The 72,089-nt window shown below is 33.4% G+C and overlaps 2 protein-coding genes and 1 pseudogene across 2 annotated transcripts; 2 read left to right on the top strand and 1 right to left on the bottom strand.

Moving 5' to 3' along the window:
• Positions 1-7,959: 7,959 nt before the first annotated feature.
• Positions 7,960-11,090, bottom strand: LOC115711926 (uncharacterized). The gene is made up of 6 exons (XM_030640120.2): positions 10,595-11,090; positions 9,907-10,142; positions 9,565-9,823; positions 8,891-9,070; positions 8,649-8,804; positions 7,960-8,550 (listed from the first exon to the last, which is right to left on the bottom strand). The coding sequence occupies exons 1-6, from the start codon at positions 10,622-10,624 to the stop codon at positions 8,383-8,385; spliced, it is 1,029 nt and encodes a 342-aa protein (XP_030495980.2). The 5' UTR covers positions 10,625-11,090; the 3' UTR covers positions 7,960-8,382.
• Positions 11,091-47,623: 36,533 nt separating this feature from the next.
• LOC133037374 (uncharacterized) lies at positions 47,624-53,042 on the top strand. The gene is made up of 3 exons (XM_061114471.1): positions 47,624-48,228; positions 51,032-52,627; positions 52,717-53,042. The coding sequence occupies exons 1-2, from the start codon at positions 47,920-47,922 to the stop codon at positions 51,302-51,304; spliced, it is 582 nt and encodes a 193-aa protein (XP_060970454.1). The 5' UTR covers positions 47,624-47,919; the 3' UTR covers positions 51,305-52,627; positions 52,717-53,042.
• On the top strand, positions 48,266-51,331 carry LOC133037375 (uncharacterized protein At2g38710-like; annotated as a pseudogene).
• Positions 53,043-72,089: the final 19,047 nt, after the last annotated feature.

Here is a 72,089-nt window from a genome sequence, read left to right as displayed (position 1 = left end):
TGGAACCTCATCAAAACGTGCGTGACCATGTTCTCCTCATGTCGAGTTATTTCCAAGAAGCCCAGGATCATGGTGCTGAAATGGACAGTGCTACTCAAGTAAGTCTTATCTTGAATAGCCTGACTCCAGCATTTCTACCATACACTTCAAATTATGTCATGAATAAGAAGGAAATTGACTTTCATGAATTAGTCAATGACCTTCAAACTTATGAAAATTTGATTGGAGGACCCAAGAAGAAAGGGAATAAACCTCATAATCCTGGAAATGGTAATGGGACGAACAAACCTGAAGCAAATGTTGCCTCTGCTTCGAAGCCCAAATCGAAGAAGAAGTGGAAGAACACCAAGAAACGAACAAAAGCCATGAAGAATAAAAAGGCTGCTCCTTTTGGTGATGCTACACTTAAGGGAAAGTGTTTCTACTGCAATGAAAAAGGTCATTGGAAACTCCAATGTCCTAAACTTCTTGCAAAGAAACAAGGTATTTCTATTTATAAACTTTAAGAGTTTTAGTGAATTATTATCCAATTGGATTTATGATTCTGGACTAACTTTGTTTATTTGTTTTCTTCTTCTTATAGGCCAAGCTACGTGAACTCAGATGAGTTGGATCAGAAAGCTGGACCAAAGGGTGAAATCGTCCAGATGAAGATGAACCTCTTCAATTTATTTTTGAATTAATTGTTTTAGTTTAAAGACAATTTGGATTTCAAATTTTAGTCAGGGATATTTATCCCTGTTTTTCTCATATTGTTGCAACATTTTTTTTATTAATAAAGTTTCTTTTTCGAATTCAACAATTGCAATCTATGAGAATGAGCTTCATTTATTTTATCTTCATCAACTATTATCACATTATATTTATATGTTTGTATGTGTAAGTGTTTTTATTATTGATGCAAATTCTATAATATTTACAACTCTTCATAGAGTTATATTAAATAAACACTAGAAATTATTTCTATGTTTATTGATAATTGTTCATTCCAATACAATTATTAAGAATTTGTTTAATAAAAGGATCTTTTGATCTGATAGGGGTGGAGAAAAGTTAAGAAAACTATGCAGTTCAACGATCTTTTATATCTAATGAACTCTGGATAGTATTCAACTCCACATAAACTCTATAACACTTAGAGAATAATGATCTTTACAACCTTTAGGGGTGGATCATAATCTCTATATACTTAGGGGTGGAGGTTATCCACAAGTCCCTATATGTATATTCTTAGGGGTGGAGTCTATTCCACAATTCCCTATGTGACACATATTTTCTTTAAACATGGAAGTAATATAATGAGTTAGCTATTGTCAATATAAATTTTTGATCTTGTTTGTATGTTCCATTTCGATTTTACTGTTGTAAGTAAAAGTTTGATACCCATGAAAGTTCTTTGGAAAAGTTTCACACTACCTTAATTGAGTGGGAGAATTTTAAAGTTCTATACCCATCTTCATCAGGTTGATATTTGTGATAGATACTTAAGAACATTACTGAAAAGCAAATCTAACCATTCACATGGATAGGAATAGCTTATCAGAATTATGAGAATAAGATAAAGAACTCTAGTTCAGTCTATTCGAATGACTTGAACCGAGAATTCTTAATCCTCATAAAAATTTATGGTATCTTAATTTTGATTACTTAATCTCTGGCATGTATTTTTCACTTCAAATACTAGTCTGCTATGTTGATGACTTAGTCTTAACTTAAAGTTTCAGACTAACACAAAAGTCACAACTAGATAACTCTCCAAACAATAAGAGGTTAAAAGTATATTTAACCAGACATCTGCTGTTGAGTGGGAGCTATCTGAGATGTAATGAAATAGGGAACATTAGAAGATATTCAAGAAAGATTTATCAAAGTGATCTATATGTTAGATATTAAGGAACTGTGTATCAGTTGTCCTTGTATCTCACCAACTCATTTCGAGATCTTTGAGAAGGTGCTTACTTTGGGGGTGGAGGAATTATTCTATAATAATTCAAGCTCTACCAGAGAAGAACTATAACTTTGTGTATTCGAAATCCAAGAAAGTTATATCTCTGAAGAAGAGTCTACACTGTATTATCTCAATTACATATTTTAAAATATGAGAGATATGTCTTCTGTTAATTCAGATGTACCCTTAAATCAGTAAAGATTTCAGTATCCCTTGATGAATTAAGTATATAGTAAAGGATGTTTCATAAGTGTATTTATGAACTAGATTCCAGAAGTATGGGTGGATGCAAATATACTACACTTGATCTTAAGATCAAGACATCAGATTGACCTATTTGCACAGTTTGTTTTATGTTAGTGCAAGTGGGAGTTTGTTGGGTTTTATGCCCTAAATAAAACTCTTTACAATCTGATTAGTTATCAATATAAGAAATTTGAAGTGATTGATGTTTGCATGAATTTACATGCTAATGGTTTAAATATGTTTATTACATTTACACACAAAATCAGTTAAATCCAGATCATATGTTTATTCACAATTACAGTATCGTCAACACAGTGGAATGTGATTGTGATCATATGAATCAAAAGACTTGGTCCCTGTTTCATCAGTGTTATTGGATTTACGCTAATGTGATAATCAGCGATGATGTATACTTACACTTGGAGTAAGTGTTATGTTCTTTCCAGGACATTAGTAAAGTATACTAGTTTCGAATGTATGGAGTATACATTGGACTGGACCGATATTGCAACTAAGTTAAGATATTACAAACCTACCGTTATATATATCTTTCCAAGTCAATATCAGTAGTTGATCTTAAGATTAAAAGAATCTAAATCCTGATATGCTTAGGCTCAACTCAGGAGTACTATTCATGTTCTTTGATTTATTAGTTAAGCGTACTTTTAGGTCAGGGTGATACGTATATTTTGGGAACATGATAGTATGATTGAGTGGGAGTGCTGAACATAAATATGGAATCTATAGCTTCTACTGGTGTATAGAAGTCAAGTGATGATTCCCTTCGAGCTTAGCAAATAGAAGTAAATGGATGAGCTCTTGTTTAACTGACTAATTATTAGATCACTAAACACCATTTACAGGTAGCTAAGTGTTTTAAGGGGCAAAATACATTGAGGGGTGAGAATGGTAAAGAAATCCCATCTTGATGTAGATCATCTATATAGAGGATCTTTAAATCACAATAAGATTATAACAATGGTTAAATGAGATAGCGTATTGATATCGTGGAACATACAATATACTCTATATAAGTCTGAGAGTGCAATTCTAAGTTCTAAGAGTGGATTCAACGAAGAATTAATAAGTAGGAATTTACTTGGTAAATTTGGTTCACTTATTGGAAGCTCAGCATATAGATCCATGGTCCCCATTCTAGTTGAGAACATTCTGCTTGTAAGACTCATTAATTGATTCGTGATTGATCAATTATAATTCTAAAGTTAGACTATGTCTAATTTTATGAATTTTCACTAAACAGGGGTGAAATTGTAAAAAAAAAAAGAGTTTCTATGTTTATTTATTTATTAATGGACTTTATATGTCTAGTTAATAATTAAATTAAATGACAATATTATTTAATAATCTATTTTAGTTATTAAATAATTAGTTTTGGCATTTAAAAGGTTAGAATTAGAAAATTGGCGTTTTTGAGAAAATAGAAATAAAATTTGTTAAAACTGCAAAATCAAGTGGGGCCCACTAACACACTATGGCCGGCCACTAATTGAGGTTTTTCAAATTAATATTTTCATTATTTTAATGTCAAATAATTTCTAACCTAAACCTAGTAGTTGCCTATAAATAGAAAGTGATCGCTCAGTCAAATAATAAGTTTTCACATGCTTTCATAAGTTTTCTGACAGAATTTTCTCTCTTCAGAAAAACTGAGCCTTCCCTACTTTCTATACCTGGCCGAAATCCCTCTTCTCTTTTCTCTCTTCATAAATTTCGAACCCTAGTGAAAGAGTGAGTGCCCACACACATCAAGCAGTAACTCAATCATAGATTGGAAGACTGTGAACTTGAAGAAGAAGGACATTCGGGCTCAGATCTTGATTATACTCTGCTACAGAAAGGATACAAGGGTTAGAGATCTGAGTGGAAGGAGACATTAATTCCGCTGCATCAATGTAAGGTTTTCTTAACTTTATATGTGTTTAATTTATCGTTTTAGAAAGTTCATATTTAGGGTGTTTAAACAACATACTTGTGAGTAGATTTAAGATCCTGGTAAAATAAATTCCAACACTGGTCATCCCCAACGACACGACAATATTAGGAGACATGAAACACTAGATGGATAGCGACACTATATATCTGGCAACTTGAGCTTGTAGGAAACTTGACCAATGCACTGTATATCTGGAAATTATCCATAAAATTGAGCAGAGCAAAGCTTCTCATTGGTCACCAAGTCGCTTATTTCTAGTGGTATGGGCGAATTTTGAGATAGATTTTATCGCCCACCTTAAACTCCTCATGGTGACACTTGGTGGCATCAAAATGTTTTTAAATGGGATCATGGCAAGTGCATGTGAAGGTCATAAAGGATTGCATCTTGAGATTCTAGCAAATAAAGAGTCAATAGTCGAGACTCTCATCCATATAGAGCCTTGAATGGAGTGCATTGAATTGAGGAATGGTATGAGGTACTGTACTAAAATTCTGTCCAAGCAAGCCATTTGGACCATTTTTTTTTTTTTTTTGGGTTCTCATATGTAAAGATTGAAAGTAAGTCTCCAAACATCAATTAATCATCTCGGTTTGGCCATCTATTTGAGGGTCGTAATTCGTGTGTTGCTTAAGAGTGGTAAGGCGTGCTTTTTACTAGTGCCCTTGAGCTTGAATCACTGTTTTCAAAAATTACTTAAGGAAATGTGATCTTGATCAAAAATTATAGATTGTGGAAGGCCATGTAAACGAAAAATCTTAGTCACGAAACTCGCAATTGAAGATTCATATGCCTAAAAATAAATATGTGAGGGTTTAGGTCTAAAAGAGACAATATTATACTAATTTGAGAATTAAGGTGAGGTGACAACAAATAAAGTAGATCAACAGCACCCAATATATACATATCTTGTTTCAGTCATATAATTAATTAAGAGGTTGTCAATTGGGGCAATAATCAATTTATTTCTATTTCATGCTTACATATTTCTGAATATTAATGCAACAAGCACCTTAAAGAAAAGATTAATATTTTATAAAAGTAGAACACTTGTTAAAAGAGTAGTGTTGTAGAAGTTGAACATTACACTTGAGGACAATTTAGGAGTAAAGATGGCCTGTAATGAAACCTATATGTAATTATATCTAAGTTATCACTAATTAGTGAGATCACTTATATCTAATTAAACACTTCTTTATTTTTATTTTTGGTATGTTACTATGCTCTTGAGAAAATTGAAAGCTGATGTTGCTCGACTTATATCTTGTGACTAAATTTTTCTTCTTTATTGCATCTCAACTGTCACAAACAGTCAACTCCATATCAAGTCCCTTTTATACTTAAACACTAGTACTCACTTCTTTCAAATTAAAGTACAAAATTCTATTATTTACATTAAGAAATAGAATTTTTTTAAGTTTGCTTCTTTTATTTATATTTAGTTGATTAAAGATAATTGTAACAACTTAATGTGTAACCAAACCAACCATCAAATTTTTTAGTTATACCGGAGAAGCACAATGAAATACCATTGGATATAATTGTGATGATCTTTGTATGCAAGACAAACTCTCATAGAAAAGTAAAATATTATAAAACATTCCAATAAATATATATTGCCAGTTTTTCTTCCATGGTTTTTTATCCTTTTTTTCTTTAAGACAATAGGTTACTCATGTTACCTAGTTGTTTTAAAAAGAGAAAATTACATAGGGGCTTTTATACAATGTGTTCAAAAATGACTTTTTTCAAAAAAGAATATATGTATATATATATACATTGTATGGAAAAGTTCAAAAAAAAAAATAGGGGAGAACAATTAAGGTAGGTTACCAGTTACCTTCTTAGGGGAGGAAATTATATGGTATACCCATACTTGTTTTAATTTTTACCTCCATTTTTATAATCTTTAAGATATACCCACTTTTATAGATGATGTCCCCATTAAACCCCTTAGATTAATGTAAATTATATGTTACACTTAAGTAAAGAGTGAGGGTGTATTGGGCAATCCACTCAAAAAAGTGGGTATATATTAATAAAATATAATATAAGGGTGTTTTTGATTAATAGGTACAAAAAAAAGGTATTTTTCAACTTATCTCTGCTTAGGGTAACTAATTACTTGATACTGTTTCCCTATATTTTTAAATTTTTTTTTTAAAAATCCCATAGAATAATTTTTTTGAAAAAGCAAACATATTTATACAAATTATGTCTTAAAAACTATAAAAATAAAAATCCCCCTTTTAAATATTGATGAGGCACTACCCACTAATCAATTACCACTATTAATTTTTTTTATTAGTGATATGATGGTAACTTATTATTAATGTTCAAAGTAGCTAAGTCTATATTGGCATACCATTATTTTAAAATTGTTATAATTTTTCTAAAAATATATGTGGAAAAAAAATCATAAAAATGTACAATTTAGAATTATAGAAATAGCCATAAAAAATACACAAAATTGAAAGAAAAAATTACATTTATCAAACTTATTAAGAAAAAAAATAACATTTTATGTAATTTCCTCAAGAATTATAGGTATCAAACCACTAGAAACCCTAAACAAGACCTTTTCTCTTTTTTTTTTTTTTTGGATAGATATTAAATAGGGATTATTTCACAAATACACCAAAACAACAAAAAAAAAAAAATTACAAAAATACGATTTTACGAAATTTTAAATTTTCTTACAATTTTTTTACAATTTTTTTTTTATTTTATTTACAGAAAATACGGTCTTTTTATGTTGTACTCTTGTTAATTTGTTGTTGATTTTTTGTTATATGTATGTTATTTTTTGTTGTTGTTTTGATGTTATTTAGATTCTTTTTTTGTTACTTTTATGTTATTTTCGTGTTGTTTTTATGAAAACCGTAAAAATGTAAAAAAAAAATTCTCTAAACATAAAAATATAATTTTTTTTTTACAAAAAATAATACCTCATGTAATTAAATATTTGTTGTATATGTTTTCTTCTCTTCGTGGGTCGAAAATCACAATTCTCAGTTTTGAGATTTTCTTTCCTAATATTAAAAATTTATTATCTAGTTCTCCTAATATCTCTGCATGTCCTTAGAATATCCTTAAAATAGACAATAAACTTCTACAAATAGAAGAAAATCTTCAATTTCCCTTAAAAACAATGTTTGTACCTTTTATGCCTAATAATCTATAAAAGAAAATTCTATGTTTACACAGTTTAATATCAGCAGGTACTTAAAACTAAAATCATATTCAATATTAGTGATATTACTATAAATAAATGATTTAAGAGGAAAAGGAAGTGAGAAAAATGTGATGAGAGCGCTCCAAGACAAAGATTGTTACTGAATTTGTTTTGATATTAAATTTCAAAAGTGTGAAAAGACAGAAGAGCCCCCCGTTTAGAGTTTATGGAACAGAAGTTATTGTCGTTGTCGGTCACCGCGTTTTAACAAAACGACGAGTCGCTCGTCGTTTTGTGGTGGGCTCCTCACTCTGCACCCTCCATAGTGTGATTAGTGTGTTAAGTTGCGTGGGCTCTACAAAGATTCGGTTCTGAGACTCAATATCTATTCGGGTGCTGCTCTTTTTCATTTAAAACCTTCTCTTTTCTCTTTTTCTGCTTTCAATTATTAGATAAGAAAATTCATTTTAATTATCACAAGTCCTATTACAAAGTCACTTTATAATTACATTCTATTTTAAATTATATAATATATATATATGACATGTGTAAAGTAAAATGTAATAATTTACATTTGAATTCTAAGGCACCCTTTGAGAGTAGATAGGAGAACTTTAATAAAAAAAAAAAGGCATATGTATATGAATGACTATTTATACAACAACTTTGAAAGAGTTCTTTTGAGTATCATTGCCTTTGTGTAATAGTAATACAAGGTAAGCTTTTCATGAAAATGCATAAAACATGTAATAAGATTTGAAGCAAATGGGCTCCCTACAGTCCTCAAAACATTTTCATTATAATTAGTTTCTGATTAAAAACTCTAATAAACTTGAAAAATGAACAAAATGACATGTACAATTTTGTAGAGAGAGCATCAAAGGAACTAATTATCACATCAACGAATTGTTGACACTAATTGCCAAGAAAATGTTGCAGCCACAAAAAATTCTAACCTTGACCGGTGGTACCCTGTTAGCCAAGCTTCTGTGTAATAATAAGTTAGGCTGGTATTTACACCAATCCAGGAGTTAGCAGCAGATTCGGGACTCGGGACTATTAATAATCAGAGTAGAGAAAATGCTCGTATGTTGTTCCACTAAGTGTCCTGTTGACATCATCCCAGTTCTTGATGTGGTCTGATAGTGATCCTTTGTGTATTTTCACCTGATGGCTCTTTAGCTCCATCACTGGTAGTCCAAGAAACACTTGAACTTCGTTCAGTTTCTGTTGAAAAATATGAAATAGGAGGATAAATCTCAGTAGATGTAACTCGGTGTAGGGTAAAAAACGATCAACAACTAAGGTTCCTAGAGAAAACTTACAGCAGGGTTCTTCACAACATCCTCGTAGTACAAAACTATGTGTCTAGTGGTGTTAAAGGATGCCAAAGCCGCCTTAGTTGCTAACTCCATTTTCACCAGATCATTGATCAAAGATGTAGAATTGATTACTGGCTTGTATGTTGACAGTTTTTCAGCCTACAAGAAGTTTAAAGCAGGAATTGAAGAATATTCATCATGATAAATGAACTCAATAAAATAAAATAGATAAGACAGAAAAGAACCTCCTCGGCCGAATGTACATGAGCCTTGTGAGTTCCATTCAATAGCTTAGCATATCGATCATACGAATTGGCAAGATCTGAGACCATCCGACGTAATAAATTCTTACGGAAGAGAAATATTGCAGAAACACCCCTACGGTTAAAGTAATCGGCTATTTCTTTATGATGCTCCATCAAGCCCTGCAAAAATCACAGCAAGACATGAGAGGGGCTACAAATTTCGTTTACCCGGTTACTCTGCTTCCTTATATGGTAGAGACAATACACACATTAAAAGTTTGAGTCAATACTAGAAAGTAACTAACAGTTTCCATGATAAATTTAAATGGTAGCAGTCCATTTGCTAAGATGCTCTAGCTGCATTCATAAACCTAACACATAAACTGAGCTTGAATTTATCTCATGACCCATGAGAACTAAGGTTGGGTTCTAAGTTTTGACCTTGAACACTGAAAGAGTCTATCAAGTCGAACAATGAATTGTACAATTTAACACAACAAAGACTTGTAATCAAATTTCAAAGTCTCAGCATCTGCTTAATATAAGTTTTGAGTATCAATACAAATTGGCTTGAATGAATAGTGGTTCCCAATATTTCACATTATGCAGACAAATTCTCAATTTTCCATGAAGCATAAATTCATAATTATAAGATGACATTATCCAACAGTTACCTGATTAAGCATCCACTTGAAGCCAACTGCTGCAGAGCACTGATTTTTCGAAGCACTACTCTGCCAATCCAAATTATAAACCTGATCCATAGTCTCTACAATGGAAGAAATATTTCGCCTCCTATGCCAACGAGAAAATATCTCTCCATTAGAACTTACATTAATATGACTATTTAAGAGGCTCTCAAACCACCCACTTCCCGATCTCTGCATGGACAAGATAGCGAAGAACCTAACAGGATTATGCTCACACTCACCCCTACAAAAGCACCAAAACACAAACTCAGTAAAACCGAAAACAAAACTTAACAATCAGAACTAGAAACCCCTTTGATTAGCTACCTGCTAAAGGTTTTGGGGTTGGGATAATGCACATGAGGGTATTCCAGTAGCTTAATTCCATTATCAAGACAAGGACTTTCCACAACTTGGATGCTTTGATTTGAGGTAAGGGTTTGAAAATTGATCTGCTTCACACATATTGAGCAGATATAAACTCCACAAACCATGGCAAACACCAATACTAACATCCTCAACAAGAGGGTGTTTTTCTTAGGAGCCTTAATAATGATAGAATCCTGCCAACAATAAAGAAAATGAAAGAGCTAAATCAACAAAAGCCATAAATGGAAGATTACTAAAGAGTTCTAATCATCAATGTACAAAGTGTCAAAGATTAAAGATTTAAGGGTACCTAAGTACAATAATTTAGTATGTAAATAAGAGTACCACTACTAAAATCCTACAGAAAAGTTCAAAAGTTTAACTTTTCTAGACTAAGATAAATAGATTTAAAATGGGTTAACTCTGATTATAAAATAAATTATTCTGAAACTATCTAAGTCCAGATCGGTCATGCAAGGAAAAAGGAAGCACATTTCTAAAGCCCCCCATGAACATTTATCTTCCGTACCCACAAACTGAAAGAACCGACTAAAGAACAACAATTTCAGAGATTTAAACAAAACGCCCACAAATATATAAAATTAATATTTAAATATGGGTACTGCAAAAAGGAAAGTAAACGAACCTGGTTCAGTAAACATATATACTCAGCCATTGTTAAACAAATAAAGAGAGAGTGAGAGAGAGAAAGGGAGAGAAAACGGAGAAAAGGGTGAGCAAAACAAAGCTCAGACACAGTTAATACTCAACCAAAATCTCAGTGAGCATTAAACCACCATTAAACCTTAGAGAGCTCCAGAAGAGTAAAGGTTCTGGCTTTCAGAGCTTTTTCTCTTTGTTTCAGAAATTAAAAAAGAAAAGAAGATAGAAGATGAAAAGGGATATTGTCAGAAAGTGTTTGTTTGTAGTATGGAAACTTTTTGTGGGATTGAAGAATCGTTCTCCTAGTTTCTTCCACCAAAGGCTCTCTAATTGTATAGTGGAGGAGATAGTCTAGTCTTCTTGTTCCAACTTTATTTAAAATTAAATTATTTAATTAAAATAAAATAAAATAAATATTTTGTACGGGGAGATGCCGTCATGGGATACAGTCCAAGTTTTTAAAGAACCAAAATTTAACGCACAGCACAAGACCTGAGGCGTGTGAGGCGGAATTTTGAGTACCCAAACTATCTAATATGACTTTTTGACTTTTTGACTTTTATTTTATTACTTTCATTTCCATTATCATAAATAAATAAATAACATTTGAGTTAATAATTGTTATTTGTTTTGATAATTGCAATGTTTTTTTTTTAAAAAATCAATTTCATTTTTTAAAACTCTGTTTAAATAAAATTTGAAAACAGAAATGAAATGCTCCTCTGAGTTTGTACTAACTAATAACAACAATTCGAAAATAATGACAATAGAAAGTTAGAAACGATATTGATTACATAATAAATAAAAATGTATTTTTGCAAATTTATTTATATATTTATAATCAATGTTGGATGATTGTTTGTTTGTACAGAGAATTTGACACGTGGAATTAGTACGTGGAAATTTCACAAGTGTCATGACTAGACTTTCCTAACTAAATTTAATTAATGAAAAATTGAATCATTTTTTTTTTTTTGAAGAGAAGAAAATTAAATCATTTTAGAATAATATTGGGATTTATAAGTCAATTTGAGTTGAATAAGCTAAAAAAAAAGTTTAGGGCTAATTTTAGTCAAAGGAAACCTAATTAAGTTATAATGTTATCAGTAATTCGTGATAAGGTACGATGAGAAATATTATCATAGTATTAGAATTGTTAATTATATTAATTTTAATTTACATACTCATTTTGTGCACTCCTACGAACAATACTATTTATTTATTGAATTTAGTTTTTTATTTTAATTTTTTTTTTTTTGCTAAACTTATTTAATTTAGTTTTGATAATAATATTCATGTTAATATATAAATAATCTTTATTAAAAAAAAACATGTGGCCTTTTCATAATAGCGTTTTAATGATCATTATCATCTCTTATTGTAATTTAAGAAGTTAATGACATCCCAACCAATATCAAATTCATTGCTAAAAGTCAAAGGACCAAGATGACATATTTGGAAGAACGGCACCTATATATTTTTATAAATTGCTTTTTGCAATACAATAATGGTTAAAAAAACCAATAATTAAAATATTAAATATTATGAATTAGGCCAAAACTTTATTCAAAACACAATGTAATAAGACCCAACCCTAAGGCCAAACTAAGGATATAATTGATAAATTAGTGTAAGAAGCTAGTGAACTTTGATCTTAAGTTTAGATTTTTAGATATTCAAACTCCCCAAAATAAATAGATAAACTTAATATAATAATTACTACCAACCTACACAACCATACTACCACTTATAATAAAATAGAATTTATAAATTTATTATTCTCTTTCTTTCACTTATGGTCTTTTTATCATGTTGTAAGTAAGGATGACAATTTTTTGTGATAATTCAAAGTTGGCTTATTTAATAAGTGTGTTAATACTAGGTATTAATAGTGCCTAATACTACTATGACATAATATTTAATTAATATATATACGTAAGATTTAAAATTTAATTACACTAATAATAATATAATATTTTATAATAATACTAATAGTCTTGAAAATCTATCATATTCATATAGTAGTAATGGTATAAAAATTCAAAATTCAAAATGTGTAACTTATTATGTCGATTACATAATTTATAATTACTTTCTTGAGTTGGATTGCAAGCATGCCCTTTAGATTACTGAAAAATTCTTGTGGTATTGTTGACATCATTGAGGATTATAGACTTAAGTAGGAAATTCCGATCTTGAGGTTTTTGTTTTGTTGGTAGAGAAGATAATCGCATTTTCATTGTTTAGCTAAATTCGCTTTGGACACCAAAGCTTCAGTTTCTTAAGAATGTGAGTGTTTCCTTAGTTGCTCATCCTATCATTGTGTTGGATTTGCTAATTTTATTGTCATTTCATTTTCTAGTTTGCTTAATGAAACATCTTTCCTATAAAAATAAATAAATAAATAAATAAAGATAAGAAATAGTGATTAAGTAGTGTAAAAAGTGTATAGCTTAATTAATTAATGTATCTATAAAAAGTAGCTAAAACTAATTATATGACTCCTATGAATATTAATTTCAAGTCAAGTAACAATAAAAAGTGGCTATTTATGAAGTTATTCCTAACCTACAAGTTAATGATATGCATTTGGCACAATTGACTTATTTAATAAATTTATACTTAGCAAATAAAATATGATAATAATATTGCAAATAAAAGATGATAATAATATTAAGGGTATTGAGTTAAAATTTGATGAGTGTTTTGCGGTTAAACTCTTTCAATTGTTGTTACAGTTATATTTAATCATTGGTAGCAAAACTTTTCAAATTACTTAACTAATTAATGATATTTGTGTAATTTCCATTTAAGTAATATTTATCTAATCTATTGTGGATTTCTAAATTACAGCAGAAGAAAAAGAGAGAGAGAGAGAGAGAGAGAGAGAGAGAGAGAGAGAGAGAGAGAGAGAGAGAGAGAGAGAGAGAGAGAGAGAGACAGAAAAAAATTAAGAATTTGATTAGAAGTTGGGTTTATTGAAGGAGGTGATAGTTGGGTTCATTGATGGATATAGTGGTTGGATTTGTCGATGGTTTGTAAAACAGAGTGGGTGCATAAAATTTTAGAGAGAGAAAACCGAGAGAGAAACTAACAAAACAAAAAAAAATATATGTTAAAAAATAAAAAATAATTTAAAAATAAAGATGCTCAACAATCTAGTGTTTTTCATATAAACAAAATATAACTTCATTAAATGAGGTGCTAACTTTTTATAGTTTCCCATATACTCTCACCAATAGAGTCTTTTTAGAATGTCATATAAAAGAATCCCTATATATAAAAATATATATGAATTATTTTTTAATGGATAATTAATGGGAACTTTCAAAAAATAAATATAATTAAATGTCTATTTTAAAAATATTAATTTTTTAAAATTAACTTTTAATTTAATGACTTATAATAAAAGAAATATTAAAAGTGTGTAGTTAAGTTTACGGGTAAATATCATTTTAGACCTTATATTTTGTAAAAATTACTAATTGGACCCTGTATTTTGTTAAATTACAAAATGGACCCTGTATTTTCTAAAATAGTACAAATAGGATCCTGAAATGATTTTTAAAGTTTAATTATAATTCAATCTAAAAGTACTATGACAAAACTGTTTACATTTTTTGTATCTGTTCGTATTAGAAATTATCTTCAAGTTGGTTATATTAAAAAAAAAAAAAAGTTATCTAAAATTAAGCTCAGGGTCCTATTTTTACCATTTTAGAAAATATAGGGTCCATTTTGTCATTTAACAAAACACAGGGTCCAATCTGTAACTTTTGCAAAACACAGGGTCCAAAATGGTATTTACTCTAATTTTACTGCTTAATTAAAAAAAAAAAATTATACCTATATCAAAAATATGTTTATATTTAACATTATTTTTATCCATATTTTCCTAATTCAAATTCAACTTTTTTTTTTATTATTTTTTATTTTTTTTGGGCCGCCATTGAACAATCTCAATTATATAATACAAAAATAAAGAATTATTTTTAAAATAAATAGTAAAATTAATTATAGAAACTCAAATTTTATTAATAATACTCATTTATAGTAATACTCATTATAAAATTACATCCATATATATATATATAAAGGGAAATTTGAATTTCCATACTTACAAAATCCCATTATTTTTTTTCTAAATACATACTTACTAAAATTACTAATATATGCCAATTTTATTAATTTTCCAAAACTAACCCCAGCCCCCCAACCCCTCTCTCTTCGTCTCTCTAAAACTGGGGAAAAAAAAAACACAGTATTTACTCCATTTCCGAAGGAAAAAAAAACTATTGTATACAGTTGAAAAACCAAAGTCAAAGTCAATTATGTCTTCAAATTGAATGGGCCGGGCTTGAAGTTCTCACTCTACACTCCTCCTCCGCTTCTCTGAGTCACTACACACCATTACTGGAGTTTTTTTTTTTTTTTTTTTTCCAGTTTGAGAGAGACGAAGAGAGAGGGGTTGGAAAATTAGTAAAATTGGCATATATTAGCAATTTTAGTAAGTATGTATTTAGGAAAAAAATAATGGAATTTTGTAAGTATGGAAATTCAAATTTCCCTATATAAATAGATTAATAGGGACTAGGTGAGATGAGCTGATGTTTCACCGTATTATTAACATGAATATATTAATTGGCCAACATTTTATAATCAATAAAAAAATCTAATATATTTTTGAGAAGTTTTTTTTGGTATATATAGGGATAAGGCTTATGAAAGTATAAGCATTAAGCATGCAAATGGCAATAAGTATAGCCTATAGGAAGATATTATTAAATAGAAAGTAGAATATATAGTACCAACCAAACACTAAAATAAAATAAAGAAAAGGTTTATAAATAAATACATATATAGTGGGGTACTACTATACTAGTGTATGGAATATGGATCATCAAATGCAGTAGTACATTATTAAACTTCTCAGAACGCTTCTTATTATTTTCACATTTTTATATTTCTCTGTGCGTTTGCCCATAATTTTGCCCACCTCTTCTTCCACTTCCACCCACCATATATATGGTAATTTTTTTACCAATAAAATTAAAGTTAAATAGAGATTATATAATATGGTAGTATGTATATTTACATGTAATTTTTTATTTTTGGTTAAAAGAAAACTACTGCTTAAAAAGAATTGATAAAAAAAATGGAAAGAGTACTTTTTATATACATATCTATTCTATCTCTGTATAAAGTGTGCTTACGTAACAAAATTTTTAGTTTATGAAAAATTTATGGATGACTTTTTATTTATATTAAAAATAAAATAGTTTATTATTAAAAATAAAATGGTTTACGAGAAATTCATGTGTCACTTTTTATTTATATATAATAAAATTAAAATAAAATAAATCTCATTAAATTCAAAAAAAAAAAAAATAGGGTTCTAGATTTTCTTTAATTACCATATTTCTAACCCTATTTGATTATTTATGCCTTTTTTCTAAACCCTATTTGATTAAAGTTAAGATTATAAGATTAATTCAAACTATTGTTCATATATTGATTAATGGGATTAATCAATATATGAACAATAATTTGAATTAGTCTTATATAATCTCAACTTTTTAATTAAATTAATAATTATTTGTCACGTAATTATTAAGTTTTTTCCCTTTAATTTTCCTTTTGTTGATGATGCTAATTTATTCATATTTTGATTTCTACAATTTTTGTGTTCAGACCATTAAGGTAGTGTTCTACTAGGGGATCTAACGAGTTTCGTCCCTTCGCTAATGGCCTCTAAGAGTTAAAATTTCAATATTGTATAAATCTTCAATTTGTTCTATTTGTTATATTAACTGAAATTTTGCTACTTTTTTTTTTTTAATTTATAACTTTATTGTTTATATCTTATTAGGGACATTCATGGAAATTTGGGTTTCTTTGAAATATATAATTAATGAGCATTACTTTTTGATCATAGTGTGTTTTTCATGGCTAAAAACCTCAATAATCTCTATCATTTGATATCGAATAAAATAAAATTATCATGATGTATACATTGTGGTTATTTAACGAGTAATTAGTGTGTTGAAATTGTCAAGCTGATATTTAGAATTGTTTATAATTGAATTGTTTCTTTGTCAAAATTAATATTAAGTATATTTATATGTTTATAGGTTTATCTATTTTCTCTTAGATCAATCATGCTCATATAGCAAAAAAATCATACTCATATGGACATGTTATTTTCATTTTGTAATTTAGATCTTCTTAGTCATTATTTAGTTCACTTAAAGTTTTTACGATTATGGTAACTGAAGTTTTGTTTCTTTTAAGTACTCTATTACAAAGATCTGCATTACATGTATTATTTATTTTTGAATATAAGGCGGTAGATTTCTTTATTGGGAAACATATAGCGTGACAAATTATTGTTCATATATTGAATAATTATTTTTGATTAATGAGATTCATATATATAACTCTGTATATTGAATTCTTTATTTAAATAATTTTTTTTATTTTTACGTGATTATTTATTGTTCATATATTTAGAATCCTATTTGATTAAAGTTAAGATTATAAGATTAATTAATTTGTGATTTCTTCCTATACACATAATAATAATCTCATCTAATAACTAATTATATTTTTTCTTTAATTTTTAATTGTATCACTTTCAAATAACATAGAAAAAACTAGCATAAAATTTAGTGTATGTGCCTCGCATGTAGCTTTTTGCTACTATATATATACATATGGTGTATAGAGGACTTGTTTTTTTGTTTTGCTTTGGACTTTGTTGTTATTAAAAAAAATATTTAAAATATATCATAAAAATTATATTATGTTCATAAAAAAGAATGTGTTAGTAGGTATAATTTATAACATTTGGCTAAATTAAAATTTGTATCTAAATAAGAAAAAGTGTATAAATTCGAGTAAATTAAACTTAATCTTGTACATGAAAAGAAGTTGTCTAGCATAGATAAAATTGTTCTTAAAAATATAAAAGAGTTGTAAGTTTCTATTTTGAAAAGAGATCCCTTGTGGATGTAATTGACTCGGTTAGATTAATAAAAATTATCTTTCTTGATAAAAAAATTAACAATGTAAATTAATTTAATAAGTAATTATGGTAGAATTATGTATCTAAACAAAATGGTGGCGAAAATATTTTTTTTAACATCATGAAATATATCAACTTCATTGAAATTTAGCATTCCGAGTACAAAATAACTTGAAGATTAGCTGAGGCATTATGATCATGAATGCTACGTGTACAATTAGAGAAAAACTGAGAATCTTAGCTACATAATGAGCTACTTGATTCGTCTAATACAATGTAATCTAGTAGAATATAGAGAAGATAACAGATTCTTACAATCATTAATAATTAATCAACCCGAAAACAGAAGACATTTGTTAACTACTAAAAATTATTTGAACAGTGAGCATGCTATCAGTATCAACCTCTATTATTTTATTCCAAACTCTTACTCTTTATCTAGCTAAGAGCCTCTTTTATTCCCAACGCCTCAATAACTTCTGTTGCATATATAAGACTGCCATGGTAATTCGCTTTAAACTTGATCTAGAAGCCTACCTGAAGAATTTCGAGCCAACATCCCAAAACCTTAAGTATCTTCTCTCTCAAAAAGGGCACCATCAACATTGATCTTGCCTGTAGTAGAATTTGGTTTTGTCCAGTGCTCAATTTTATTGTCATTATTTCTGTTAATAAATTATTTTTATCTTGAGCTTTGCACTAATAGTGAGTAGTCCAAGCTGATGTGAAAGTACTTAAGTAATTAATTTTATTATAGTTAAATATTAATATGAAAAAAATTGACAGCGAAATTCGTAAGTAATTAATTTTATTTTTTTCAAAATTACTATTTTTATAAAAACAATATATATTAACTAAAAAAATAATTATAATTTACATTTAAAATTAATAAATTTTTTAATTATTAATATTATTTTATTTTTTCAAAATAAATATATAATTAAATATTATTATTAAATATTAAATATTATTATAACATGTATAAAGTTTTAATAATTATATTATCTAAAATTAATAGTGGAAAAAGTTTTTTTAACGGTACAAAATTTATGCTAAGTCATACCACAAATTTGCTATATATATATTAATATATTCCCTTTTTCTATTCTTATTACACAACATGTATTTATAGAATTATTACCATTAAAACTAGTGGTGGCCGTTGACCCAATTTATTATCGATGTGTTTTCAATTTTTTTTTGTATTTTTTTAAGCGAAAATTATTATTAACTAAGGTAAGTAAGCAGTTAGACCCACTAATTAAATAAATTAATAAAGCTTACACACATACACATGCAATTAATTAGGTTATCTCAATATTTGAATTCAAGAGACGAGATCACCAAACTGAGAAGATTATAATATATATAATGGTGGATAGAACTATGTTATCTTCCAAACTATACATATGGATATTTTATTTATATAAAAATAATAATATTTATTATACATTAATTACTCTAATATTGACTGGGATTAGTTCGAGAGAGGGACTACGATCTATACCCTAATAAAAAATATTTATATCATGATATCATTATAATTTATTTTTATATATATATAAAATCAATAGGGATAAATGTATAAATATATAGAGTGCTTTTCCAATGTACTCTCCACTGTTTTGACATTTAGAAAAAAAAAAAAAAAATTAGCCCATTTTTTTTCTCGTATTTGTGCACGTTATAGTTATTTGAGATATATTTTTCAAAATGCTGAGAATTTCAGAATAATTTACAATATAAAAAGCAGCATTCAAATAATTTATTTTACACGCGCATAAAATAAAATAATAATTGTAGAGTTTTTAGAGAAAAATAACTTAATAATAATTTGATTAATTAAGAAAGACAATTATAGAGGCTTTATATACAAGAATTGAAAACTTAAAGAGTCATCTAAGCCAGCTGCCTTAAAGTTAGTTAGACAGTTAGAAATTATAACTACTAACTAATTAACCTCTTAACTAGTTACTTATAACAGAATACTAAGCAAAGTAAACAAGCCTAGGCTAGGATTCTCTAATAGCTCCATTCAAACTCAATGTGGGAGCACAAACAACACTAAGTTTGTCTCTGAGAATAGAGAACATGTTGTTAGAAATAGGCTTAGTTAGACCATCTACAATTTAATGTTCAAAGGGAACATGATAATTGACTTGAATTAGCTTATGGAGAACCTTGTCCCAAACAAAGTAGAGGTCTATTTCAATATGCTTAGTGCAAGCATGAACAAGGGCGGACCCACATAGAAACAAGGCGGGATAGTCGCCCCCTGAAATAAAAATTAAGGAAAAAAATATATTTACATTTTAGTTAGTTACGACATACATTTGTAATAAAAAGATGATATTTATAAACATAATATTTAGCTCAAGGGTTCAAATCCCACCAAGAGTATTTTTTTTTTCTTTTTAAGTTTACTTTTGCCCTTTCCTTACAAAAAAAAATAAAAAATACGCCCCCTCACTTTAAATCCTAAGTACGCCACTGAGCATCATGAGTACTAGATTGGCAGTCATCATAACTGAGCTTAGATTGTCACACCAGACAGATGGAGGTGAAGATATCTAAATTTTGAGTTCAAAAAGAAGGGATTGCAACCAAGTGAGTTCAGTGACTACTGCAACAAGGGTTCTAAACTTTGTCTTCGAAGAAGATCTGGAAATGGTTGTTTGTTTCTTGGACTGCTAAGTAATAAGATTGGAGCCAAAAAAAATGCAGAAACCAGTTGTTGATCTTTTGTCATCTAGTTCGTCATACCAGTCAGCATCACAATAAGCTTGAAGATCAAAAGAGGAGGCCTTGGTGAGATGCAGTCCATAGTCCAATGTTCCAGCCAAGTATCTTAGTATTCGTTTGATAGAAATCTAGTGTGATTGGAGAGGATTGTGTATGAACTGACTACACCTTATTCATACTAAAGACAATGTTTGGTCAAATGATTGAGGCATACTGTAGAGTACCTACAATGGATTGTTACTGGATCACTTCCATATTAAGATAATCTCTACCCTGAATACATTGGAGAATTCTTTATTTTGACACCTTGCATTTGAGCATCACAAAGTAAGTCTTGAAGATACTTTTGCTAAGACAACATGAGACCAGTAGCTGTTGGAACAACTTGGATGCCGAGAAAGTAGTTTAAGTTGTGAAGGTCTTTAACGGAAAACTTTGTGCTCAAAGCAGTGAAAATATTGGAGACTTGAGAAGAATAATTACCATTTATTAATATGTCATCCATATAAATTAAAACATACAAACAACTAGTAGAAAAGATTTTTATAAACAATGAATGATCAGTTTAAGCAGAGGAAAATCCAAGATTGAAAAGGACTACATATAGCTTATCAAACCATGCTCTACGGGCCTCTTTTAATTCATATAAGGCCTTAGACAGCTTGCAAACATGGGTTGAATTTTAAATTGTTCATTTACAAAATTTGATGGTTGGACCATGTAAATTTTCTCCTGTAAGTCTCCATTTAAGAATGCATTATCAACATCTAGTTGCCTCGTGTCAAGTGATTTGTGATGACAATGTTAGACATTTATTATGTATAAACTGAAACATATATATGTATATAACATGCGGAATAAATGAACATATACACAATATGAATATAGGATCGAAATACCTCCAGCCATTGAATCTTTGAGCTTTAGTCCCACATAAGCTTGATCTGCAAAAGAAACCGATTGATGTGGGTAATCGGGCTTCCTCGCTCTCTCAACTCTCTTTAGATGGAATTTGTTGCTATGAACAGAATGAGTGAGGAGCTTGGAGACCGAGAAATATAGGTGAAATACTCCATCAGTATCTGCGTCACATTAATTGTCAAAATATTTTGACAATTAATTCAGGAAATCAAATCAGGTAATGAATATAAAATCTGACCATATATAGAATATTACATAATTGATTTTGTCCAGATTCAATGAATATAAAATATTCATTTATCAGAAAATCATTTATTTATTTATTTCTTTAAATAGAAATTTATTCACTACTACAAACCAAGCTTTTAGAGGCACTTTTTTTCAGCAAATATTAAAGAACCGACGTCATAGGGTTGGAATTTTTTGGAAGGGATTTTGACACCACCTACGGCGTCAGTTTTTTGGAAATAACCGACGCCATAGGGTGTCCCCCCTATGGCGTCGGTTATTTCTAAAAAAAACTGACGCCTAAAGGGTTTATAACCCTAGCCCAGCCCATCATCTTCCTCATTCGACCAGCCAACCCAGAAACCCCCAAACCAGAGAACCCCAAACCCTCTCCGCCAACCACCACGAAAAACCACCCCCATTTCACCATTTTTTCACCATTTTAGCTCATTTTTGATTCTAAATCTTCTATTTTTCATACCTAAAACTATATACCTGAAAAGATCACATTTTTCCTCATTTTTTAGGGTAAACCGAAGGTAGAGGTAGTGGTGGTGGTGGTTCTACCTCCGGCCACCGTTTTTAGTGGAGAAAACATTGTATTTCAACGTCTATTAAGGTATAAATCTAATTTCTACTAATTTTATTACTGTACATTGCTTTATTTTTTATTTTATAAATTTTTTTAGGGTTTTTCTATATTATTAAATATGTATTGTGTGTATATATTGTGAATGAGAAATGTATTGTGTGTATATATATTGTGAATGAAAAATTTGATATAGGAGAGTATATATGTATGTATTTTGTGTTGTATTGAATATGTATTGTGTGTGTATATATTGTGAATGAGAAATGAGATAAATAGGAGAGTATTTTATATATTGTATATGTATATATTGAGTATTTTAAACTAATAGTTTTGTTAAATATTGTGAATGAGAATGAGATAAGAGAGTATTAAAATAAAAGTTTAGAAATTATTTTCTAAAAAATTAGTTTAGAAACAAAAGTTTAAAAATTAACTCTATTTTGTATCAATTTTTTTTCTATTTTCAATTTTATTCATGTGTTTTTATTTTTTTTAGTAGCTAGTAGATAGTTAATTACAACTACTTAACAAGTTACTAATTTTCATTCTATTCATGTATTTTTAACTAGTTAGTAATAACACTACAAGAAAATAGGTTCTTTACCTACATACTGTAATTGTAGGTAAAAATTATCTAATTGTAGGTAAGCAACTTTACCTACAAATAAACAAATAATTTATAATTGTAGGTAAAAGATTGTGGAGAAAGATCTATACCTACAATTATTCTTATTTGTAGGTAACTTATATGGTGGACCCTACAATGATGATTAAGCAAATGATGTATACAATCACATGTCATCTTATGTGGCAGCCACATAGGACAAAACATGAAACATTTTTACTTGTCCACGTGTCAAATTTATTTGGCCAACCAATATGGTATTTAATAATTTTACCACGTGTCACCCATTGAATGGTTCACATAACAAGTTTGCTAGTATCTTATTATTTTAATAAATTTTTTAAAATTATATAATATTATTTTTTTAAAAAAAAAAAATAAAGCAGACCAAATTTAATTATAAAATATACATTAATTTATTTCAATGTAATTTCAATTACAAATCTGACACCAATATTGATTAATATCCTAACATAACTCTATTTTACAAAACTGAAACACATTTTGGGAAGAAAAAAATTTCTTTCCCTTCTTTTTCTTTTTTTCATATCTAAATTGTCTCCTCCTATCTTGAAATGCTTGATTGCTTGATGAAAGACATGATTGCAACATAAAGCTGAAGAACAATCTTGATGATGGTTTTGGCGAAGAGCCTTCTAATTAAATCATTTTCTTGATGTCTTCAAGAGTTGTTCCATATGGCAAGTGCTAAAAGTATAAGACAAGAAAAATTATTTAGACATATCTTAAAGTCAATAAAATTACAAAAAATATGACATTAATAGTAAAATATGGTAGCAACTGTTCTCGCTTTGTTCAAAGATTGGGTAGTATGAGTTGATCAAAATTATATTACCAATTTCATTAAATAATCGTCCCACAACTAAAACTAGAATATATTGGAGTAGTAATTTTTGTAGCAACTAATTAAAAACAATAAGGGTGATATCACAATTTCTTACAATTAAAGTCATGTATCCATGGCATATAAATTTGGATAATAATTCTAGTTTGTATACTTGCAATATGATGGCAAGCAATAATGTGCCAAAACTATGTTAAGAAAAGTGTACAAGTAGCATATTAGGAATTTTAAATATATATTGTAATGCTATGATTTACAATCATAGAATTCCAAAATTTCAAAATGGAAGCAAGTCAAACGGCCAATATTTTTATTTATATACAATTTAATTAATAACAACATTAGGGAAATTAGCTAACTTGAGACAGAAAAGTTGACAAATAGCATTTCAATCTTGGTTAATGATTGCCAAAATTTCTCAAGTTCTTCAGAATATTTATTCATTATTCAATTCAATGTTATAGGTACCTATACAAATCGTTGTTTGGACATTATACTTTATGCCTCATCAACCATAATTAGTTCATCTTCAATACAAATTAAATTATCTAAGTAACTAATCAAACCCTATCGCAAAAAGAATATTATATATATACCAATTTGTATTATAAAATTAACCTGTGTGTAGATAGGTTGTTCTTAATTTTTTCCAAAATCATTGGGGCCTAAAATGAATACAACAGGAAAATGCATTGAGCAATTATTCACAAGATCATCAAATATATAATAGTATATAACAAATATTAGAGACAAAAGAGGCTCAAGCATCTCTAGCATTACTAGTTACACATAAAAGATTACAAAAATTCAATAAAGTTTTTACAAGATTCAATGAATTATATACAAAACTCTGAGACAATATATAATACATTCGATAAAATTAATAAAATAGAAGAGACTTTAAAGTTCGTTGATCGAAACATAGAGCAAATAAAATAGAAATATTATATATATATTGAAATCGAAAGAAAAATTGAAAGATGGTTTAAAGGATGATCTGACTCAAGATAAAGGGAAAGATTCAGGAAAATAGAGAGAAACAAACAGAGAGAGAGAGAGAGAGAGAGAGAGAGAGAGAGAGAGAGAGAGAGAGAGAGCCTTACTGAAGAGAGGGAAATCGAATTGAGCTTAAACTAATGTGAAGAGAGAGGCTTGCTGCAGCGAAATATAGGCAGAGACTTAAGATCTTTTCAATGGAGGTCTCGTCGATGATGAACAAAGAGTCGTGGGTTCAAGGTTTAGAATATCTAAAAAATCAAACTGAAACAAATTAAGAAGTTTAAAATTAACAAAGCTTACCAACAATAGAGAGAACGAAGAGAAAGAAGGGAGCTGCTACTTGATAGACACGAAGAAGGGGAAAGTTGCAAATGTGAGAAACATAGAGATAGAGGCGGCTGAGTGTTAGTGATGATGTTAAAAAACCCTAGGTATTTTTTGTATCCTTTATTTTATCAATATAATATATTAAGTAAAATTTTCCATGTATGTAGGGTTTACATATTGACATTTGGATAAATTTTGACACATACGCATACACATCATCATTTAATTTTTAATAAAATTATAAAATGAAATAAAAGTGGGAAACGAGACTTTCTCCATAAAATATATGTTTGTAAAACTCTACACCTACACAATTTATTTGTAGCAATTATATTCGGAAAGTTTAATGAGATTTGACTTATATATGCCAACCAATAATTAGTACCAATAAATACTAGTAGCTAAATATACCTTTTATATACAAATATTTAATTGTAGGTAAAATATTTGTAGGTAAAGATCAGATTTCTTGTAGTGTAAATTAACTAGTTAGTAACTAAATACTCATAAATTATATAACTAGTAAGTAGCTAAATAAAAAAATTTGTAATTTTGTAGTATTTCTTTATGTTGTAGGTTGTGAGGTCAATTTGCAAGGATCTGACTTATTTGGTATTGATCGGTTTCTAGATAGCTCGAGGTATACACTCACTAAATTTTATTATAAATTAATTATGAATGCTTAGTAGAGTTTGAATATCTTAAATATTCATCTGTAGTGAAGTAGGTTCTGTAATATATTGTAATGCGCCGGATCGATGGGTGAAATAATATGCATGTTAGATGAGTTTGAATATCTTCAATATTCATCCTTAGTGAAGTAGGTTCTGTAAATACATGTACTGCAGTCGAATGGGTGGTAAATTTTTATATTGCTAAATGTTGTTGTGATTATTTCATATTGTTTTGAATTGTGTTTTGTTGTTATTAATAGGTTTGAATTTTTCGGAAACGTTCAATTATAGTCGTTATGCTGCCGAAATTTCAGTAAAATTAGGACAATATTTGATTTTAATTTCTCTTAAACTTGGTTGTTAGGATTTTATCGAAAGTGACTTTATCGGAAGACAAGTACATAATTTTTGGTATAAGGTATACTTTCTTTAACCTACTTTTATAAGAATATTTTTCATATATATTTAGATAATCTTTAAATGCTTAGAGTAATTTTAGAATAATATTGATGTAATACATAGAATATATATTGTTGAGTGCTAAGAATAGATATAGTAAGCTATAAAAAAAATACAAAAAAGGTCTATATTGGGATTTGAACTTGTGACCAAAATGATAGATTGATAAGTTTTTACCAATATACCAAAACACAATAGAATTAACAAATACATTATAAACATTGATTCTAATACTTAAAATAAGAATTCTATTAGTTTATGTTAAGTAAAATAGCAAAATAAAACACAAAAAATACCCAAGTTCAAAAAAAAAAAATCGCCTCAAGCGAACAACTCGATCAAAAGTTATTAATAATGTTCAACATTTTCAAAAAATTTCATGCAAATTTTAACCCTTTATCTATAAAAATACAATACTACAAAAATGATACTAATATATTAAAAAAAATTATAAAAATATACTAATATACTACAAAAATACAAACACATAATATAAAATATTATTAAAAAGATAGCTAATATACAAACACTTAGAGTAATGTAGATGTGTATTTATTCAACTTTTCAATTTAATTTGTATTTATGGTTATTATATATAATTTATACTTAATTTAATTATATTAATAATAAAATAATATATATATAAATTATGCTAAAATACAAAATTGGAAGCTGAAAAAAAAAAACCATAGGACCCCTATGGCGTCGGTTATTATGAAATAATCGACGCCATAGGGGTCATATGGCGTCGGTTGTTTTTAACCCTTTAGCGTCACCCGGAACAGCGTCGGTAGTGAATTTTGCCAATACCGACGCTGAAAGCCCTTAAAAACCGCCTCTAAAGCCCAATTTTATAGTAGTGATTTCTTTAAATAGAAATATATTTCCTTAAATAAAATATTCTTATAAACAATGGTAAGAATGACTTTAATATTGACATGCTTAACAATAAGATCGTCTCAAGCAAGTGAGGGGCATAGGGTAAAAATTAAAACGAGGCCCTTTTTTATAATTAAATTTGATAGAATATCAGTTTGATATTTAATTAATTAAGGATGTTTATAATTACTAATAATAAATGTTCAGTCAATAGTTTAAATTACTTATACTGCATAATTTTATATAATATATTAATTACTCTACAAAATTTGTATTATTATTAAAAACATTTCTAAATTTAATGATTTATTGTACATTGCATGTTTCTTTACTAATATTTATATATCGTGGTCCATGTTATCTAGCATTTTATATATAAAAATCTTTGGATTTTAAAATTATAAAAGCAAAATAAGATTTTGTCTCAGTTAAGTTTCGAACTCAACACAAGCGAATAATTACACTACTTACTAGATATCTACTTCCATCATGGTGAAATAATAGCATTACATTTGTATATATTATATTTTCTCTGCATATTATATCTACTAATTTTTATTTTTGGGTTCATTTTGGGCTCCCAAATTTAGGGGGCTTGGGGCCTAGGCCCCGGTTTCCCCATCCTTGGGTCGGGCCTGCTTAACAACTATACTAAAGGTTTTGTGGTAGTCAAACTCTGTTTGTGTTAGGTTATTTTTAGTATTTAATTTAATTTTATTTTAATATATTTTTAGTTTAGTTTTACTCGTGTTTGACACATTTTTATACTTGTTATCTTTTATTTTTGTAGATTTAAAATAGATGAAGATTTGAAAAATATCAGCAAAAAAAAGATAAAAGATTGCAAAAAATATCAATGGGAAAAATCGGAATCCTGCCTGGAGAAAAAAAAAAAAGATATTACGCGTGGAAAACGTGGATATTGGAGCACACGGGTCGTGGCCCAACAATGGGTGTGCCGCGGCCCGCTTAGTTGAAAATCAAAATTATCTCACAGTGAAGCCACAGGGGCTGCGACCCAGCATAGTAGGCGCCACGGCCCGCCCCTCTTTCTACAGCAAAAATCATATTTTTCCATCACGTGGGTTTTTGGTAGTTTCTCAATTCAAATTTGAATAAGAATTTAAACATGTGCGCTTTTTTATCTTTTTAGGCCCTCAATGCCTATATAAAGAATGAACTGGAGTTGATTTCAGTCAAGCAATTCAGAAGGAAAAAAATAGCAGACAAAGGAGTACGAATTTCAGAGACCGAAGTCAATACTGGAGGCATTCTTCAAAGGGTTTTCAGCATTCTTTTCTTCTCTATTTTCTTCTATTTTCTTAAGTTAATATGTGTGATTTTTCTTTCATAAACATGAGTAGCTAAACACTTAATTAGGGTCTAGATGGAGATTGTTTGACATTGTTTTATGGTTTTAATATGATTTATTTTCCCTCAAGTTCTATGTATTCTATTTCATTCGTACTTAATTACTTTTAATTGCCTGATCACTAATTAAATGTCTATGATTTTGATGCGAGATTTGAGAAGTGAGTGTCAATTATGCTATAGTGAAATAGAAATGAATTTCGATATAGGTTGAGAGTACCTGTATGGTTTAGATAGCTTATAGGGTTTCTGTGTTTAATGCATGTTGCATGTTTAATTTATCACGAGAGTAGAAAATTTGCATGTAATTGAGGTTTATATATCTGAGAAGACTATAAATTACCTTAGTAAACCTGCTATTGCATAGAAATTGGTAACAGGAAGATAATCATATTAGGCCATAATCAATAGATACAATTGAAATCGAAGCCCTAACTTTAATCATTGTTATTTTCCTTACTTGCTCTTTATTTTTCACTGTTTTTCTTGTTTTCTAGTTTAATTTTCGCTTAGATTTAATATAGCCAAATAGAAGTAAAGATTTAATTCTAAAGTACATAACTACAATTCTTGTGGGATCGACCTCACTCCTGGTGAATTTATTACTTGTTAACAATATGTACACTTATCTGTGCAAATTACCACAACAGTTTGTTGCTAAAAACCTTTGACTACTAACATGTCCTTATACTTAACATTACCTTTAGCATCTTCTTTGACTATGTAGACCAATTTACAACTTATAAGAGTTCTGTTAGAGGGCAAATGAATAAATTTTGAAGTTTTATTCTTAATAAGAGCATGAAACTCATTGTCCATTTCATTGAACCATTTGACATCTTGCATTACACTCTTGACAGAAAGAGGATTGAGAGATGCCATGAGAGCTTTAGGTTTCCTGATCTTCTTTGCTCTAGTCTGCATATGGTGAGCATTATCCACTAACTTACAATTATCATCACTAGAAATAGGATTAGATATATTAGTTGTGTTGTTGGGAAGAGTAAAGGTAATTGTTTGCTAAACCAATGGGAAGTAGACCCAGGAGGTGATGTAGATGAGGAAGGGATGGATGTATTTGGAGTTGTAGGAGATGGGGAAATATAAGTTGGTTCAGATGTGGATTGACTGAAATGAGATTTAGAATGGGAAGTAGGAGCAAAAGACATAGCAGGTGTGATAGGAGGTAAATTGATGATAGGCTGAGACACAACTGTAGGAAGAGATACAGGAGTGGAAGTATGAGTTGCAGATGATGATGACAGGGATTTGGATGCTGCAATAGAGAAGAGAAAAACATGTTCATCAAACAGAACATTTCATGAAGTGTACAACTTACCATCTTTATAGGCATTTGCAACCCTTGTGAGATACGCTATGCCCAAGGAACACACATGGAATATATTTGTATTGAAGTTTTATTATATTGTAGGGTCTTAGATTAAGATAACAGAGGCATCCAAAGACTCTAAGAGATGTGTAATCAGATTTGGTGTGGAATAAAACTTCAAAAGGAGACTTATAGGCAAGCTTGGGTGTAGGCATTTTGTTTATTAAGAAAACAATAACTCTATAAGCTTCATCCTAGTACTTAAGAGGGAGAGATGCTTAAGCAAGTAAGGTTAGGCCACTCTTAACTATGTGTTTATATTTTCGTTCAGCAACACCATTTTGTTCATGAGTGTAGGGACAAGATACTTCGCGTAAAATGCCACATTATTACAGCAAGCTAGTTAAGGCTTGATGTTCGCCCCCAACCAGATTGTATGGTTTTAATTCTATATCCCAACAGAAGTTCTACTTGAGTTTTAAAGGTGGTAAAAGTTGGTAAGGCTTCACATTTAGTTCTCAACATATATGTGTGCCTAGCATAAGCATCTACAAAATTGATATATATATAATATTTATAACCACTGAAAGAATTGACTGGGCAGGACCCCATAGATCAGAGTACAATAATTGTAATGGTTCAGTGTAAATTGTATTTGAGTTAGAGAAATGAATCATATGATTTTTGCCTAAGCAACAAGCATCATAGAGATTAGAAAAACTATAATTAATTTTATTGCTTATTTTGATATTATAAGAATTTAATGCACTTTAAACTATCTTGGTTATGGGATGTCCTAACCTGTTAAGCCACAATGAAAACTGTAAATTATGAACAAGTAGTGTATTGTGGAATACATGAAGAATTTAAAATATTATGTTTGGTAGTAGTGCTGGATTGAAATGGAAGAGGATCAAATTTGTATAGGCCATGGTCAAGCTTCCCAATCAGCAACATCTTCTTAGTATCAAGGTCTTTAACACAACAATGCAGAGAAAAAAATTCAAAAGAAACATTGTTGTCAGTGTAAATTTTTTATACACAAAGAAGATATTTTATAATTAAAGGCACATGAAGTAAGTTTTGGAGAGTAAGTTTCTGTGAATGAAATGGAGATAGAAAGGAACTTTGACCAATAGTTTTGATAGGAAAACTTGTTCCACCACACCCATGAGTATCATGTTGATCACCATAGTAGTCAGTGGTGTTGTTTGGATTTCGAGCATGTGGTGTGAGATGATGAGTTGCTCCTGAATCTGGATACCAACTATTGTCTTAAACCACTTCTAGACAAGCATAGAGGGAAGGCGCTTCTGCAACAATAGCACTACCAGTGAATTGTTGAAAAGATTCAGGCCTTTCAAAGGTTTTATCCAACCTATAAAAACATTGCTTCACAATGTGGCCAAGCTTGTTGCAAAGCAGACATTGAACTTTCTGACCCCATGCTGAATATTGTCCACGACCATGTGTGAATCCACTTCCGGTATTGGACATATTTCCATGAGAAGATGGGGTACTGCAGCGAGCATTGAGCCCTGGTTGAGGGTGTTAAGCAGAGAACTGACCATATTGGGATCCAAGACCTCTGGACAGGGGATTATGTTAGGCTAAAATTACTCTAAGTTTCGGGTCATATTTTCGGTTAGTTTGCACTCTTTGTTTCTAGTTTTAGGGCTATTTTACGCTTGATTCTTTTGTTCCAGGTCCTCGGGTGTTTAAAGAAAGTATGTACAAGAATTGAGGATAAGTGGTGAAAGAATTGAGAAGAAAAACTAAAAAAACGTGTCACTGCCTAATCCCGTCACGACGGGCATTATCCCAGTCGCGACGGGGATTGGCAGAAAGAATTTCGAAACAATGATGTTTAACCCCGTCGCGACGGGGGCATTGTCAGTCGCGACGGGGACCCAGTGACGGGATTTTTGGGCAGTTTCGTAATTTCACGAATTTTAAAGATGAGACTTGGTTTAAATAGAGAGAGTTCGTGAAAATTAGGGATTATTCAGATTTAGAGCCCTAGAAACAAAGGAGGAGGCTAGAAGAGCGGCTTGTGGCGACCCGGATCAATTGCTTCAACTAGTTCTTTCTCTTCTCTTTAATTTTTCTATGCTATTTTCTGTTTTAATTTTAATTATGGATTTGATTATGGATGTTATGAACTAAACTCCTATTTAGGGAGATGATGATTGTTGATTGAATTTATCTTTAGTTAATGATAATTGCTATTTCTCCTTTCTTGATTGTGAAATTTATCCATATTTGTGTTAATTCCATGTTTAAGCTTGATCACCTTTTACATGCTCTATGATCTCAATTCAAAATCTGAAAAGTGAGAATTGAGAATGCTAAAATTAGATAAACTAGGTTTTGATGTGAAACGAAAGTATTTACATAGCCTTAGTGACAATTAGATTATTGCATAATGCTGATTATATGTTAGTCTAATTCAGAGATGATTAGATAACATGTGATTTAGGACCTAAAAGATCTGAAAAGAGTTAGGTTAATTTTATAATCTGTCATTCACATTGAGAAAGAGAGTAGTAATTAGCATTAACAATTGGGTAATTAAATCAACATGATTCTTTTCCCTAATTTCTCATCCTTAATTAAACAACTTTACTGCTTTCTTTAATTTTCTTGTTTATCTTTATTTCAAACTTTATTAAAATTCTTTTTATCTGCCAAATAGAATCATAAATCTAGTTTAGTGGTATTCAGTTCAATTCCCTGTGGTTCGACCTCACCTGTGTGAGTTTACTACTTGATTACGTACACTTGCGTATTATTTTATATAATAGCACCAAGATTGTTAGATTGAGAATAATAGGGTGAAGAAATGTACCTCTTCCTCTAGTGAAGGGTTTGGTATGAGCAATATTAGCCTCTGCTTTGAGCAGCAGTATCACAATCCACCATTCTTGTCAGGATCTTCTCGGATATAGAGGACAACAACTATGAGACCAGAACACTATCTTGTTGCTCCCAATCCTCATCATTAGGACTTAGACGATTAGTCAGGAAATTAGCTTCAATGAGGTATTGAGGAGGAGTTAGAGTTGGATCGATAAATCTTTGTAATCACACACCTTTGATTGCAGCAAAAACTTAGTGCTTTCCATGGTGATAATTGTGTTCATCGAGTCTAATAGAGAAGGAATGAGAAAACGTAGTAGTTGGAGTTTTTGGAAGAGTGAGGTTGTTTTTGGCGGCGGCTTGAGAAGAACCTCCCTGGTCGTCGGAGAACGAGGTTGCCATTGCTGAAAGAATTCAACTCTGATGCCATGTTGAGTTTTTAGAGAGAAAGAACTGGAGAATGTATTAATTGGGAAAAACAATTACATAGGCTTTATATAGTACAAGAATCAAAAATTGGAAGAGTCATCTAAGTTAGCTACCTTAGAGTTAGTTAGACAATTAGAAGTTATAACAACTAACTAAGTAACTAACATTTTAACTAACTACTTATAACAGAAAACTAAGCAAAGTAAACAAGCCTAGGTTAGGATTTTCTAACAGTCATGCGTGTAACACACTGTTTGAATATTTTTGAGGTGTTAAATTTTTTCCGAATTTTTTAAAATTTTACAGAATGTCTTAAATAACTATAACGTCAGGACTATGAGAAAAAATTTGACTAAAAAATTATTTCAGATACTAAAATAGGTAAGGATACATTGATAAATATGCATTGTAGAATTTTTTTTTTCTTTGGGTAAAGATATATATTGACTATTTTTTTCTTGAATGGATATATATTGACTATTTGTTTAAAGAAAAACGTGAAAGTCACTCTTTAAAGAGGGACCGAGTATTTGTTGGAGATTTATAAATTGTTATTATTATGATTATAATGATTTAGAGTTATTGTTGGAGATTCTTATTGACCCACATGCATGGACCAATATTGCTTGCACTTGAAACCATCAACAAAACACTATAAATTTTCTTCGACCAAAATAGGTTTGTAGAACATCAAACACACACACACACACACATATATTTATATAGTTAATTAATTACATATGCTTTAAAGAAGAGACCCCACTTTTCAATTCGAGCAATAATATGTATTTATGCAGCCTTAAAATTATATACTGTTTTTATATTATACTATATAATATTTGTATCGTTTATTATCAACCATACATTAATTTTTTGAGAAATTATAAGTAATGAATAGTTCTGTGTAAATTAGGAGCTATCATTACGTACTCATTTATGCACATTGAAGAGTATTTAATATTTAATGTTAGTAATTATATTTTTTTAAAAAAATGATATTGCTGTCATGATTTATTAAATCAAAACAACATTAAATAATAATAATAATAATAATAATAATAATAATAATAATAATAATAATAATAATAATAATAATAAAATGGTTATAATTTTTTTGTTTGATGAATCAAAAGAACCTAATTGACCTTATAAAATGAGACCAAAATGACTCTATACAAAATAGACTAATTAATTACAATAATTCAAACCAATCAACATCTTTTGCTTTACATTCTTAGGAGGTTATCTATTTAAATAATAAATAAGGAAATATTATGTCATAATAACGAATTAGATTAATTAATATTAATTTAATATTATTAATTAAATGTATGATGAGGTGGTATTAGGAAAATGGTACTTTTGAATGTGAAAAGTACAATCTTAAGTTTTAAGGATATTAATACAATTTTGGTTTAATTTATGTTGAATAAAGATTATAGATACCATGTTTTACACTATAAATAAAATAATAAATAATTTGACTTATTAAGGATTTTGACATGTTTTAGTCTATAAATAAGTAATATTTTTAAGAGATAAAATGAAATAATTAGTATATAATATTTTGAATACTTAAGGAATAATGGGTATTAAAAGGAAAATTTATTTATGTTTGATTTTAAAAAGGTAAAAGTAAGGAATAGGGATCCTTTGAAGGTTATGAAGAATGCTATAACTTAATTGTTACTAGCCAAAGGGTAATCCCTTTGGCTAGTTCTAGTATTTTATAGGGAGATCTAGTAGTCTAGTCTTGGTGGTTGGTTTATTCTCTTCAGTTTGAATAGTTTTCTAATTAAAGATTTATGATGTTTTTGATGTTTTTTTCAGGTGGAACTTCAGTAGTTTATTGAGTTAGGAGTGTTGTTTGAAGATGTTATAGCTTTATTGTCTAAATTTCCGGGAGCAGTTTTTTCCCATGGGGCTCGCTCTAAGATTTTAGCGGCTCATGGTTGGCAAAGCATGCTCTGCGGTTAGACGATGAGTTATCCTGGTTCGAGGAGGTTCCAGCGCCGGTGGCGGACGTGAGCGTCGTAAATTCATGAGTGATTTTAATCACTTTGTCAAAAAAAAAAAAAAAAAAAAAAGAGATACCATTTTTAATTTGCTATTTTGTTTATTGTACTAATTGTTGCGAGCTTGTATTTGTAGAATTACAATGCTTGTTGTTTCTAGCTTGCCATATATATATATATACTAGATGAGAGTTACGTGGCGAGCCACGTAAATATTAGTTTTATATAAGTTTTAGTGGTTTTTGTTATTAAATTCAGTAACTAAGCAACGACAACAACAATGGTAGATAGATCTATTTAAGTTTTTCATATTTGTAAAGATTATAAATCTAAACTTTTAATTTTCTTGATTTGAGATTTTGAATTGTTCTGATTCATTTGTTTATGAATTTATTGAAATACTTGAATATTTATTTGTTCTGATTTTGAATTGTTCTGATTTATTCATACTTGAATATTTATATTGATGATTGTTAATGAAATTCGTCTGTAGCTTTATGTTTTTAGAAAGAAAAAAAAAGGTATTTTTTAATTTAGAGTTTAAATTTTATATTGATGATTTTTAATGAAATTAGTCTGTAGCTTTATGTTTCTAGAAGAAAAAAAATGTATTATTTTATATAGAGTTTAAATTTAAATTTATATAAACATATTTATTTTTAAAAAGAGTAATTCATCAAAAAAAAAAATCGCATAAATACACAAATAAACTAAAAAAATTATCAAGTCTATGGTGGCTCAAATTTTCGTATGTAGAAACTATATATTTGTCGACCTAATTCATCTTATGTGCTAATGTGGAACTCCATAGGATCGTTACAAAGCCACTTGAAAACTCAAACTACAAAATCGAAATTAATCAAATCCACCCAACAATAAGAAGAAAGTAGATTAACAAATACGTAAGCTTCAATAATTTAGCAACATACAAAGCTAAATTTGAAATTAAGAATAATATCAAGAAAATTAAAAGAGTACCTAAAGCTCTCCGAGCAAGTCCAATAATTTATGGTTATTGAGCAAAACAGTGGCAGTGTACCCTAGAGAGAAGAAATTAGCTTAACTTAGACCATATTAGAATCCTGATGAAATCATCATCAATACATGCCTTATTCGTGACCTTTTCACAAAGAATCTTAGCCTCTGCCTTCGGTATTATTGTGTTCACCTCATTTTTCTCATATCTTAATGAACTCACGAGAGACAGAAGAAGCTGTACAACCAAAATATAATATATCAAATACAAGTATTTAATGAAAACATTTTTAAATATGACTTTGTCAAAGTGGCAAAAACATTCCTGGCAAAAGTTATAGCCAATGTGTTTAATTGAATTGACAAAGTCTACAAATAAGGATATGAAAATAAACCCACTTGGGTATCTTCACATACCTCTGTATGCTTATTTTGATTTCATCATCTCTTAATACACATGGATATTTTGTTGTTACCGAAATATAAATATATATTTCAAAATTACTGAGACATATAAGCAATAAGGAGTACTTTGAAAATGTCTCCACGTGTATTGTTACAAGGACATCCTCTTCAATAGATCCCCTGTAACAATTATAATATGCATTGTCTTGTATCTGAATCCTGATCCAAATACGATAAAACCCTTTTATGAAGAAATAAAAGATAATAATCAAAAAACCATTTCAGTTAAAGAATACTCACTCTTAACTTAATCTATTATTGTGTATATGATTAAAATATGTATCTATATACTTACTGCTTGGCAAAGCAAGCGAAAGAGAGAGCACGACGGGTGTTAGCGACGATGTTGAGGACTTGATACTCGAAGTCGCAGACATCATCGAAGGCCAATTTGATGGAGTTAGAATCATCGAAGCTCGATCGGGTAACGATAATAGTGATGACCGAGAATGACTTAATTCCCTGATCTCATTCAAATGTCGATATACTTACGGCTGAAATCTGACTGTTTGTACTGAAAGATTGCAGAATGGAATCAATGAACTCTAACAAAGTACATGAGGGACTGAAGGAGTTTTATCTGAATCGTTGCAACGAGAATTGGATTCGCTGCCACTTTTGGTCGATTATCTTTTTCGGCGACAACGATTTGAATTCTGGGAGATCAATGTGGATATGGGCTACTTCGATTTCTTCTTTCCCTTGAGTTTCAAGATTGTTGTTGCAAGCAAAGAGACATTGTTCTTCGACCATTTTTGGTTTCGAATTATTGTTTTTGTTTGGAATATCAGAATTGAATTTCTTGATTTCCACACAAAACATTCTTTTGTTATTGGATTTGATAATTTGATTATTTAAAAAAGATTGTTTAATTTTTTGGGTTTAATTATTGGATTTATTTGTTAACGGGAGATAAATTTAACCGAATATTCTTTTATTTTTAAGGTATATTCTGTTAAACCAAGAAATGCCGTTAGATAGGCACTTTTAATATATAAAGATATATATATACTAGTAAAAATCTACGTGCGAGGCACGTATATTAAATTTTATGTTAAGTATTTTCTATTTTATTTAAATAATATAATTTATAATTTTGACAATTCTTTGGTTCTCTCTGAATGTCTATAGAACCAATGATTTCCTCTTCTCTCAACAGCAACAAACAACACTTAGCATATTGAAATTGCAAAAGGAAGGGATGAGAATTCACCAAAGCAAATTTCATAAATGAAATAACAACCAAATCAACGAAATGTGACTATACTATTATTATTACATTTTTTAACAAATACCATTTTTTAGTTGTTATTTCATTTATACATTGTGGTGATTGTAGAACTCTCTAACACCTACAAAAGCTTCTTTAGATAGGTAATTCTGAAAAATAAAAGAACACATAACATATAAATGATCAATTAGTTGTTTGTGAGACATTCATTCAAACAGCTAAATTGTATAAATGGTAAGATAATATGATATGTTCAAAATCATCATTTGATAATACTATGTGTCTACCAATTTGATTTATGATATTGCTAATAAACTCAATAATGTGTTGAAACTGATTAAGATTAGCTGTCAGTGAGAAACTTTTAATCAAGCCACAATTACAAAGCCAAACAAATATTACATTGAAACAATCGTAGAAAAGAAGAACAAAAATAAAAATAGATCAACCCTTACAAAATCTATGTATCTAATTAACTGAAGAGCTAACTTCACATTCACTATACAAACCCAAAACTCAGCCCCACATATTATGTATAACACATATATAATTATAAATATTCAGATGAAAACCAAAGACATGAACGCAACTCAAAAAGGTGAGATTCCAATATATATACAATCACCTATTCTATCATTAAATTGCAAAAATATAATTGCATAAAAACATTAAACCAATTTCAAGCCTCCCCTGCTGCGGTTGACCGCAATGCATCATCGAGCCTCCCCGCCAGCAATCCCTCCCGTTGTCAAGCCTCGCACGCTGCAATCTGTCGCCTAAAGAGTAGAAGGTGCAATCAGATGAGATCAGGAATGGTGGTCAATGAGATTGAGTGATTGATTGGGGAGAATGAGTCATGAATGTGCGGTTGGTAAAGTGAGAAAGATGAGTTCCGATCCGTCACGAAAAAAATTGAGAAAGATGAGAGTTAGGGCTTGTTAATTGAGGATTGGATATTTCTTAATTGATTTTTTTAAAAATGTATTTTATTTACTAATATTTAAAAATATTTTTTGTTTTATTTTTAAATTTGAAAATAATTTCCCTTTTAGTGACAATTTAAAATGTAATCAAATTGAATATTTAGTGTCATTTATAAAATGTTACTAATAGTATACTTTAGTGATATTTTTCAAATACTACATAATTAAATATTGACAAATTAATGACATTTCTTATCAAATGTTACTAAATCATATTAATAATAACATTTTTTTTTAAAATGTCACTGATGAAAATGTTAATTATTCTCATAAAAGTAACATTTTTGATTAAATGTTACTAAAAGCATGTTATTGTTACATTTTTTTAACAAATGTTACTATACTAAATGTCACCAATTCTACTTTTTGGTGTAGTGGGGTACAATATTGGTAATTTGTTAGATTAAATTTATGAAAAATATCAGTTTAAATATTTAGGATCAAATATCAGTTCAAATATTAATGAGATTTATTTTATTATTATTTAATTATATATAAATAATATTTTATTATTTTATTAAATAAAAATAAAAAGTCACCATGAATTTCTCATAAACCAAGAATTTCAGTTATATAGGCACACTTTATATAGAATAGATATTAGATTGAATTTACGACAAACGCATGTATACTTAGTGTTTTATATAAGGGGAATTACTTCATATATTATTTTTTTAACTTTTTTTTAAAATTTACGGTTTGGGTTTCTAAAGTGGTTGCAGCGCTAGTTGCAGTAGGGGTTTCTACACGATTTTTTGTTGCAATTTAGGTTGCAGCACTAGTTACAATATGGGTTTCTATGTAGAATTCTATAAAAATGCCAAAAAAAAAACTGTTTTGAAGTGTAAAATAAATAAGATTATAATTAATTTAGTACTACATTAAGATATTTACCTTCTTTTCACTTTCGGGAGAAGTCCGTGACTAGTTTTGTTGTAATGCATTTTTGGAAGCTAGCTACACTCGTTCATATCTACTTCCAGTGTTTGGTTATTAATCGAGAACTATACCAGATGCATGCAGTAAAGAAGGCAACAACTCTTCCCATGTCCTCAAGATGGTGTCCAAGTCCTTTTTAGTAAAAATTGTGGAATCACAGTCATACACTATTATTTTCCACAACTCGATGTTGACCTCAACCGCCATCCAATGTTTGGCTTCTTGTAGATTCAAACAAAGCACAGGAAATCATTTTCTACCCATTTTAGATAGAACTCCTCCTGTGAAAACAAAACATGAATAGAAACATTTGATAAACTATCGACAAAATAACAAGTAATCAAAAGACAATTGTTCAATGCTCTTAAGAATCTTTAATTTTATATAAAAAAAAATTGTACTTGTACACCTCTACAGTATTGAAAGATATCATCACCCCATCTAAATTTGGCCCTCAGACCCTTGTGTGCATTCTAAACACTGTGCATAATACCAGCCACATGTGTAGACAAAATGATACCTCTCTAGGGAAATGTGTCCAGAAAAAGTGGCATCGCCTCTTAAGCATATAGGCGCACACATCTACATGCTACATATAATAATACAAATGAGCTGTTAGAATAGTAAATTAAATTAACAAAAAATATGTAACAGTTTAAAATAATATAAGTTAACTTACACAATCTTGAATCTAATTCTGTCGTTTTAATAATATAATTATAAGCCAAGTAGGACTGTAATCACTAGTCTTGACATACCGAAGAAGATGGTTGGGGATGGCCCCACACAACCAACTACGAAAACTATTTAACAACCTCTCATATGATGAACTGAGGAGATTAAACGGCGCAGAAGAAGGCTTAAGTTTTTTTCTTCATCTTAGTATAGTCCTTAAACCAAGTAGGCTTGTTTCTCTTCCTCCTGTCAAACTGAATCCCCACTGGTAGTCCTTCTAAGGCCAATACTTCACCCTGTGACTGGCCACCTTCACCCGGTAACTGGCTATCACCTTGTGATTGATTGTCACTTATGGCAACAATAGTGGCATCTATGGGGGTACATGGTTCATCATCGACATAAAGATCATAATCGTCTGGGTACATGTCAACATCTTCTTCCATGGGAGGTGATGCATCTCGTGCCTCTGCTGCTGGATATGGTGTTGGATCCGTTGCCAGCTTCTTCTACAATATACTCAAAATAGATCTAAGCTGCTCCATCATAATGTTTTGGCCAGCCTTCAATTCTAGGTGGCTAATCTCATATGCCTCCTTCAACTGTGCCTGAGAAGTGTAACGACCCTTCTATTTAGATTCGATCCTATCCAACCTCTCCACCAAATCTTGGTAGTCAGCACGGTCGACACCTGAAGATGATGTAATAATCTTATTAAATACATTGAAGTCTCTATATGTCACACGACCTGTAAAATAGTTAAAGAATATAACTTTAAGCTTTGGAGGCATCTACAAATGATAAAAGAAAATTGGTTAAAACAAAAAAAAAATTATTGATAAACTATCGATAATTAAACAGATCATCAACTACGATTAAAAAAACTATTGATAATCTATCAATCAAACATCGATACCCAATTAACAACTAAACAAACAATCAAATGGAAAAGGCAAGACAAAAAATTCGATGAAATATTGATACTCTATCGATAAATACTGAATTGACAAAAAAATTGAAACAAATCAGACTCCATCAATAACATATCGAAAAATTATTGATACCATACCGATAAATACAATATATCTCAAAATAAGTGAGACAAACCAATAACCATCGATAAACAATAGATATAATATTGATAACCTATTGGTAAATACCAAATTGACAAAATAATCAAGACAAAACAGATATTATCGATAAAATATCAACAAAATATCGATACATTATCGATAAATACTAAATTGACAAATGATTCAAATTAGAAACTATCGATAAACAATTGATATTGTGTTGATAACCTATCAATAAAAAACCAAATGTATAAAATAATTTAGCAAAAGCATAAACAATCGATAGAGTATCGATAAAAAGCCAAATTAACAAATGAATTTATGGCAAACTAGAAACCACTGATAAATCATAAATATTGTATCGATAACCTATCGATAAACATAAATTTTTTAAGAAATTAAATTAAGGTAATATTATCAACAATCCTATGAAATCTATCGATATTCTATCGTTAACCTATCAATAACAATGTAAAAATTTACATCACACCAGAAACAAGCCACATAATCAACATAATCCAAAAAAAAATTGACTAATCTCACAAGAACAATGACAAATCCACAACTAAATCACAAGTAATCAAAAGAATAAAAATTAATACTCTAAAAAATCTAAATCTTTTTTAAAAAAAAGGTACCTTTTGGGTTCTCAGTGGTAGCTATAGCGAAGGCGATTGGACCTATGGACAGAGTCTCTCTAACATTGGAGAGGACGAGTGTACAAGATGGTCGTTGTTCGGGTCGCAGGGAGCTCTACCGAAAGTTGGGTTCGAGTCCGTTTGGGTTGCCAGAAGTTCTACTTGGGCGGATCTATTTGGGTCGGGCGTTGGAGAGAGAGAGAGAGGAATGAGGAGGGAGAGGATCGAGTGTTTGGGTCCTTTTTGCCAAATGCACGTTAGGTTCTCGGCGTTTGTGTTGGGTTTTGTGCCCTAAATAAAACCTTTTACAATCTGATTAGTTATCAATATAAGAAATTTGAAGTGATTTATGTTTGCATGAATTTTACATGCTAATGGTTTAATATGTTTATTATATTTACACACAAAATCAGTTAAGTCCAAATCATATGTTTATTCACAATTACAGTATCGTCAACACAGTGGAATGTGATTGTGATCATATGAATCAAAAGACTAAGTCCATGTTTCATCAGTGTTTTGGATTTACACTAATGTGATAATCAGGGATGATGTGTACTTACACTTGGAGTAAGTGTTATGTTCTTTCCAGGACATTGGTAAAGTATACTAGTTTCGAATGTATGGAGTATGGAGTATACATTGGACTGGACCGATATTGCAACTTAGTTAAGATATTATAAACTTACCGTCATATCTTTCCAAGTCAATATCAGAAGTTGATCTTAAGATTAAAAGAATCTAAATCATGATATGCTTAGGCTCAACTCAGGAGTACTATTCATGTTCTTTGATTTATTAGTTAAGCCTACTTTTGGGTCAGGGTGATACGTATATTTTGGGAACATGATAGTATGATTGAGTGGGAGTGCTGAACATAAATATGGAATCTATAGCTTCTACTGGTGTATAGAAGTCAAGTGATGATTCCCTTCGAGCTTAGCTAAATAGAAGTAAATGGATGAACTCTTGTTTAAGTGACTAATTCTTAGATCACTAAACATCATTTACAGTTAGCTAAGTGTTTTAAGGGGCAAAATACATTGAGGGGTGAGAGCGGTAAAATTATCCCATCTCGATGTAAATCATCTATATAGAGGATCTTTGATCACAATAAGATTATAACAATGGTTAAATGAGATAGCATATCTATATCGTGGAACTTATAATATGCTCTATATAAGGCTGAGAGTGCAATTCTAAGTTCTAAGAGTGGATTCAATGAAGAATTAATAAGTAGGAATTTACTTAGTAAATTCGGTTCACTTATTGGAAGCTCAGCATATAGATTCATGGTCCTCATTCTAGTTGAGACTATACTGCTTGTAAGACTCAATAATTGATTTGTGATTAATCAATTATAATTCTAAAGTTAGACTATGTCTGATTTGTGAATTTTTCACTACGCAGGGGCGAAATTGTAAAGAAAAGATATTCTAGGTTTATTTATTTATTAATAGACTTTATATGTCTAATTAATAATTAAATTAAATGACAATATTATTTAATAATCTATTTTAGTTATTAAATAATTAGTTTTGGCATTTAAAAGGTTAGAATTGAAAAATTAGCGTTTTTGAGAAAATAGAAATAAAATTTGTGAAAACTGCAAAAACCAAGTGGGGCCCATTACACACCATGGTCGGCCACTTAAAGTGGTTTTTCAAATTGATATTTTTATTATTTTAATGCCAAATAATTCCTAACCTAAACCTAGTAGTTGCCTATAAATAGAAAGTGATGGCTCAGTCAAATCATAAGTTTTTCAATAAGCTTTTCTGTCAGAAAATTCTCTCTTCAGAAAAACTGAGCCTTCATTTTCTCTCTATAGCCGAAATCATCCCTTTCTCTTTTTTTTCTTCTAAATTTCGAACCTTAGTGATAGAGTAAGTGCCCACACACAGCAAGTGGTAACTCAATCATAGATTGGAAGACTGTGAAGGATCACACACAAAGAGAAGGACATTCGGGCTTAGATCTTGATAATACTCTGCGACAGAAAGGATACAAGAGTTAGAGATCTGAGTGGAAGGAGACATTAATTTCGCTGCATCAATGTAAGGTTTTCTTAACTTCATATGTGTTTATTTATCGTTTTAGAAAGTTCATATTTAGGGTGTTAAACAACATACTTGTGAGTAGATATAGGATCCTGGTAAAATAAATTCCAACAGTTTGGTGGGATGTTGGAAAGAGAGAGCGAGGAAGAGCGAGAGACAGAGAGAGGGAGAGATAATCAAATGAGGAGGATATTTTTTGTATTTATGGAGAATACTAATATTTTTTGTACAAATTAGTTGGGGGTTTATTATTTGTTATAGGGGTATCATTTAAATATACATAATGATCATTAAATATATTGTAATACATAGAAGATAATACTCGTCATAAAAAAAAAAAAAAGATCTATTGTTATGATTCATATATTTATTATTTAACAAGGATAATTGTTGAGCTTAAGTGATATACATTAATTCAAATATCGACCAAGTTGGAGAATGTTAAAATATACAATCGGTATTATTATTTGATTATATTATAATCAATATATTTATTTGATTATAATTGACTTAATGTTATAGTTAATATTTGGTTCACTGACAAAATATTTTAATAATGGTCAACATTATTTTTGTTACCAATTTCATTTATGTTATCTAATTTTATTATTTGATTAATTATCAAAATATTTTGTTTCAAAGATTTTGATAGAAAACATCGCTTATATAAATATAGGATATTGTTCCCTAAGCTATCTAGTTATATTTATTCTATCAAATTACTATCAGAAAACTATATTATAAGAGCTTGAAAGATTTATGTACCCTACTAATTCCTTTCTCTCTTATTTTTTGAAATTTGAATATCTATATACATGCTAGTGGGAATTCACATGTATTAATGGCTAGAAATTAAAAATTTGGATCCTCTTTTGCCATATGTATAATCCATGTAGTCATTTAATCTCACTCGGCCATATATAAGCCACTTGTGCCCTCCATCATCTCTCCTATAGGGCTCAGAATTATTGGGCTTGAAACATGGACCTATGTTCAAGCCCACTACGTCATGTCGGGCTCCGGCATTTAACTCTCCAAATGGAGCCTTTGTACTTCTATGTTAGACTCGAATTGTGATCCTATTTTGGAGAGAAAATTAGATTGTAGTCGTGGGGATTCCGTAAAAATTTCATTCCAAAAAGAGAAAGTTCGAAATAATTGGGATTTTTTGGAGATTGGATGTAGTTACTAATTCATGATCTAGCATGTACAGAATGAAAACTTCATTCTCGATTCTACGAGAATTTTTATGAAAGCCTTTCATTTACTTCTCTTCAATAGAAGTTTTATTTTACCCGAATGTATCCTAATTTTTGGCCTAATTCTTCTTCTGATGATCGATTCTTCAACCTCTGATCAAAAAGATATACCTTGGTTATATTTCATCTCTTCAATAAGTTTAGTAATGAGCGGCCCTATTGTTCCGATAGAGAGAACCTATGATTAGCTTTTCGGGAAATTTCCAAACGAACCCACTTTACTTTATTTGTTTTAATTTTTGCTTTTATTTTCATATTCTTTAAGATATACCCATTTTTATAGATGATGTCCTCATTATACCCTTAAGTTAATATAAATTATAGGCTAGACTTAAGTGGAGAGTGAGGGTACATTGGGCAACCCAATCATAAAAGTGGATAGATTTTAATAAAATTTAATATGAGTGTATTTTTAATTAATGGATACAAAAAGAAAGTATTTTCCAATTTATCCCTTTTGTAGCCAAAATACATGGAATGGACTCCCAAATGCGAGCCCACATAACATAACCTCCTTTTGGTCTCGTATTTGTGTCGGATTGAGGCCTCCGCCAATTTCGTTTCCCAACCGACAAAAAAAAAGAAACTTACAAAAATACTGAAATTTTGGTTAACTTTTACAAAAATACTGTCACACGAAAATCTTTTAAAAAATACTGTGTTTTTATAAAACACTTGTAGAACACAAAACAGAACAACTCAAAACAATAGAACAACTAAAAAACATCAATAGAACAACAGTGAAAACTTAACATAGTATACTGCAGTATGAAACTTATAAAAAAATACAATAAAAAAGTAAAAAATACTGCCAGACAGTATTTTTGTAAAAAAAATAACAAAAGTTAGTGTACCATGTAAATTTTCCAAAAAAAAACTACCTAATTTTGCATTAGCATAGAATATATGTTGATTATTCCAATTGACACAATATATATATATATGGGTATATGTTAGTTCAAAACTGAGGCATAAATATAATTAATAAGGAACTTTTTAATGTTGTGCACGTTTTCCAAAAAAAAAGTTAGTATACATGTAAATTTTCCAAAAAAAAACTACCTAATTTTGCATTAGCATAGAATATATGTTGATTATTCCAATTGACACAATATATATATATATATATGGGTATATGTTAGTTCAAAACTGAGGCATGATTAATAAAAATAAGGAACTTTTTAATGTTGTGCACGTTTTCTTGCAAAGATTAAGAGATCGAGAACCAGCTGAACTTCGTATCTTGGTGCATGTTATTTTTGAGTACTTTTCTGAGGGATTTATTTGGTATGTGCGTGTGAGATCGTGCATATATATTTATATTTTGGTATATGTAACAGATTTCTTAATTTATTACTAGCTCTAAATTTGATGTATATCTAGTTATCCATTGATCGATAATAAAATATTATAACTTATTTTTGAATCTGAATTTGATGAGGCAAAGTATTTGGAACTAAAAAAAAGAAAAACAATTGAAAACGTCTCAAAATTCCCCATATATTATAATCGTGCGTGTTGATTTTTCCTGGGCTTAATTATATTGTGTTTGATTTCTTATGTTGAGTCTAAATCCTTCCTTTCTTTCAATACTACATTTCAATGGTACATATGATATCATATAATATCACTATATATATATATATATGTATATAAAAAAAATGAGAAATATATATATTATAAATTAAGCTTCTATTGGATCGTTTTATTTTGGAATGATATAATCCAAAAGGTATTTATTTATGTATATAAAAATATAAAACACAAGAGAGCATATATATTCTTCAACTGGGTGTGCCAGCAAACATATACTTATCATCAATTATATACATATATATATGATATTGATACTCATGGAAAAACGCCATTTGTTTACTTTCTAAATATAATAATTATGGTTTATTAATTTGAATCAACAAACTTCATAACCCTCAAGTATATATGCGATACATACATAAGTATATATATTAATTTATGGTTTATCAAAGTTCATGATGTTTAATATATATATACAAATAAATATATAATATAATTGTGTACGTGTGTTGAAACTTGATAATATATAGTAATTAAGGTGAAATAAGCATTAGGTTTTTTGTTGATTGAAGAAACGGATTTAGTTGGTTAAAATATAGAAATAAAGCAAGCATGTAACTTGCGCAGCTATAATCTAAATTGTTTTTATTTTTATATTATAAACTATATCTTTATATATTAAAAGTGCCTATTTAACGGCAATTCTTGGTTTAACTGAATATGCTTTACAAATAAAAGAATATTCTGTTAAATTTAACCCCAAAAACAATCGTCCACCATTTTTTGAATCGTGACTGTCAAATCTACATATTCTCTCTCTCAAAACTCTTTTGTTTCTCTTAAAATTCTCACAATCCAAAATCCCAGACACCGGTCTGGCTTTGATCCGGGGATTAAATTGAATCGTCGATCCTTTTCTACAGTTCCTCAGGAAAAGCCTTCGCCTCTTTCTCTTTTTGCGTTTGGATTTTGGTGTGATTGAATAGTGGTTTGTGTTTGGCAACCGGGAAAACAAGTGAAGCGGGATTCTGTAAAAACGACGACGGCGACGACGGATCTGTTGGTGGAGAGTCGGAGTAGCTCTGACTGTCTGGTAGGCCTGGAGTGCTTGCTAGACATAGTCAGAGCCCTGGGTATGGGTTCGTGTCTTTCGGTGGAAGGAGCATCTGCCGGGGCCGGAGGTCTTCTTCCTTATGGTTCGGCTTCACCATCATCACCCGGAGGAAGGAGTAGGGATAGGAGAAAGATTCAAAGGACAATTTCTTCTAATTCGTCTTCTTCAGCATCACCTTCTTCTCCCTATTCCACAATCGATTCACATATAGAGAAACGGCTTCACCGTGTTCCTGGTCGGATTTGCTTGAATGGCTGCTCTGATGTCACCTCGCTTTTCACAAAGCAAGGGCAAAAGGGAGTCAACCAGGATGCTATGATCGTTTGGGAGGTATTTTCCGCCATCTCTTTCTTTTTCTCTGATATAATTTTGAGGGTTTTGAAAAGTTTGAGAAGAGATTCATTTGTTAAAAAAGAAAGATTGGTCTTTTATGGTTAAATAATAGTAAGGATTGAATTGGCTTTTATCTTGGAGTGAAGTACATTTTTATTTGGATTGCCATTTGAATCAAGGGTTGCTGTTTAAAAGGATAATGAAAAGTAAATGGCTTAATCATTACACTTTGTAAATATAGTTAATGTTTTGCCTTCTGGGCTTTCGAATCAAGATAGACTTTTATGCTTTGGAATTTATGGTTTTCTACTGCTGTGTTTGCGTAATATATGACTTTGCCTCTTTCTGTTTTTCGATTAGTATCTATGTTTCCTTTATCTTCTTCGATTTTCATCGATCGGTTCTTTTACTCATTCATTCTTAATTAAAAAATCAGAGAAGAAGATGGTGTCGGCGAACAAGGAAATGGTGGTCTATTGCTTCGATACTCTTGTCTCCTACTACAACAACGAAGAGGTTCCTCCTCCAGCCTTCGATGATGGTCAACAGTAATTATTCTTTTCCGTTTTTTTTTGGGTTTTTTTTTTATTTAATTAAAATATCATAGAATATGCATGTGGAATTTAAATGTTTAAACACCATCTTTTGACTGATCATGATCGTTTCAGCTTAAAAGTTTCTATCTTTTTAAAATGATAATTGGGTTTCATCTGAAATTATTGAAGTGATGAAAGTTTCGTAATTTATATTGTGTTGTGTGTGGTTGAGTGGCGTTTAGTTTCTAAAAAGTTTAAACCTTTACGTACTGAGTTGAGTTTAGCTCTAAAGGGCGATTTGGGATTTCATTTTTGTTACTGTTATTGTTATTTTTATGGGTTTCGTTTTGTCTTGGTGTTTGAATTGGCAATATTGCCTTTTCTGGGTTTCCTTGTGAAGACTAAGGGGAGTTTGAACAGTTCATTTGCTTGATCAATTTGAGTTCTAACTGAGGGTCCTTTTTTCATAATGTAGTATTTGTTGTGACTCGATAATGCAACTGAATGGTCAAGTGTGTACTCAACTCAATAAAATCATTATAGTTTTCTTAAGCTTTTCTATTAGTGATGTTCGAACAGGGGAAGATATTACATTGGAATAAAGGCTTAATCTTTGTAGTTAATAGTTTTGTGTTTTTTCAGCAAGATTTGTCACATCTCCAATGTTGAAGTCATTGGAGGTTAAAATTTCAGATTCCCCATATGTCCATTGTAAAAGATAATAAAAATCATAGTAAGTTTAGTCACTTCGAAGCATAATGCTAAAATTTGGGAGAAATGGGACTGTCTGCAGTGAAATTCCATTTTGGCTGTACTTCTTTGCCTATGTTGTTATCTTTCATGGTGCTTATATTATGTTGTTCTGTTCTTTTCTCATAATTTCTTAAATGTGAGACATTACAATAAAAAAAGAGGAAATTTTTAGTTTCATGGTCTCTATACATAAATAAACACCATATAAATATATTCTTTTCACATAATTTCTTGTTAATGGAAAAGTTACGAAGTAGAATTGTAGATATCTACATTTTTTCTGTGAAAATCATAATATATTTTACTTTGGTCTTAGCCCATTGTTTGTCACTTGGAAAAAAGCTGTAAATGGTGGGGACCTCGTCTACATGGATGCATTGGAACCCTGAAAGCACGGTGGTTGGTTAATGAGTTCAAGGATTATGCTCTAAACAGGTATCGTAAAAAAAAATGAATTTCATGTATTGTTCTAATGGTCACAAGCCAAATCATGTAAATTCATCTGCTTGTATGTTTACTGTATCTTTAGGTATTTGAGAACTATACCTCACACACAAAATGGTAGAAAGAAACAATAGCCGAGTTACCTCAATTCTGTATTGTTTTAGGAAAATGTACATTCTTGCTGAAATGAAAGACATGAATCGACAGGGACAACATGCATGGGATATTTAGACCAAGATTCTTATAATCTTCTTACTGTCAACATGCAGTTTCTGTTTTGACTGATGATGTTCTTAGCTTTACTTTGTTGTGATACTTTGCAGTGCTTTGAGGGATCGTAGATTTCCTCCCATACATGCCAAAGAATTGCCCTCTTTGGAGTGTACAGTTTCTGTATTGACTGATTATGAAACCGGTGACAACCATCTTGATTGGGAGGTATGTGTCTCTTCATTTTGGATGTTACCATGTTCTTACTCCAGAAACTTTTTAAAAAAACTTTAAATTTAATTTCTATTTAAATCTTTTGGCAGTAATATGTGATTTGTGTACTTTAGTATATGTTCAAACATTTAATTCCTACTGCTATATATTTGAATGTAAGAACTTTAGTCCTTTGATGGGTTTGGTTATTCTGTGGTGATTGGATCAATCTCTTTATTCAATATGAGATTAGCATGCTCACATAATATACTGACACATATTTATTCAATATAATTCCATGGTACGGGAGATACGATTTCTAATGAAATCCTTAGTTTTAGCATTACTTTTGCTTAATTCAGTTTTGTATATGGTGAAGGCCCTTTTCGGTAGCTTATATAAGTGTTTTTTTAGACCAGGGCCAATAATGTTTGATGGATATTTGAGTAAAGCTTAATCTCTATAAGCTTTTTCGTACTGGTTTAGCATCTTAATCAAATCAATAACAGTTTCAATCTGCTTAAATATAACCTTTTACTGATTTTGGTTTGTTCTATAAACGCGAAGCAAACTCTTATGTTATGTTCAGATGTCATGTTTTTCTTTCTTGTTCTAAACTAACTATATGTGATTGTTTTAAACAGAACTACCATGGGAGAACGCTTCAAGGCGCCTTGACTTGTTTTGCTGAGCCCAAATCAATGCTGATCGATCCATTGCAAAAATATCCCAGTCAAAGGAAAAGCAACAAAAGAAGTCGAGTTGATTGCGGAAACAAGAACAAGAGTCTGAAACTTAAGAGCTTGCAGTATGGCATTTGTATTGTATGTGCCGTTTTGTACAGGATCATTAAAGAAAAAAATGCAAGTGCAACAATGTTGTCTCTGCCAACAAAACTCATGGCTAATGGATTATAGGTATACATATTTACTATATTTGTGTAATTAATTATTATGCTATGTATGTATAAAACTCTTAATAGCTCTATCATAAGAAAAAAGATTAAACAACAGACATAAACACAAACACACACACCCACACACATTCATTAACTACTAAGTAGAAAAATGGATTTAACAAGTTAATAATTTTGTCTACTCTCAAATTCTATTGCACTGTTTTTTTTGTCTTTTGTCTTTTCTGTTGGTACTTTACAGAAAGACAAGCGGACTGGTAGATAGATTTTTCTGTTTTTTTGTTTTTGTTTAAATATGAATTTGAATTAAATATATATTTTTTGTATTAAATAAATATAAATTTGTTTTCTATTTGAAAGTTATTTGAATTATATTTAAATTACTATTTTTTATTTTTTATTTTTTGAAACAGCTAGATATTTTTAGTTAGGCCTATAAATATCACCATGAATTAAGGAAGCAGTTTTATAAGATACTTATTTTTCAGCCTTTCATAAACCACTACCACCATAATACTCCCCATGGTTTGAACTTCAAAGCCAGTACCTCGTTGCACCATTCACGACTTTTGAGGGCAGCACAGTCGCGAGCCACTGTCATTGACCAAGCTAAAATTTTTCAATATTAGTTTTATATAAAGCTGGACATAAACTTAAACATAGCTTTATATACTCTTATTTGAAGATCAAAACTTGGTATATATCCTTGTGTGTCTATACTAACATTTCAAATTATTATTTTCTATTTTATTACTGTGTACTACATTACTATTTTCTATTTTTTCTTAATGCAATCAATGATGTTCTTTAGATGTTTTACTATTTCCTAAGTCCTATTGGCTTTTTTATTTCTTTGGTGTTTGAGAAGTCTATGCAATTTGAATTGGAATTTATTTTTTGTATTAAATAAATATACATTTTGAATGGAATTGGATGTAGAGCGTTTGTATGGTCATTGTCATTTTTTATTTACAATGTTGTTTTTCTTGTAGGTTCCTGCTATTTATTGTCGGTTTAGATTATTTGTGTCGTACTCTCCATTTGAATATCAGGTATTTTTTTACTCATTTTAATTTATATTTATTAATGTATTTACTGTGATATTTAGATTATTTGTGTCGGTTAAGCACATTATAACTAAATTAATATTTGAACTTCTTGCATATTCATACTAACCGTTACATATTTTGTATAAATTATTAGTGCAATGACATATGTACAACTCGACGATGGTACAGAGTTGCTAGATGCTGTGATGTTCGGTGATGTTGCAGAAAACATATTCTCATGTACTGCAGTTCAATTAAGATCATATTCGGACGAGGTAACTATAAAAAAATAAATATGTAAAATTTATACATTTTCGTACATAGAAATACATTAAACTTATAACTAATCATTTTTTTTTTACAGAAACATAAGTGGTTTGTCCAAAAAACTACGAAGCAATTATCAGCCAAAAAATGGAGAATTCAGTTGTACGTAGATGCAAACCGAACAATGACTTCAAAGTACAATCAGTTCACCATTCAAGCAGTTGAACCAATGGAAGATTAGGCAGAAGTTACTTTTTTTTTTTTTTACAGTAATTTTATTTTATTTAGTGTTGAGACTTTTCTTGGTGCCGAGCTTCTTTTTCTTTCTCTTGACTTGTTATTTATGGATTTACATGGAGTAGTGTATGCAAGTATTTCATATACCCAATTTTCTAAAAGTAAATAATAAGTATTATTTTATTATGATTTATATATACCTAATTATATTTTACCAACCAATTATAATAGCACAAATATTAATTTGATAAAACAAAAACTAAATAAGAAGAAATAAAAAAAAAAACTAAACTTTACCTAAAACTAATATTTACGTGCCTCGGCACGTAACTCCTACCTAGTATATATATATATACTAGCAAAAAATTACGTGCGAGGCACGTATACTAAATTTATGCTAGTTTTTTTCTATGTTATTTGAAAGTAATACAATTAAAAATTAAAGAAAAAATATTATTAATTATTAAGTGAGATTAGTATTATGTGTATCTAAATATTATATTTTATAATGTTGTCAATTAAAAGTGAATACTGAATGCAATATATTAGTGTTTAAGAAAGTTTGATGATTTAAATATGTTCTTAAGTTAATCCAAAAATAAATTAAAAATTGATGTTCCAATACTTAAAGAAACATTACTTAAATGGGTGTAAGATAAAAAGAAAATTAAAAATCAATCTCTAAATTACTGATAATTGAAGATAGCATTTGTCTAAAAATTGTAGATAAGAAAACTAATGATAGTCATTGGTGGATTTCAATCTTCATTTGCTTCGATAGAGACAATAGTGTAATTTTTGTATTTTGCACTTTTCATTCTAGCCGGGTCCGCATATATCTGGATTGTCCATTTTTTCGTTGATAAATTGAATATGGTAGTGTCGACAAAAAGTGAAAACCATGTTTAACAAAAAGTGATAGTATTCTATAACAAAATACTATTAAATTATTTTAAAATACTATATTTTATTAAAATAAAATTTTATGCGATTAAAATTTCATATTTATCTTTACTCAAAAAGAAAAAAAAATGATTAAAAAAATGAAAAAGTTTCTATTATTATCTCCACTGCCTTTCTAGATGTGAATAATGGTCTCCTGTTTCTTCCATATTCTTCTTTATTTTTTGTATATTGTGTTTGCAACATATATGTAAATTATTACGTAACTTTAAAAAACTTTGCTCCTGGAAACTAATGCATATGTCGAGCACTTAGAATCATTTATTAGCTGTAAACTTTGTTGGTTTTTTTTCGCCATTGATGCTTGGTTTTGTGAACTTTGATAAAAGTCACGCTTCTTTTTTATTATTATTATTACTTATATATTTTGTTATTAAGTTGTGAAGAAGAAAAAAGAGAAGCGCGGAATGGAATATTATATGTGAGCCCATGGGAATGTCCAAATTGTAATAGGAAAAGGAATACAATAAATAATTAAAGAAAACCTAATCGTAGATGTACAACAGCAAAAACCCAATCGTATTTTTTTGGATTTAATGGGATTTATTTTATTATATATAAATGAAAAGTGACTTATGGATTTCTCATAAACTATTTTATTTTTAATATAAATAAAAAGTAAATACTGAATGCAGTATATTAGTGTTTAAAAAAGCTTGATAATTTAAATATGTTCTTAAGTTAATCCAAAAATAAACTAAAAATTGATGTTCAAATACTTAAGGAAACACAATGTGTGTAAGATAAAAAGAAAATTAAAAATTAATCTCTAAATTATTGATAATTGAAGATAACATTTGCTTCGACAGAGACAATAGTATAATTTTTTATTTTACACTTTTCATTCTAACCGAGTCTGCATATAACTGGATTGTCCATTTTCTTGTGTATAAATCGAATATGGTAGTGTCAACAAAGCGGCGATGTTCCTACAAATAGTTATTTATTTTCATTTAAGATGATTAGACATGGTGTGCATAATTAATTTAATTAAAAAAAATTACTTATGAAAGACAAGTAAAGTTATTTTATTTCTTTAAAACTACACCTCTGCAGTATAATCCATTAATTGGACACCAGTACACGGAAATATTTTTTCCAGTGAAAAAAAAAATAATTAGAAAATTAATTTTCTTTTTTCTTAAGATAAAACGAAATTAGGGTAAGTAATTTTTTTTGTTTTGATATTATTTTTATAATTATTTTTTAAGATCATCAAAAAAAGTTTTAAAAAATATCAGTGTATATTTTTGTAAAGGATAATTTTATGATTTTTTTTTACTCATGTGGACCCAACGCGCATGGATAATTCAGTTTCGTTTTGTTATTTCATATTAGAGAGAGTGAAAAAAAAAAAGCAATATATTATTTCAAAAAAAAAAAAAAAGCTATATATTATTTCAAAAAAAAAAAAAAAGCTATATATTATATTTATTAACTATCCTTTCGAAGATAGAAAAGAAAAAGGATTGTATATGAATATACTGCATAGTAAAACACATTAAGCTAATTAAACGTATTTTTTATAAGATCAAATTTTTAACATAATCCAAATATAGAATATAACAACATGTTTTTTGATGTGAAGGTTAAACATAACAAATGGCATAGTTTAGTCTCCGTATAACACAACAACGATGTGAGCTCATTAATTTTGTTAGAAAATGAAAAAATAATCTTAAAAATTGGGGGATGATTTACGAATAAAAAGAAGACCCAATTGGATCAGAACCTGAAATTGGGGGACGATTTGGTAAAAAAAAATCCATTTATAATTCGTTCTTTTCCTGATTCTCTCAACAAACTAATTGTATATGCGGTTTAAGGTTCAATTTATTTTATATATATATTTTTAATTTCTAGAGTTATAGTTGTGATTATATATAGAGTTGAAATATGCTAAATATCAGTTCAAATATTAATATGATTTGTTTTATTATTATTATATTATATATAAATAATATTTTATTAAATAAAAATAAAAAGTCACCCATAAATTTCTCATAAACCAAGAATTTCAGTTATATAGGCACACTTTATATAGAATAGATATATATAAATTAGTATATATATTTCCTCTTTTTTTCAAATGGAGAGCACGTTAGAACTTTTTTTCCCTTCTCATTATTAAATGTGACGGTCTCAATTAATAAATACTATAGTTATAATTTGTAATATAAATCAAATATTATAATTTATATAAAGTTACTTAATTATTAATACTCATTTGGAAATTTATACCCATTGATGGATATATATACATATATATTTTTCAATATTTACTAATTTTTTTTTGAAGAGGATTAATTAAATTATATATATATAAATATTAACCGATGTATAGTAGACAAAAATATTCCCCTATGGTGGAGTTCTCTCAAATTGAGACATTGAAGATATTTTTTTCTCATTTTTTAGTGGTACAGTACAGCAATCATATGAACAATTTAAAAAAAAAAAAATTGGATGATTAATTACCATGTCCTATAATAGGGTTCAAAACGTTTGTATGTCATGCATGTCATGCCTGTTTTTTTTAAGCATTAAAAAAAACAGACAGGTTTACAAAGGGAAATTTGAATTTGTATGCTTGCATTTAATTAAAATTTATCCTCAAAACTCATAATACCCTATATTTAAAATATATGACAATTTTTCTATTATGCCCAAAATACCCTCTGTTTTTTCCTTCACCCCCCTATCACTTCTTCTCTCTTTCCCTCTCTCTTCTTTTCTCTAACCTGCCCGAAGCTACACAGAGGGAAGGTCAAATTTTGCTCCTCTATTCTCATCCTCACTATGTTGACCGAGGTTTTCGGCAACTATTAAAATATAATTATAATAAGGAGCTGTAAGAAAGTGAGATGAAGACTTTTTACGTGGTTGGGGCGTTAATGAGCCTTAGTCCACGAGCCACTGCTATTAATGGATGTGTTTAATACAGATTCTACACTTGAGAGAATGTTTTTCTCTTAAATACGAAGAATGTTCTTGGTGAGTTTTTCTCCTCTTGCTCTTTTGCAACCAAGATTCTCCGACCCCATTAAATGAGCTTTGAGGGGGTATTTATAGTGTTTTGGTGGGGTAATCCCTAGAATTGTTCTTACACATGTATCTGTAAGTATCCATAAAGTTGGGCATTTCCGATGAATATACCATGGGTGATGCATGGTCAAATCCCTAGGTGCTGTAGGGCTTTTATGGGGAATGTCCTTTTTGTCTTATGATTGACGTGACTCTTCGCAGAGTAGCCGTCGCTAGACTTAAATGATCATTACTGTAGCGCTGCTGTTTGGGGGTTGTGCCGTCAGACTTTATTGCGTGTTACAGTCCCAACACGCTTCCTCCCATGCAGCATTAAATGCGACTTGATTTCTCGGGAGAGACCTGACACATCCCGGAGAGCCTTCACGCTATACTAGCTTCCGGGAGTAGCTGATACTTCGGGTGTCTCCTCCGGGACCCATGTTAATAGCGCTTCCTGGTGGCATAGAAAGACTTAGCAAATCTTTCCAAGTTATTTGATCCACGTGTTCCCTCTTGACTGGTCCACGTATATTGGGCAAATTTGGGAGCAACATTTACCCCCCAAGCCTTGTTTACTTAGTAAAAATAAACCAAGGCTTGTTCAAGTGTCTCCAGTTGGCCCCTCGTTTCCCTAGCTCGAGCCTCGAGCGCGTGGGGGCACATTAAATGATGTTATTTAATGCGACAATATGCTTGTTCGCAGGAATGTTTCCAGCCGCCTCCTCGGTCTTATGATACGACTTGGGGGCGCGTGAGGGCGTGCCTAATAATGGCATTAAAGGCGGTGATTCACTTTTGCAGAGGTCGATTCGTTTCACGCCCCATGATTGATGCGGCGCATTGATGGTGTCAGACGGATACTCAAACGTTTCCACCGCCTTAATGGTAGATTGATCTAGCCCGTTGATCTTTTGGGAATTCGAATCGTGCGTTTCCCCCACCGTACTATTGGTAGGTGAAGACGCCTGTTCCTCATGCACTTTTGCCTATAAAAGCCACCACCTTTCCTTCATCTCGGTTACTTTCCATTCCTTGCCATTTCTGCTCGAATTTCTCAGAGAGAAAATTTCTCGAAGTAGCACAAACTGCTTTAACACTTAAACACATCTTTTAGTTTTCCAGTGTTCGGTTTTGCCAGTGCCTCTCAACTCTCACTCAACCATTCCCAGTGCCCCCAGTTCAACAATCAACTGTAAGTTTTCTTGCATCTTTAGATAATAACATGCTTACATTTACTTTGTTTGTTTTCTGGGTTCGCACTTAGAGACTTCTGGGTGTGTGAGTGTTTGAGTTCTTCTTTAGGTTTACTGTGTTAGTTGTACAGTCGCCGTTGTAATGCCTCTGTTGTAGGCGTACAACTTTGCTTGAAGAGGGCCATGTGTTCTTCGATTAGCACTTGCTTAGGGCATAGGAAGACTTTTCTCTTTTCTTTTCCTTTTTGCAAAACCACTTTTCTGCGATTTTACTGCACCCGACACTTGTTCAGGGATTCTCTCTTGAGTTTCCCAGGCGACACGTGTCCGGAGGGGGCCTCTTTCCAGCGGTTAGGGGACCCCCACTCCCTTTTTTCTGATTTAGGGTTTGGTATGGGGCCTAACTGTTGGGTTTTTTTTTTTCTTTTTGTTTTTCTCAGAACATAAAATGTCTGCTTCTGGCTCGAAATCTTCGAAGAAGAAAGGGAAAAACATAGCCACCCTGGAGGAGGTTTCTCTGGGACCTGTTGCCCAGGAAGGGCACAAGTCCCGTGCCACTGGTTGGGAAGCGGCCGAGCTTCGGTCGACCCTAATTTGCCCTCACCAGCTGGAGAACATCATTAATGTGGCCGGGATCAAACCCTCTACCTCAGGGACCTTCCACCGGCCTCCTCGCGACTCGGAGACGCCTAATCACAACTATGACGGCTTCGGGGCTTGGAGTCAGACCCATTTGATGGCCGGTGCCATGCTCCCGCTCCAGGATTATTTTGTTAATTTTCTTGTATTTGTCGGCCTTGCGCCATACCAACTTATTCCTCAAGCTTACCGCCTACTTTCAGGCTTATTTATTTTTTACACCGCCCGCGGCTGGGGGGCTTCCAGCCCGGCGGAAATTTTATATTTTTATGAACTTGTATCCGTCCCCAAGAAAGGGGACAAACTTAAGGATGGTTTTTATGGGTTCCGGATCCACCCTGCTAACGAGGGGATGGTTCCATATAATAGGCAGACTCATGTTAAGGAGTACCGCCACCGATTTTTCTTCTCGTCCGGGTTCAGGGCCGTGGACCACCCGGAGCTTCTCACAGAGTGGGTGCGGATCCCACCTTACCAGCGGACGCTCACCACTCAGGCTTTCCTTCGAAGGGCCCAAGCCTTCGCCTCCTATGACCACGCCGATCTTGATGTCGGGGGCCTGGTCATCACGGAGAATTGTAGAAAGGCTAAACTTATCCTTTCTCATCAATCCGTGGATGACTCCAACCTCTCCAAGGTCATCTGCCCTAATGTGAGGGCGCCGGTTGCGGAGAAGGCCTTCCGGGATGAGCTCATTGCTACGGCGGAGAAGAAGTACCAAGACTATCTCTACCGGAAGGCCCAGGAGAAGGCGTATTCTAAGGCCCAGGCTGCCTCTGGGAGAGGGCTTCGCGTGGGGAGTCCGGTGGTGCGAAGGAGCCAAGCCATTGGCGGGAAGTCCGAAGCTAAATTTTTTGACAAGATACTTCAAGAAGAGATTGGGGGTCCTTCCGCCGGGGGGCCCCTTCGTCTTGAAGGTTCTTCTGAGAACCAGACTTCCCGGCCTCAGCCTTCAGTCCCCGAACCAAACTCGGGTGCTCCCGGTGCTAGCACTTCCGGTGCTGGTGGTAAGTCTCCCTTGATAATTCACTATGTCCCTTCCGTTGATGAATATACCAGTCGTAGGCCCATAGGGTTCGACGAGCGCCTCCGTAGGTTTAAGATGCCGTCGACCCGGTGGGGGGATCATTTGAAGGAATTTTATTTTACAAACTTAGGAGATTACCTAGGTCGGTCTCGGATGGGCCCCGGCCCTCCGGAACCTATTCCCTTAGGTCCGTCGGCTTATATAGCGTCCAGCTGGTTTCGGCCCTCGGACAGTTATCTTGGAGATGATGCTGCCAGCATTAAAGTTCGGGATTTTGCTAGGGCCGAATTAGGAAGTCCGGGTAGGAGTAGTTTATTTGCTGCACCTTTCGTAAGCAGTTTCTCACGAACTTCTAACACTTGCTTATTTTATTGGAACAGGTACCTCCATGGATGCCATCCTGGAACAGCTTGCCGGGGTCCATACTCCGGTGGCTCCTCTGGCTTTCACCCCCTCTCCCCCGGCCCCTTCCTTGAAGGTTTCTTCCGGCGCTCCTCCCGAAACCATTGACTTAGTGGATGACGAGGAGGTGCTTCCAGGAGAAGGCCAGGGGAAAGGGTGGGACTTCTCGGAGGAAGCCGCCGAGGGTGCTGGAGAGCCTCAAGCCTTTCCAGTGGTAGCAGAGGAGGACGAGGAGGAGCCTGAAGTGGCTCTGATCCGCAAGCGTAAGGGCAAGATGATTGCCCAGGACGAGCCGAAGAGGCCTCGGAGGGCCGACACTCCTGCTCATGGCCTAGACGGCGGGGTCTCTCCGATGGAGGAAAATCCTGCTCCTCCCCACATTGATCTTACCCCGATTCCGGGGGATGAGGTGAGGCAGGAGCTTCGCATAGCCAAACACAACTACGCTATGGACAAGTACTCCCGGGGATATGCCGAGGTGGAGGCCCTTAGGAGGATTCTGCGGGCTGAAGTTGAGGCGAGTATCAACCATCCGGACTATCATGATTCGTGGAACCTCAACCTGGACCCTTTAACGGACTGGTTCCGCCCCCTCCTAGGGCCCACTCTAGCTCCCTTTGCCGCGGAAATGACCGGTGAGTTCGCTTCTCAGCTTACACGCTGTGCGCCCAAACGGTTCGCCACTTGCGCTTCTCTGAACTCCATCTTCCAGGTTCAGGACCTCAGCCATTCCCTCACGGTGGTAAGTACTATGCAATTTTAGCGTTTCCTTTTTGGTGTTTGTGTTTTGTTTTCTTCCTTTGAGAAATTTTTCCTTATATCCCGTTATGGTTCAGCTTGCAGCTGAGGCTGGTCGCCTTTCCAGGAACATTATAAACCACGGCTTCGCTCTGTCCGACTTTGGGGACATGAACGACGTCAAGAAGGTCCTCCAAGACCTTACAGCGGAGAGGCAGATCTACCAGGAGGCCGCCGAGCGCCAGGAAGCAGCGGCCAAGGCCAAGGAAGAGAAGGCCAAGGCTAAGGAGGAGGAGGCCATCCGGAGGGAGGCTCAGGCGGAGGACATGATCCAGGCCGAGGCCCAGCGGAGAGACAGGATGGAGGCCCATCATCAGGAGGAACTAAGGGCTCAAACCGAGGCTGCCGAAAAGGCTAGGCGAGATCTTCGGGAGGCGAGGGAGGCTTTGGATGAAATGGCCGCCAAGGTGAGGTCTCTAGAGGAGACTCACCAGTCGGATATCAAATCCAAGGCCGCTCTAGCTGCGGAGTTGAAGGAGCTTCGGGACTACAAAGATCAGTCTATCAGGAAGGCCAAGAGGGCCGAGCTCCTTTCTCCTGTCTCCTGTGCCCGGTGCCCGAAACGCTTTGATGATGGTGTCTACATGGCTTGGGCCACCAATGATCAGAGTATCAAGCTTACTTTTTATCCCAAACCCGAGGACATGATTGCCAAATTTCGGGAAAAGAAGAAAAGGCTTGATGCTGAGCTCGAGGCACGGATCGGACCTCGTCTTCCTCCGCGGGCTGACTGAGCTGCCATATTATTGACCCAGACTTTACCCGCTCTTTTTATAACTCTTTTTTTTTTTTTGTTTGTACATACTTGCTGCTGCCTTAGAACATGCAGGCGGCAGCTTTTATTTGAAGGGGAGACAATTTAAGGCCTGTCCCCGGGCCATTTACATGTGTATGACCTACCCTTCGGGCTAGGATATTTTTTTTTATATATATATGCGGTCTTTTTTCACACTTATATATTTCAACCTGTCCTTTGGCTCAGGGTATTTTACTTAGCTTGACCTGCCCTTAGGGTCAGGATATTTTACTTAGCTTGACCTGCCCTTAGGGTCAGGATATTTTACTTAGCTTGACCTGCCCTTTGGGTCAGGATATTTTACTTAGCTTGACCTGCCCTTTGGGTCAGGATATTTTACTTAGATTGTTTTTTTGTTTGTCCGTGCGGTATACCCTAGTACCCCCCTGAGTGGCATAGAAACTTTGTTTTTAAGGCACTCAGTTTTATTTAATATAGAGGAGGCATACATTTGGACGGTACAAACCCTTTGAACAAAATCTAAGTCTAATTCGCTACTGGTAATATTTTCTGAGGTGATCGGCATTCCAGGCTCTTGGGACAGTAGTTCCGTCCATTCTTTTCAGTTTGTAAGTGCCAGAGCCAATTTCGTCCTCGATTTCATATGGTCCTTCCCAATTCGGTCCAAGTACCCCCACTCCGGGTTCTTGGGTGGCTGGGAAGACCCTTCTTAGGACCATATCCCCAATAGCGAATTTTCTATTTTTAACCTTGGAGTTAAAATACTTGGTCACCTTTTTTTTGATAAGCGGCCATCCGTATTTGGGACTCATCCCGGAGTTCTTCGACTTGATCCAGAGCTTCTTGGAGCAAGGCCTGATTGGTGGCCGGATCGTAAGTCGTCCTCCTGTGGGATGGGAATAATGTTTCCACCGGGACCATTGCTTCACAACCGTACGCCATTGAGAATGGCGAGTGACCGGTTGTGGTTCTGGGGGTCGTCCGGTAGGCCCACAATACCCTTGGCAATTCTTCGAGCCGATTATTTTTACGGAGCCGGCCTTCTTTTTCAAGGTGACCTTTAGGATTTTATTGACCGCTTCCGCCCGGCCATTTGTTTGAGGCCGGCTACCGCGGAGAAGCTTTTCACTACTCCGTGTTGGTTGCGTGTCGCAAATTCCTCGCAATCAAATTGCTTTCCATTGTCTGAGACTATTTTGTGAGGTAAGCCGTATCGACACACTATGTTTTTGATAACAAAGTCCAACGCCTTCTTAGCGGTTATTGTCTTCATAGGCTCAGCCTCCGTCCACTTGGTGAAGTAGTCCACTGCTACTATTGCATACTTTACTCCTCCTTTTCCCGTAGGTAGAGACCCGATGAGATCTATGCCCCAGACCGCGAAGGGCCAGGGGCTGGTCATCAGAGTGATCTCATTTGGAGGAGCTCTCGGTATGTTCGCGTACCTTTGGCACGAGTCACACTTTTGGACATAGTCTATACAATCTTTTTTCATTGTTGGCCAGAAGTATCCCTGCCTCAATATTTTCTTTGAGAGGCTGGGTCCTCCCGTATGATCTCCACAACCCTTCATGGACCTCCAAAGATAATTTGTCTAGCTTCGTGGTCCGATACACACCTTAAATAAGGCATGCCGAGTCCTCTTCGGTAGAGAATTTGATCCATCATTACATAACGATGAGCCCGATATCGAATCTTTCGAGACGATTGCCCTCTCTTGGGGCAACTCACTCCGTAGTTATGTATTTTATGATGGGGACCATCCAGCTGGGTTCTTGCCCAACCGGTTGTGTGGTTTCTTTTATTTTGATGCTTGGCTCTGCCAAACGTTCCACTGGTACTACCCCCAGCTCTTCGATTTCGCCGTCCGAGGCTAACTTAGCTGCATGCGGTCGCGTGAGCGTTCTTTTCTCGGGGGATCCTTTCTATTTTATAGTCCGTGAACTCGTGGAGCAGTTCTCGGACTATTGTTACGTACGCAGCCATCCTCTCGCCGCGAGTTTGGTATTCTCCGGAAACTTGGTTTACGACCAGCTGAGAATCGCTGTAGACTTCCACCCTCTTGGCTCCTACAGCTTTAGCCAATTTTAGCCCTGCTATCAGGGCCTCATATTCGGCTTCATTATTCGAAGCTGTGAAGTTGAATCGGAGTGCTGCCTGGAGCCGCAACCCAGTAGGTGATATCATAGCCACTCCGGCTCCTGAACCGTTTTCATTAGAAGCTCCATCCACAAATACTCTCCAAGTGGGGATGGGTGGCTCCGGTGTATTGGCTGTTGCCTCGGCTTCATTACATTCAGTGATGAAGTCTACCAGGGCTTGGCCTTTTATGGAAATCCGGGGCATGTAATGCAAGTCGAACTGACTCAGTTCCATTGCCCATTTGAGGAGTCTTCCGGAGGCTTCAGGTTTCTGGAGAACTTGCCGAAGTGGATGATTGGTCAAAATTCTGATCGGATGGGCTTGGAAGTATGGTCTCAACTTCCGTGATGCCATCAGGAGGCAGAATACTAACTTTTCAATAACCGGATACCTTGTCTCGGCCCCTATCATGCGTTTACTAACATAGTACACGGGGTGCTGAATTTTTTCTTCCTCCCGGACCAATGCGGCGCTGACCGCATGCTCGGAGACGGCCAGGTAGAGGAACAAGTCTTCTCCAAGGACGGGTTTTGATAGGATAGGAGGCTTAGCCATATGGTCTTTTAACCTTTTGAATGCCTCCTCGCATTCATCTGTCCATTCGAACTTTTGGCATTTCTTCAGTATGTTGAAGAAGGGTATGCACTTGTCCGTGGACCGTGAGATAAAGCGGCTCAGTGCGGCTACCTTTCCGGTCAAACTTTGCACGTCCTTATGTTTCTTGGGGGATGGCATGTCCAGGAGAGCTTGGATTTTCTCCGGGTTTGCCTCGATCCCCCTTTGGCTGACTATGAAGCCCAGGAATTTTCCCGATTTGACCCCGAAGGTGCATTTTTTCGGGTTGAGTTTCATGCCGTATCTCCGGACGACATCGAAACATTCCTCTAAGTCGCTTGCATGGCTGTTGCATGCTTTGGATTTGACGAGCATGTCGTCTACATATACTTCCATGTTTCGTCCCAGGAGGCTTTTAAACATCCGGTTAACCATTCTTTGATAGGTTGCTCCGGCATTTTTCAGTCCGAAAGGCATGACTAGGTAACAATATACCCCCTTATCGGTCCTGAAGCTAGTGCACTCCTGGTCTGCCGTATGCATTTTTATTTGGTTGTACCCAGCATAGGCATCCATGAAAGATAGCAGCTTAAACCCGGACGTGGCGTCCACCATCTGGTCGATCCTGGGCAGCGGAAAGCAGTCCTTTGGGCAGGCTTTGTTTAGATCTGTGAAATCTATACAAACCCGCCAAGTCCCGTTTGGCTTGGGCACCAGGACCGGATTGGCTAGCCATTCCGGATAGTATACGTCGCGGATCATGCTATTGGACAAAAGTTTATCCACCTCTTTCTCTAAGGCTTCGGCTTTCACCGAGTCGAGCGGGCGTCTTTTTTGCTGTACGGGGGGCATGTCCGGGTTGACATTGAGTACATGGGTGATGACATGAGGGCTGATGCCGGTCATGTCTTCTTGGCGCCATGCGAAAATATCGATGGCGCCCTTCAGTGTTTTTATTATTTTATCTTTTTCCTCCGGATCTAGGCTTCTCCCTATCCGGAGTACTTTGGTGGAGTCGTCGTCGCACACTGGTATCTCTTCGACGTCCTCCATTGGCTCTACGATCCTTTCGGATCCTATACGAGGATCCAGCTCGTCTTCTTCAGCCTTCTCTACTTCAGGGGGCCCCCGGACCATGAGTACTGGCAAGTGGGTGGCAACGTTGTAACACTGCCTGGCCTCTCCTTGATTTCCCCTCACCGTTCCGACTCCGGCTTCCTGGGTAGGGAATTTTAGGCATAGGTGTCGGATTGAAGTTATTGCACCAAAGTCGACGAGGGCCGGTCGGCCTAAGATCGCGTTGTAGGCTGTTGGACAGTCTACCACCACAAAGGTGCAATACTTGAACGTGCTTTGGGGGGTATCCGGGCACAGGGTAACTGGGAGCCTGACTTTTCCCATCGGGATTAGCGTTGTCCCGTTAAACCCTGTGAGCTGCGATCCACTAGGAGAGAGGTCCCGGTCGGTCAACCCTATCGCAGTGAAGGCTTCTTTGAAGAGCAAGTTCACGGAACTTCCATTGTCAATCAGGACCCTAGCCACCACTTTATTTGCGATGGGGGTCTCTATGACCAACGGGTCATGATGAGGAAAGCGCACCGTCTTGGCGTCTTCTTCCGTGAACGTTATGGGTTGGTCCATTAGCCGAGGCCTTTGAGCTGGGAGTTGAGTGACCTCCCACACCTCACTGTGTCTTGCGGCCTCGGCATATCTCTTTCGCTCCTTCCGAGTGTTTCCTCCGATATGGGGACCTCCGGAGATCATGGCTACCCGTCCATTAGGCCGGGGCGGTAGTCCGGGTATATGCTGGGCGTCACCTGCGGGAGCACCGGAGGCAATACTCCGCCGTACCCCCTGGTGTTCCCGAAGGCATACCCCCTGCCACCTGCCCCGGGTTAAGGTGGGGTAACCTATTTTTGATCCACTCATAGAGGTGGCCCAAACGGATCAGATTCTCAATCTCATCTTTGAGATTTTTACACTCGTTGGTGCTGTGGCCAATATCGTTGTGGTACTCGCACCTTTTACTCGGATCTCTCCGGGAGCTGTCTCTGTACAATGGCTGGGGTCTCCGGTAGTGCGTATTCTGCCTTGTGGCAAAATATACACGTTCCTGAGAGTCCGTGAGCTCTGTGTACTGGGTGTATTGGGGTGTGTACCCCTTCTTTTGGCGCTTCTCTCCCGTTCGGGTGCTGCCCTTGGAAGACCTTTTGCTTCTCGACCCTTGGGTAGGGCCTGTTAAGCTGGCGGTTGGGGCGGCTTGTGAAGGAGTCCGTCCATTCACCCCGGACGGGTTGCCGTAATGGGAAGATGCCGGGGGCAAAGCTTGGCCCTGGCTGTATCCGGGAGTAGCAGAAAACTGTATGCCACTCATCGGAGGGGTCGCGGTCGGGACAGTACCCGAGGGCGATACTCCTGGCATGTATCCTGCTATCCCGGTGGGATAATAGCCTTCGTAAGCCACGATCTGGGCTTCTTCGAGATTAATATATTTTTGGACTCGCTTCTGGAAGTCCTGAAGGCTAGCAGCGCCTTCTTGCTGTAATTCGTTCCAGAAGGGAGTCCCGGTGCGGATTCCTGCTTGGAGAAGCGCAAGCTGTTGTCCGTCGTCGACCTTCTTGGTCTTCGAGGCTTCCTCTCGGAACCTCTTGATGTAATTCTTCAAGGTTTCGGTGGGTAGTTGCTTGATGTTGGTCAAGGCACTAACCTCCAAGTTGACCTTCCTGGCGGCGACAAATTGTCTCCGGAAGTTGGTTTGGAGTTTGTTCCAACATCCCACCGATCCTGGTTCCAATTTCTTGAACCATTCCTCTGCCGATCCGCTCAGAGTGAGGGGGAAGCATAGGCATTTGGCGTCATTGCTGACCCGCATGACTGTCATGACTCGGTTGAATCGTGACAAGTGATCACTGGGGTCGGAGTTCCCAGTATATGCCGCCATCTCGGGCATCTTGAAATTTTTAGGGAGCTCCGCCTCCAGGATATGCTTGGCACAAGGCTCCCGGTCCTCACTGTCCGAGTCGGAGTCATCTCCCTTTTTCCTCCGGGAGACTCGGGCAATATCTTTTCGAAGGATGGCAAGCTCTGCCATAATCCCTTCGTTTACAGTACCCGAGGAGACTTCGGGTCTGTATCTTTTTTGATCAAGGTGATCCCGGAGGTCACCTTGATTCCCATTGATTTGATTTCTCAGATCAATGGGTGGACATCTCTGTCCTCCTCTTCCTCTACCCCCTGGTTCCTGGTGCACGGAAACGCTTTTCCGGTCCCCTCGATCCTGAGGGCCAAGACTCCCTCTTTGGGGCTTGCCCCTCTGCGGACCTTTCCCTTTAGGGAAATCTGAGCGGACCTTACGCGGATCCTGCGCCTTTTTCTTTCGACCAGGGGCAGAAGTAGGGTTTTTTGCTTGGTTTTCCTCAGCAGGGTGCCTTATAGGGCTAGGTTCCCTAGGCCTTTGCTGCTGGGAATTAGGCGAAGACGTCGCTGGCCCCCCGTCGAGTCCAGCGGCCATCGCCTTGGGATGCACGTGAATACCAGCAGCCTCCATGGCCTTCTGCATGGCTAGCATTACTTCGTGCATTTTTTGGTTTTGCACTTTCTGAGCTTCGATCTCAGCTTCGTGATCGATAGCTTTTTGTCTGAGGAGCACCAGCTCTTGGTAGCTTCCATCATCGTAAGCGTACTCGTCGAGGTGTTCCTCGTGGTTTTCATCTGGAACTTCTTCCTCGGACTCCTCTGCTGCCCTTGAGGCTACATCTTCCTCATTGGGATCTTGAGCGTCTTCTAGAGGGCGAGGATGACGTGTAGCTCTTGTCTCCACCATTATCGTGAAGTTAAATGCTTATTGTGAAGCAGCTTTCTTCAGCTCTCAATGAAAGCACCAAAATGTTGACCGAGGTTTTCGGCAACTATTAAAATATAATTATAATAAGGAGCTGTAAGAAAGTGAGATGAAGACTTTTTACGTGGTTGGGGCGTTAATGAGCCTTAGTCCACGAGCCACTGCTATTAATGGATGTGTTTAATACAGATTCTACACTTGAGAGAATGTTTTTCTCTTAAATACGAAGAATGTTCTTGGTGAGTTTTTCTCCTCTTGCTCTTTTGCAACCAAGATTCTCCGACCCCATTAAATGAGCTTTGAGGGGGTATTTATAGTGTTTTGGTGGGGTAATCCCTAGAATTGTTCTTACACATGTATCTGTAAGTATCCATAAAGTTGGGCATTTCCGATGAATATACCATGGGTGATGCATGGTCAAATCCCTAGGTGCTGTAGGGCTTTTATGGGGAATGTCCTTTTTGTCTTATGATTGACGTGACTCTTCGCAGAGTAGCCGTCGCTAGACTTAAATGATCATTACTGTAGCGCTGCTGTTTGGGGGTTGTGCCGTCAGACTTTATTGCGTGTTACAGTCCCAACACGCTTCCTCCCATGCAGCATTAAATGCGACTTGATTTCTCGGGAGAGACCTGACACATCCCGGAGAGCCTTCACGCTATACTAGCTTCCGGGAGTAGCTGATACTCCGGGTGTCTCCTCCGGGACCCATGTTAATAGCGCTTCCTGGTGGCATAGAAAGACTTAGCAAATCTTTCCAAGTTATCTGATCCACGTGTTCCCTCTTGACTGGTCCACGTATATTGGGCAAATTTGGGAGCAACACACTACATTAGCACCACACTGCACAAGGCTCACCACAAGGCTCACCACATAATTTCTCTCATTTTTGGACGAGCATCATACACTAACTTATGGGTAATTTTTTTTTTGTTTGAACAATCTTGTTTGTTGTTGTTATATTTAGTTTAGAATGTTATTTTGATGCTTGATCTGTAGATTGTTGCTGTTATTTGGCTGTTTTTTCTGATAAAGTTTGCTGCCTGTGAAATCTGGATTTGTTCTGGTTTTCTGCATTTTTTTCGTCGGGCCCGATGCTGGCCCGATGGGGGTCCGATGAGCTGAAAAATTTGATGGCAGGGAAGACGGCCCGATGGGTCCGATGGTCGGACCATGTGGGTCCGATGGTCTGACCCGTTCTGTATTTTTTTAATTTTTTTTTTTATTTTTTGGACACAGGTCCGATGCTCTTTATGTGGGCCGATGGGTCCGATGGTCGGACCATGTGGGTCCGATGGTCCGACCCTTTTGGTTTTTTTTTAATTTTTTTTTTATTTTTTGGACCTGAGTCCGATGCTTGCTATGTGGGTTCGATGGGTCCGATGGTCGGACCATGTGGGTCCGATGGTCCGACCCTTTTGGTTTTTTTTTTTTATTTTTGTTATGGGAAATTTGATTTTTTAATTTTTTTTGACCCTGGGGCCGATGCTCTCCATATGGGTCCGACATCGGACCCGAGTGGTTTTTGGATCTTTTTTGAATTTTTTTTATTTTTTTAAAGGATGGTTCGATGCACCTCCATGGGGTCCGATGGTCGGACCAATCGGACCCTACTGCAAGTTTTTTTTTTTTTATTATTTAATTAATTATGATTATTTATTGTTTATTATTGTATGCTTAATTTATTTTGTAGTGATTTATTAATATTTGTGTTATTAATTTTTCTTTTATTAATAATTATTATTTTATTATCAATTAATAATTATTTTTTATTATTAATTATTATTTTAAATAATAATTGTTTTATATTATGAATTATTATTAATTATTGTTTTATTAATTATTGTTATATTTTTTATGGTTTTAGTAATAATTATTAATTATATTTTATTATTAATTTTTTTTAATTTTTTATTATTAATTATTGTTTTATTATGAATTATTAATTATAGTTTTATTTTTCATTTTTTTATTAATAATTATTTTATTATTATTTATTAATTATTAATTATTATTTTATTATCAATTAATTATTATTGTTTTGTTATTAATGATTAATTAAGATTTTTTTCGGTGAGATTTTTGTTGTAAATTATAACTGTGTTTTTTTAAATGTTTGTGACAGATTCAACTGTTAATGCGTGTGTTATGTATAATGGTGTTTGGGAGCTTGATGGTAGAGATTGGATTTATAAAGGGAGTGCCGCTTTGACAATTGACATTGATCCGAACCTAAGCTACTCAGGTTTGGTTGATGTTTTGTACGAAGAACTGGATGTTGACAAAGCGGAGTATGACTTGAAATTGGAAGTAAATTACAAGTACAGGAAAGGCTATGAGTATCCTGCTGAAGTTATTCGAAATGATAAGCGTGCAAGGTACTTTTTATCTACACTTGCGAAGAAGCCAGATGAATTTATTCCTTTGTTTGTGACTTTGTTAAAGAAGAATGTTTGGGTTGATCCTAGTCCCACACCAAGTTCTGTTAAGGATAATCGTAGCGAGGTTGGGAGTTTTGTTCCAGAAACAAATCCAGAGGTGTTGGTTGCGGATGTATTACCTGAATTAAACACTATGATGCCGAGTGCTGATATTGTAGCACAAATGCCCTTCATTGATGGTTTTTGTGATGGTCCAGACCCTGAATATTATGTTGAGGGCAATGATGGCGTAAGAGACGACGAAGGTACAGAGGCCCCTGTTGCTGTACCTTTGAACTTGACTCCACTATCGTACCAAATACCACCGAGGCCACCGAGGCCACCGACACATAAAAGAATGCCCCGTAGAGAAAATTGCCAAACACCTGGTACTAGTAGTAGTCGTCCAGGCGAAACCAGTCATGCTAGAGGAACTACTGACAGTACAGGTCCTAATAATGGTAGAGAGACCAATGATGTTAGTGGTCCTACTGATGCTCGAGGTACCAATGTGACTGGATGGAGCGATCCATTTTCTTCTTCGACAAGTTACGGTAAATTCAAGGAGAAAATGTATACAAGAGAAGACATCGAGGATCATAGTCATTATATATCTACGGGTGGCACACCAGGCGGGGAGTTACATGTGGGAAAGTTTTTTAGAGACAAAGAGCATTTAAAGATGGTTGTTGGCCTGTATGCAATGAAGAAAGGGTTTGACTACTACGTTAGGAAGTCCGGTACTGATATTTGGTACGTCACATGTAAGGATACAGATTGTGGGTGGAGATTAAGAGCGAAGAAGAACGTACTTTCTAACATGTTTGAGGTGAGTACATTTCATAATGTACATACATGTTCCCTTGATCTTCGAGGAAAAGATAACCGTCAAGCATCACACCGTAATAGTTGCCCATCTAATTAAGGATAAGTTCACAACTGACGGCTCGGATCAGTTGCCCTCTGATATAAGAAAAAGTATGCACAAGGATTACGGGATCCAAATGAGTTACGAAAAGGCATGGAGGTGCAGAGAGAAGGCAATACACCTGACTTGGGGTACACCTGAAGATTCGTACTCTTTATTACCTAGTTACTTGCACATGCTACAGTTGCGGAATCCAGGTACCATCACGGATTTTGTGGTAGAAGATGGTCGCTTCAAGTATTGTTTCTTCTCTCTGGGTCCTTCTATTCGGGGGTTTAAGTTTTGTCGACCTGTTATATGCGTTGATGGGTCTTTCTTGAAGACTAGGTATGGTGGGCAAATGTTGTGTGCAGTGGCTTTGGATGCAGGGAGTCATATCTTTCCGATAGCTTTTGCTATAGTTGACGATGAAAACCACAATTCCCGGACCTATTTTATGAGAAAATTGAAAGAAACGATTGGTGATGTTGAGAACTTAGCTTTTGTTTCGGATAGGCATCAAAGTATTGTTCGTGCTTTGGATATCGTGTTCCCTGATGCA

The sequence above is a fragment of the Cannabis sativa genome, chromosome 4 (genome assembly GCF_029168945.1).
Source record: "Cannabis sativa cultivar Pink pepper isolate KNU-18-1 chromosome 4, ASM2916894v1, whole genome shotgun sequence".
In the NCBI taxonomy this organism is placed as follows: Eukaryota; Viridiplantae; Streptophyta; class Magnoliopsida; order Rosales; family Cannabaceae; genus Cannabis; species Cannabis sativa.
Note: the sequence above shows the minus strand (reverse complement) of the source record. Positions and strands in the feature narration are given on the sequence as shown.

Excerpts from the sequence above, each read along its gene's own strand:
- LOC115711926 (XM_030640120.2), bottom strand. The coding sequence starts at position 10,624 with ATGGCTGAGTATATATGTTTACTGAACCAG. Across the intron at positions 9,824-9,906 it reads AACCCCAAAACCTTTAGCAG|GGGTGAGTGTGAGCATAATC; the intron begins GTAGCTAATCAA and ends GTGCTTTTGTAG. Across the intron at positions 8,551-8,648 it reads ATGTTGTGAAGAACCCTGCT|AAACTGAACGAAGTTCAAGT; the intron begins GTAAGTTTTCTC and ends ATTTTTCAACAG.
- LOC133037374 (XM_061114471.1), top strand. The coding sequence starts at position 47,920 with ATGGGTTCGTGTCTTTCGGTGGAAGGAGCATCTGCCGGGGCCGGAGGT. Across the intron at positions 48,229-51,031 it reads ATGCTATGATCGTTTGGGAG|AACTACCATGGGAGAACGCT; the intron begins GTATTTTCCGCC and ends TGTTTTAAACAG.